Source organism: Vulpes vulpes, chromosome 11 (assembly GCF_048418805.1).
Source record: "Vulpes vulpes isolate BD-2025 chromosome 11, VulVul3, whole genome shotgun sequence".
Taxonomy (NCBI): domain Eukaryota; kingdom Metazoa; phylum Chordata; class Mammalia; order Carnivora; family Canidae; genus Vulpes; species Vulpes vulpes.
This window is the reverse complement of record NC_132790.1, coordinates 81,915,310-81,986,148: the sequence shown is the minus strand read 5'-3', so window position 1 is coordinate 81,986,148 and position 70,839 is coordinate 81,915,310. Positions and strand designations below refer to the sequence as shown.

Below are 70,839 nucleotides of genomic sequence, written 5' to 3'. Positions count from 1 at the left end.
TAAGTGATGGAGTCTGGGTTGATAACAAATTTCAACCTTAAAAGACAGTGATTTTCCTTCTCTCTTACTATTTGATTCTCAGTCCTGTATAAAAGCCTTGGGTTGCTCCTAATGTCATCGAGTGCTTGCTGTCTAACCTTGAACAGGTCATATCCACGTGCCTTCATCAGTAAAATGAGGGCATTGGATCCTATCTCATAAGTTCCTTCCAGCTCTGGAATTGTGGACTTCTATGAATAGTGTCTTAGCAACCTTCACACTCAGAATTAGATACAAAACTATTTTCTTCAAGAGAGTGGATTCAAAACATTAAAATAAAACTGGAAAAAGTTTAAATCAAATGTCAGATGATGAAAACCACGCAAGGCCTCTTTCCTTTCGCAAAGCATAGAACCACATGGTGCGGATGTGTCACCTGCTAGCTTCTGGTGCCTGAAAACTTCCACCACCCCCAGCCCCGCACCCCCTCTACAGAGGAATTCCCAGGTGTGGCTGCAGCCCGACTATCCCATTTGGACTTTCAGAGATGGGGTATGAACAACAGTTTAACAATCCTCAGACAGATCTGAAAACAAAACTGTGGTTGCTTTGTCCATAGAATCTAAGGCCCCTTCCCAAAGCCCTCTGGCGACTCTCTGTCTCCCAGATTCCAGGTCAGATGCCTGCCCGCAGGCTCCCATCCCTTCTCCCACTCCTGCCTACTTGCACATCCTAGGTGTATCACTTAATCTCGTGGAGCCTCAGTTTCCTCATCTGTGAGATAAGATGATAATGGTACCTTCCTCCGAGTGTCGCTGTGAGTCCTGAATGAGTAATATCCCCAGAACAGTGCCTGGCATGCAGTAAGCACCATATGAGTCTTCGCTCTTATCTTCACCATCATCATCCCGGAGGGACTCCTCCATGCCAACGGATGGTCACTTGGACAGGAGGATGAAGAAAGAGGTTAAAAGTGTAAAGCACTCAAGAAATATTTCACGTCCTGTAGGTTATCAGTGAATGCTTATTTTTTAAAGATTTTATTTATTCATTCATGAGAGACAGAAAGAGAGAGAGGGAGAGAGAGAGAGAGGCAGAGACACTGCAGCAGGAGGAGCCGGGAGTCAATGTCGGGACCCCGGGATCACGCCCTGAGCTCAACCGCTGAGCCACCCAGGCGTCCCTATCAGTAAACGCTTATTAACAATTGTGTTCTAGAGACATGAAAGCAACAATTCACAGGGAACAAATCACAGAGCCTGCTCCCCTTCCTGCCATTTCTGCCTACCCCCAAGTCTCCAGCAAATCCTTTCTGCTTAGAGCTTTTGCTACCGGCTCGCAGGGCCTAGGATGTCCAGTTAACAATGATGTGCAGCTCTTGGTGTGGATTTGCCCTTCTTGGTACCTGATATGAACCGCTCCCAAGACAACTGCAGACTCATTTCTCAATTATGTCTATTTAGGCTGAAAGATATCCAGAGTGACCAGCTGACCCCAGGCCTCAATTCCCTGGGGCACCCAGAAGTATCAGGATTTGGGAACCAATTCTTCTAACCTGCTCTCAAATGAAACAATTGATGACTCAGAAAGACCATTTATTGAGAATAATAGGAAGCAGATTAGACCAGAGCCCCAGTCCCTGGTCACTTAGAGAATTCCCTCGCAGAAGACTCACCCCCCCGACCACCCACAAGGCCGCTCACTGGCTGCGGAACCAAGTGGGCTGGCCGACCTGGAGGCATAGACCCTCCAAACAGCACGCAGAGCAAAACAAGAAGAGGTCAAGGGCCAGCAGGACTGGGTTGTTACTCTCGCCAGATTTGTTAGCTGCATGGCTTTGGGCAAATTTCTAACTTCTCTGAGCCCCGGTTCCCGGTGCAAAGTGGGGTCACGATGCTCACCCCCATGGAGTAGCTGTGGGAACTGAGATCGTACAGGTAAAGTTCCTGCTGCATCAATAAATGGCACATCTCCATGGTTTTGAATGTCCTTCCTCCCCTTGGGAGATATTTCTGTGCCCGCAGCCAGCATCAGCCCCGGGATCCACTCGCTCTCCCCACCACGCCCCACACACAGATGGATAGACTTCAAATGGTTTTCATGCTCATCATCTTTTCCTAGATTCTGCTGTTTCCTGCCATAACTTCATGGCCATGCTCCCTATAAAAATAACCACATACTTGCATGTGATTTTCAAAGGCTTAGAGATCCATGAAGCCTTTCCCCATGCCTTCTAGGGCCATGTGCACCCCAAGATTGAGAAACCCCACCTTGGGATGCCTGCGTGGCTCAGTGGTTGAGCACCTGCCTTTAGCTCAGGGCTTGATCCCCAGGGGTCCAGGGATCAAGTCCTGCATCGGGCTCCCTGCAGGAAGCCTGTGTCTCCCTCTGCCTATGTCTCTGCCTCTCTGTGTTTCTCATGAATAAAAAATAAATAAATAATAAATAATAAATAAAAATAAAAAAAGATCCTCCACCTTAACAGAGCTTTAGGGCTTCTGGCCCTGCCATCTGTGCTTGGCCCATACTGCTGCTACCCATGTGTTCTCGGTTCATCCCCAAAGGCAGCAGGGTAAAAGTCCCTTACTTCACAGTTTACGCAGTATCACAGAACAAAGTGATCTGTTCTCAGTTGAATGGTCATGGAAGGCTGATTCCACACCTCCTCAGCCCCCTTTGTGTGGTGTCTGCCTCAAAAGACATGCCTTCCTGACCCTCCCAGGAACTGGGCCTGCAGTGTCCACCTCCCCACCCCCTCCAGCTCTCCCCATCCTGAGCCTCGTCCCACTCCAAGGCCCACCCCTGCGTGTTCCCAGGCTCCCGTCCTGAGAGCCACCTGTCCCAGGGCTTCGCTGACAAGTGCCACCATCCTGCAAAGCTCCTCTGGGCCCTGCCACCAGGGCAGGAGGGAAGAATTAAGATACTGGAGTTGAAAGATAGCAGGCTTCAGAAGCAGACTCTAAACAGACTTGAATAGCAGAAAGTTTCAAAGGCTCTCGCTGAAGTCCTCATAAAACTCCTGCCGCCTCTTCTGTGAGCTGGCAGTCCCAGGCTCCTTTAGATCTCTGAGCCACCTCCTCGCCCAGCCACCAGCTACAGTCCTGCCAAGAAACCAAAGGGTTTTTTGTATGTAAGCCTTTCAGTACAAAGAGACTGGTGGGGGGCTTTGGACCTTCCCAATCTGAAACGTGAACGTCTCATAGCCTCACTAAGCCAGAAATGCTCTACTCTCTCCTGCCGGGGAATGATGACCATCTTGAGCTGGAAGGGGACGTAGTCACACGTCTCAACAAGCTCATCTAGCAAGGGAGGAAACAGGCTCAGTAAAGTCTACCTGTTTGCCCAGAGTGGCCCAGCTGGAGCTCTCACGGTTGTCCGGAATCCTTGCCTCATTCCTGTGCTGCTCAGCACGCAGCCTCCCGAGGTGGTGACTTCGCAGGACTCATCACAGAGCCTGCTCCTCCACGGCCAGAGTTTTGGGAAACTTCACAGGGCTCACAAGGCTAGGACTATCGAAAACTGAACATGAATAAATGGTCACACAGAGCTTTGGAACATCTGTACATCTGAGTGTGCTCGGGCTGCTGTCACAGAAGCCACAGGCCGGGCGGCTTACACAACACACCTTCATTGACTCACGGCTCTGGAGGCTGGAAGTCTGAGATCTCAGCATCCACTGGGTTGGTCTCTCCCGAGCTTTCAGGCGGCCACCTTTCCGCTGTGTCCTTCACATGGCCCTTTGTCCCTGCATGCACTAGCTGGCGTCTCTTCCTCTCATTATAAGGCCACCGGTCCTACTGGATTAGGGCCACCATAATGGCCCCCCATTCTACCTTAATCACCTCTTTAATAGGCCCTATCTCCAACGACAGTCACATTCTGTGGCATTAGCTGTCAGGGCTTCAGTGCACGTGGAACAGTACTGCTCTCCCGTGACAGCTTCCGACTGGGCTTTTAGTTCACCAACGTAGTTCTGTTTTTTTTTTTTCTTTTAAGAGAGTGCATACACACACACACACACACACACACACACACACACACACACAAATTCATACATTGCAGTCCTAATCCAGGGACTCTGGGCTGTGCTAAGATCCCTAAGTGCAGGGCTTCCTTGGCTACCCACCAACTGAACGGTGTCCTACTGAGGGTCAGCATGGGGCCAGGTAGTGTCTAGACACCTCCATCAAGCAAGGAACAAGTGCAAGCTTAGAACCAACAAACCTGGGTCCTGATGCACTGTGGTGCTTTGGGCAAGTGACTCAGTGTGGCTGACATTCAGCTGTCTGTCCAATAAAATGGGGCTAACCTGTCCTAAACACTTCAACAGGAAAGTAGGGGAGAGCAAATAAGATAAAGCAAAGAAACGGCAGTATATTATGAACTGTAATTATACCAAATAAGGGAAAGTTATTAAAACGTGTTTTTTTGGGATCCCTGGGTGGCGCAGCGGTTTGGCGCCTGCCTTTGGCCCGGGGCGCGATCCTGGAGACCCGGGATCGAATCCCACGTCGGGCTCCCGGTGCAAGGAGCCTGCTTCTCCCTCTGCCTATGTCTCTGCTTCTCTCTCTCTCACTGTGTGCCTATCATAAATAAATAAAATTAAAAAAAAAAAACGTGTTTTTTTCCCCTTTTGAGTAAACTAACATGTCCCCCCACAGAAAGATGACATTTCCCAAAGCATGGCTATCATTGGTGGTGTCTCTTCAGAGCCATATGTCACCAGCTTTACTGGTAGTAGGACCTGAATGAGCTCTGAGGAAGGGGGTATTGTGCTTTGTTCCGATGAATGGTATATGTAAAAGGTTCATTCCTGCTGTGTCAGGGAACTCCTCATGCAGAGGGAGAGGTGGGGCCTGAGCTGAGTCTCCAGCAATATCCCCAGGACATGACTGGGGCCCTGGCATTCCCAGCAGGGCGGGGACGGGGGGATGAAGGGCAGAAGTCAGCAAGTCAACGATGGTGTGGACAGATCTGCAGAAGCAGCACAGTGTGGCAGATACCGGCCAGCCCCTAGAGCTGGCTTTGAATCCAGCTGCACGTGTCTGGCCAAGCTTCTTAGCCTCATTGTGCCTCGGTGTCCTCAGCTGTAAAAATGGATACTATTATGGCACCCACTGCATAAGGTTGTTGTGGGCTTTAAATGAGTCATATACCAAGAGGTTTGGGGGTGGTAACTGGCACATGGTGAGTGGCCAGGGAGTGTCAGCTGTTATGGTTCACCCTGCTTTTTCTTTCAGCTTTGGACAAGCACCAGTATGTGTCCGACACTATGGGAGGAACACAGCCTTGCCCTCCAGAAGCACAAAGTATGCATAGATGTGAAACCCACTGAAACAGCTATAAACAGTCTCTCAGAGATAATCCCAATACTCTGTGGAAACCAGGAAAAGCATGTGACCTGGCAGGGGAAGTGGAGGGAGGGGAGATATCGGATGGGGAGTCCAGAAAAGCATCCCCAAGAAGGTATCACCTGGTCCAGTCTTGAGAAGTAGAAACATCTTTGGAGGGGGCTGAAGGTAGGAGAGCACCATGTGCAGAGAGATGTGGGGCAGCGTGGTCCCCATGGCAACCAACGGGGAGTTCTGGGTTGGAAGAGCTCATGCCTAAGGAGAGATGACAAAGGACACATCTGAGAAGCAGGGGGAAGCCAGCGCCTGGCGGCTCGGGTGCCCTGCCAAGGGCTTGGACTTGATCCTATGTGGGTTTGAGCAGGGAGTAGCATACTTAGATTTGTGCGTTAAATCTGAGCACAGCAAGAGGTGAAAGTAGAGGAGAGAACACTAGAGGGGAGAACAGAAAGTGAGCCACGAGCAGATGAGCGTAGGGCCCTAGTGATGGGGATGCAGAGAGAGCAAAGACACCAGAAATACTTAGGACATGGCACGATGTGACTGAGTGACCATAAGAAGAGGAGGACAGGGTGCTGGATCCATGAGCAGGCCTCAGAAAGAGAAGGTCAGAGAGGAGGACAAGTCTGACATGCAGGTAGGGGGTCCAGGGATAAGTCCAGAGCATGGAGCATGGAGAGAGCAGCCCTGGGAGAGGGCACAGAAGATCAGAGTGGAGGCCTAGCCCAGAGTCAGGGGAGGCTGCAAGCGTGTACGGATGAGTAGACGGTGAAGGAACCTCCAGGAAGGGCAGGAGCAGAGGTTTGAGCCCACCCTGGTGGAGGGAGGGCAGGCCGTGCTCGGCCACCGGAGGGCAGTAGCGTGCCCGTGGAAGTGGGGAGGTGAGCAAGGCAGGGGTGAGGAGGGAAAGATGGCCCGGAAGCGGAATGGCACATGTGGACCCCCCTTTGGGAGATTTGAGTGAAATGGGGAAGGGAAAAAGTATAAAGCAGCATCGGGGGGAACTAATTTTTAAATGGGAGAAGTATGAGCTAGGGCCAACAGGGGCACAGGAAAGAGTGCTGCCCGAGAGGCCCAGCCCCTGGGGTTCAGAGGGCACGTGTGCCAGCCTGGGATCCTTTGGGGGTAAGTGACAGAAAACCTGATCTACCCTGAGCTACGAAACAGAGAATCTGTTGGCTCACGGACCTGAAACATTCCAAGGTAGTCTGACTTCTGGCACGACCCGGCATAGGGGCTCAAGTGGGATCACGGATCTGGCTTCTCTCCCTCTCTCTCCTGTCTCTGATTCCTCACTGTCGACCCCGTTCTCCAACAGGTGCACCTTTGTAAATTCTTCTCTTTAAAAACAGATATAATTCACTTATAAAATCCACCCTTTTAGAATGTACACTTGCACCTTACAGTTATTTTAACTACACTGACAAGGTCGTGCAACTATCTGATTCCAGAACATTTCTGCCAACCTGCACCAAGAACCTGTACCCACTAGCAGTCACGTCCCATTTCCCCCTACTCCCAGCCCCTGGCAGAGAGGCGGTGTGTGGTTTGGGGAGGAGTGTATTCACATTGGCGGCAAACAACTTGCAAAACAACTTGTGAAAATAGCTCAGAGAGCCTCAAAAATCATATCTGATTTGGTTTATCTTGTTGACAATAGTCAAAAACCTTTTCTTGTGCTCAGAAATTACTTTCCGGTCCCCAAATTCTACCTTTTAACACGCAGTGGCTCTATTTTTACTTCAGATCTTTGGCCCAATTTCCCAGGCATTTCAGTCCTCCAGAAACTATGGAACGATGACTAAAGAGCTTTACCATGACTAGAAATCACCATCACCCTCATCAAGATGTGACAAGAACGGAGGCATGGTTAGCCTGGGACAGCACTGGAGTTCTGCAAAATACTTACTGGTCCACACCACGCAGAAGCTGATCTGTCGGAGCACATAGCAGCTGCCGACGGCCTGGCCACCCGCGTGGTACAGCCATGCCACGCAAAGCAGCCAGAGAGCAGGGCCTAAGAGCCACTGGTCATTCCTGCCCTGCCAGGCTCTTGCATTATGTGGGTGACAAGCATCAGGGCTGGAGAAGCCCAACATCTCCCCAGCACAGTGTCTGGCCAGAACCCCCAAGAACAGGCTCATAAAGAGGAGGAAAAAGACTGTTGCTCTGAATCCATGGCCTGTGCTCCTCGGGCTAGTGCACAGTCTGCCTCTTTCATTACCTGCAACTTCGAGGAGTGAGAGTCTCTGAGATGTAAGACAAAGTCTTTTGGCTATAAGAGAGTGAAGGTGGTGGAGGTGATGGAAATGGTGGTGGTGGTGGAGGTGGTGATGGTGGTGGAGGGGGTGAGGGAGAGGGTGATGGTGGTGGAGGTGGTGATGGTGGTCGAAGTAGAGGAGATGAGATGGTGGTGGTGGCCTCTTGATAGAAACATAGCAGTAAGATGCACTTTATTAAGAAGGAACCAGTCCACGGGAAAAGAAGAGAGTGCACTCACCTCTGCGGAAACCTGTAAGATGTGAGTACTCTGCAGTCTACCTGAAGAGCACCTGAGTTCAGTGAAAAGAGGAAACGTAAATGATTTTATCATGGGAGTTAACTGGACACCGTTTGGACTGAAAGCCATTCAAAAGATAGGAAGGCCCACTTTGCTAAAAGCAGCTCTGTCCAGAATGTGTTCTTGCCTTGTCTTGAAGGTCAAGGAGTCAGTAGGCTCATAATGCCACCTCCTACTTGTCCTCTCTGCTCCGGGTGGACAGTTCCTGGGGGCCAAGGGCCACCCAGCGGTTCCTCCCATCGTGGGCTCCAGCAGGACAGCCTTTCTCAGTCCTCAACTTCCTCCTCACACCAAGGTGGACAACTGCATGGAGAGGGAGGCCCATGGTCATTGTGACTTCCTCCATCCATGACCTGGCCAGGGTGACATAAGAAGCAATATATCAGAACGCCCCAAGAGTTTGCAAAGCGTAGACTTGGATTTACACATTTTTATAGGCCCCAAGCTCCTCCCTTCAGGGCAGTCCCACAAGGCAACCTCTGAGCACACTGGATCTCTACATTTCAAGTTCTTAGCCCCTCCATCAGAGGATTCTGAGCAAAGGCCTGTGATCCGATGTGTGGCGGCTCCCCAAACGTCCCTCCTGAGTGGCTGGAGCACATTTTGCCAGCTACCACATTAGGAGCCAGGGAGTCCCCTTCCAGGATGTGTCACTAGGTAGATATGTCTGTGAAGCTGGCCCATGGGTGTCCCACTGGGTTTTTCATACTGCCAAATTGTGAAACACTAAAATGTATATATTAGTCTCTGCCTCCAGTGCCTGCTAATATTTGGTCTTTGAGCCCAGTTCTCAACACAAAGCTCTTAAAACCTCGTAATTTCCTGGGTGATAGGAGACTAGGAGGAGGTAATTCTTGGTGGGCTCCTGGAAACCCAAGCCATGATTACAAGCTTAAGCCCCAACCACCATCCTCCAGAGAGGGGACTGGAGCAAGGAAATGGGTTTACTAACACTCATGACTGTGTGATGAAGCCTCCCTAAAAAGCCCAGAAGCATGGAGCTTGGAGAGCTTCTAGGTTAGTGAGTACATCTATGTACCAGGAGGGGGTGGTGCGCCCCAACTCAACAGAGACAGAAGCTCCTGTGCTTGGGATCCTTCGCATCTGTCCTCACCCTATAGATCTCTTCACCTGGCTGTTCATTCCTAGCTTTTAAAATATCCTTTGTAATAAATCAGCAAGAGTAAGCAAACTGTCTCCTGGGTTCTGTGAGCTGCTGAAATATACCATTTCAAGAGATGACATCCCTCTAATTTTTTCTGGAAACAGCCAGTGTACCTTAAGAAACGGGCTCTGCTTCCTGAGACCATGACCGGACCGAGAGGCACAGCTTCTTAAGTCTTAGTATATATGTACAATGGACTATTGCTCAGCCACCAGAAAGGATGAATACCTACCATTTACATCAACATGGATGGACCTGGAAGGTATTATGCTGAGTGAAATAAGTCAATCAGAGAAAGACAGTTATCATATGGTTTCACTCATATGTGGAATATCAGAAATAGTGAAAGGGATTATAAGGGAAAGAAGGGGAAACTGAGCAAAATTAGAGAGGAAGACAAGCCATGAGAGACTCCTAACTCTGGGAAACCAACTAAGGGTTGCAGAAGGGGAGGTGGGTGGAGGGATGGGGTGATTGGGTGACGGGCTTTAAGGAGGGCACATAATATGATGAGCACTGGTGTTATACCATATGTTGGCAAATTGAATTTAAATTAAAAAAAAAATCTTCCTTCCTCTCCTCCCTGCCTCACTCGAAGCCATTCCCCCTCCGTCCTGCTGACCTGGGATTGCAGCCCAGCCCACCCAGTCTCACAAAGTGTTAGCGTGAGAATCTGCCGAGGGCCGTTTTCTAGAGTGCCTGGAAAGACAAGTACTTAAACCCCCCCTCCTCACTTCCAGGGGTAGAGGTAACAAGTTTTGGGGGTGTGGGGGGGGTGAGTTGGCAGAGTACCGCACAGGTCGGTGCTAGAGGTACAAAGGCTGAACTGGGGATGAGCTATTCCAGGGGGAACCCGAGCTGGCACCCGCGGGCCTGGGACACTGATTGGATGAGGACAGGGGAGGAACCAAGATAGCTGCGTTTGGGAGCTCAGCCTGAGAGCCAGTAGAGCCATTAATAGAAATAGGGGAGAAGCTGAGAATTGAGCATGGGTGTTAGGGTAAGACGGACATGGAGTCTGGCCCAGGCTCTGCCATTTACTAGCTGTGTGCCCTCGGGACGGTCACTTGTCATCTCTGGGCCTCATTTCCTTACCTCTAAGGTAGAAACAGTGACAACATTTCCCCTGTTGAAGCGACAAATGGAACTCATATTCAGCACAGAGCCTGGGCCATAGCCGGAGATGCATAAATTAACGTGTCATGTTGTCTTTATTGCCTTGGCCCAGACGCTGAGTGTCTTCGACTGCACAGAGTTGTGGAGGGGGGTACTGAGGCACCACCAAGGTGCCTCCCTGTCTGCCCATCCACAGGTAGACAGAGGGCCCCAAGCCTTCCTGGGGATCGCTGGCTGGTGAAACAAGGGATGTGGGAAGCCCCCAAGTCTGTGGACAGAGTTCCCTCAGAGCCCTGGCCCCCACCCAGCCAGGGTCCACGGGGTGGCCAGGCCAGGACGGGACAGGGGCACCGACTCCCGGCTCCTCCTGCTGCAGTGTCTCTGACTGTAACTGGGGTGACCCCACACTAGAATTTCCTGGGGAGCCTGATGAAAATGCAGAGTCTCGGGATCCTTCACATCTGTCCTCACCCTATAGATCTCTTCACCTGGCTGTTCGTTCCTAGCTTTTAAAATATCCTTTGTAATAAAGCAGCAAGCGTAAGTAAACTCCTTTTGCCCAGCAAGTCAGATTCTGGGGATGGGCCTGGCACCTGAACTAGAACGTGCCCCCCGGGGATTCTGTGGCCCACTAACACCTGAGAACCACCATCAGGACCCCAGACTCGGGTCGAGGGTCACATGTGACTTTTTCCCTCTCGATGTGCTGAGACTGAAAAAGCCTTGGCTCATGAGGGCTCTCCTTCCACCAGGAGCCTGACCAGAAGCACCTTGGTCTATCTCCCCCTCCAACCCAGCTACCCCAGCACGCACCCCCTCTTTATCTGCCTCCAGGAATTTGTCTTTCTCAGTCTCTCTACCTGACAGTGTCTCCCTCCATGTCCATCCTCCCCTGTCTCTCTACTTCTCTGTCTGTCTGTCTCTCTCTCTCTCTCTCTCTCCCACCCCTCCTGGTCTCCTCCCATCTCTCTCTCTCTGTCTGTCTCTCTCTCTCTCTCTCTCTCTCTCTCTCACTCTCTTTGCTCCTCTGTTCCTATTGTTCTCTCCCTCCGTCTCTCTTTGTCTCTGTCTGTGGGTCCTGCTATCTCTCTGTCTACCTCTTTCTCTCTCTCTTTCTTCTTGTCTCCATTCTTCTGTCTCTGTGTCTCTCTCTGTCTCTGTGTCTCTCTGTCCCCTGTTTCTCTTGCTATTTCTTTCCCTGTCTTCTCCCTCCCTGGGAGGCCCCCAGGCTGGTGGCTGGGAACAGATGGCTGTCAGGCCTTGGCCAGAGGCACATGTCATCACAGGCTCCTCCCTCAGTGGCAGCTTTTCAGCCACCACCTGGGGAGTGCAAACTGTCCTGCCACCAACAGGTCCCTGTCATCACTGTGCTCCAGGGCCTGGCCCAGCCCTGGGCCCAGCCTGCCTCAGGTAACCCTGTGGGGTTTTGCTTGCGCAACAGCAGCTCCAGGGACCAGAGGCCTCGAGGGGAGGGCAGGGGGAGGGGAGAAGCCTGGCTCCAAGTAAGCGTATCCCCGTCACAGCACTGGGAGCTAGGGGTCTTATGGACACAGGCCAGCCCTGACCTCTCTCCCTGAGAGGCATTGTCAAGGCCCTCACCCTGGTCCCCTCTCATACCAGGACATGGAGGAGAAGAAGCCAGGCTGGTGAAGGGCCCTAATGCCCCAGCCTGATTTCTCCCAGACCTGAGGGGTGAGCCCAGAAGTGGCTTCACGCTGCTCACCTTAGGCCAGCCCTGCCCCACCTTGATCTGCAGAGACCTCTGCGCTGGATGGGGGAGAGGGACAGATGTCACTGGATCCCTCATTTACCCTGTGCCATGCAGAAGGCCATGCAGAAGGCCAGCTGCTGAATCTAGAACAGCTGCACCAGGCGGGAATCAACACACCCATTGTTCAGATGAGAAACCAAGGCCCAGAGAAATGACGTGACCCTCCCAAGGTCCCACAGCACCAGTGGGGGACCCACAGTGGTCTTGTTACACATATGCACACACCCCTGGAATTGCTTTAAAGAAACCCCTGCCATGGGCAGGCGGGAGATTGTTCTAGAACACAGATGAATGGCACGGTTTTGACAGCAGCGCTCTGCACACAAACACACAGTAGACACACCACCACCTGACGTTCCTGAGATCCTGCAGTGAGGTGAGTGCACAGGGGCTGTTTCTGTCCTTGCTGCTCCCATCCAGCGCCCAGAGGTGCCCTGACAAAGAGGTGAGCGGCGGCCTTTCTGAGGTCGTGTCCCAGGCTCGGGGACTGGACTGGCACTGTTTCAGAACAGGCACCACACTCTGCACCACCTCACGTTGTCTTCTACCCTGGACAGTGGGCATGACTGCTCCCAGGTTACAGATCAGAAGACCAAGGCTCCAAGTTGCCTGGCGCTGCTGGGACTTGAGCTCCCTGGTTCGGAAGTGATCTTTTAAGGATGAAAATGTAAACAGCCAGCAGGGACCTCCCCACCCCACCCCAGACCCAGGGAAGTGAAGGGGAAGGCGGAGTCCAGGGAAGACAGGAGAGGCTCTGCCGGATGGCACGTGCCTAGCAGGTGTCCAGATGCCAGAGGAGCCGAGAGCAGTCCCTGCAACATGGGCTCAGAGGGAAGGCGTCCATTCTGTGGTTTTCATACATCGAGGAGGCCACGGAGCCTGGGAGCTTTCCCCAGGGCCTGCCTTTCCCTGTCCCCGGCCCCCTCCCTTCATCCCTCCTGGCTGGAGGGAGGACAGGATGGCAGGATGCAGTGGGAGAAGGCTGGCTCATGTTTCTCCCCTCTCTTCCTGGCAGGGATTACATGGTGAGCAAGGAGGACAGCTGAGCTGGCAGGTGGGTGGCCTGGTCATGCTGAGGGAGAAAGCCGGGGAGGAAGGACGGCTGAGGTAACTGGGGCCTCAGGCAGCCGCCCTCCTCACACATCCCCTCTTCCCAGCCACCCCAGGGCCACGGGACTCTGCTCCAGCACCTGGGCGCCTGCACTCCATTCCCCCAAACTCTGCTCTCCAGGATAGCCAAAGCCAAAGCCAAATAGTATCTCAACAGACAGACAGCCTGGCTTCAGGGACTCAAAGACCCACATGTTTGGAGGAGCCAGTGGGGCTCATATAAATGAAACCTGTGTCATTCTAGAATCTCTCACTTGCACTGCCCCTCAGCCGGCCACCTTCACATTCCCCTCCCACCCGCCCACCAGCTCTGCAGCTGTTTCTAGACAGCCTCTGTCTGGTAAACTGCAGAGCCACCTCCCCTCGCCCCACAAAGCCGTCTCCCTCCGTAGAGCCCATGGTTGCCTGGGCCACCTACCTAACTGCCTGGAAATCCTCCAGCCTTGGGGTGGTGGTTGTCAACACTTACAGTTCATCAGGTGGCAGTGAACAATTTGGGGGCATCAAACAACGAGAACGGGGTATGGATCCAGAAAGTGCCAGAAGTGATACATCAGTGGGAAACTGCACACCTTGGGTGCCAGAGGGGCCTGGGGCTGGGGCTCATGGACCCTGGCTGAAGCCCTAACAGATGGGAGGTGAAGCTGAGCTCTCATCCCTGGGGCTATGCTTGGTCTCCAGGGGCCCCCACACTCCCCAGGAGGAGAACCTGGACCAGAAAAGCAAAGCAGGGCAGCCCGGGTGGCTCAGTGGTTTAGCGCCGACTTCGGCCCAGGGCATGATCCTGGAGACCTGGGATCGAGTCCCACGTCTGGTTCCCTGCATGGCGCCTGCTTCTCCCTCTGCCTGTGTCTCTGCCTCTCTCTCTCTCTCTCTCTCTCTCTCATTGTGTGTGTGATGAATGAATAAATAAAATCTTAAAGAAAGAAAAGAAAAGTTAGACATTGGACTGGCATGCAAATGCCTATAGATCTCCCTAAGGGTGCTCAGTGCATCCCCAGCAGAGTCCAGGGCCAGGAATCTTCCAGAAGGATGCTGGATCTGGCACAGCCACCAAGGGATGCTCTAGTTCCACATCCAACAGGTACGACCTGGCATCAAACTCCAACAGCTGTGTGTGTCCCCCTGCCCCCAACCTCCTTCTCACCGGTCACCACAGGAGTGACTATGTGGTTCCTATCTGAATACGCCTCCAGGCAACGCAGTGCAGAAGTTAACTGTCAGACAGCGTGGTTTTCACTTGTCCTGGACCTGTTTGCTTCAGGCTCTCATTCCGATGCTCTGTGCTAGCAAGCATGTTCAACCTAGCCCTGCTCTTCATGATTTATTCCTGTGGAACAGGGGCCCTGAGGAACTGGGGTTCCTCATCTCTAAGATGCAGGGAACTACCTAGAAAGGTGGTTGGGGTAAGTAAGACTAGTAAACGCTCCTAGCACAGGGCCCGGTACCCAACACATACTTTTTCCTCCTTTCCCTCCCACCTCCCTCCCTCCCTTCCTTCTTTTCTTCTTTCCTGCCTTCCTTATCCCACTCTCTCTTTCTCTCTTTCTTTCCATTATTATCTTCCCAAAATGCAGAGACTAATCATCTTGGTTGATCCAGCTGCAGCTCCCTCTTCTCCTTCTCTCTTTGATTCCACTGCTCCCTTCATAAATGAATCTGCACTGTTTTCTAGGTCAACAATGAGAGACCCATTCATCTCTGTGTCCCCACAACTCCAGACACAGGACCTGGAGCACGGTGTCTGGTTCCAGATGGGATGAAGGAACCAGTAATGGATGGGGTGGGGCACAGTTGGGTGAAGAGATGAATGGATGGGTGGAACAAGTCAGATGGGAGGGATAAAAGAATGGGGTTGGCAGAGTGATTGAGGGGTGATGTTCAGGTAGAGAGGGAGGCATGAGTGAACGAATGGCTAAGTGAGAGATGGATGGACAAGAGGGGGACTGGATGGGTGGGTAGAGGGCCTGGATGGATCAACATGAAAGAGTGTGTGAGAGCATGGATTGTTGGATGGGTAAATGGGCAGACATGTCATGGCTGGCTTCACACTGAGGCAGGAAGGTGCAGAGAACCCACTTCAATGCTTTTTATCCCAAATCAATGCTTTCACTGTCTCCTGCTCTCAAACTGTAAAGATGTGGCAGGGAAGGAAAAGAGCGGCTGATAGCAGCTGGAGCCGGTACCATCTTGGTTGCAGATTTGCCAAGCGCTCGCTTGGTGAGTCCTGCCCCCCAGGCTGCCAGCATCCCAGTGCTCAGAGCTACAGGACAGGAGAAAGGCTGAGGGCACCCTTACCCTTCCCTGGCCACTTCCACCAGTCTCACCCTTGGAAGATGCTGCAGAGAAGGGAACTGACTGTATGAGCAGAGCTTCGAGTGTCCTCGTACTCAGCACCAAAGGCTGGAAACTTGCCAATTTCAATGGCACTTGCCAGTCTGCCCCTGCCACCGGGCAAGTTCGCACACTGGCTGTGCCGAGGGTCGGCTGCAAGGGGCCTCTGTGCTGCTCTCCGTAAGCCCAGGACTCTTGGGAGCATCTGTATTGTCCTCACTGCCTCAGGCCAGGGAGGAAGTTCCTGACACAGAGTTGGCATAGAAAAAAATGTGTGTGGTTAAATAAAATGGATAGTCTCCAACACAACTGCCTATCATTGGGGGGAAAGAAGGACATACTGAAAAACAATGGTAGACCTTGACCTAGGACCCCGAGCTTGACCCAGCTCTACCTCGTCCCGGCCGTGTGGCCTTGCACAGTGTCTGCACCTCTCTGAACCCCCATTCCCTCACCCGCAAAATCAGGATTATAGTTGATACTGCTCAGCTATCATCTGAGGCTACCAGGGTCTCATTGGGAATTGGCTTCTCATCCGGTCCTTTGGAGTCACCCCCACTGGGGGAGCCCTGATAATCAAGCCCCAAAGCTGAACATCCCTCCTGCTCAGCCTCATCACCCAGAGGGCAGAGCAGGGGGCCTGTTGGGAGAGGACCTGCAGGTCACAGGAGGGGAGCATGCTCCACTTTCAGATTTCTCTAACTGGGGCTACGCATAATCACCCTGACCTCAATCTTTCTTGGTGAATTATGGAAAAAGAGTTCTCTGAAAATGAGGCATGTGCAAAAGTTCCAGCAAGCTCCCTGTCCTCCCCCTCATTTCACCCTTCCCAACTTAATAAGGACCATGGCTTATTAGCTGTTCCTGTCCAGCTCTCCTTGTCCTGTGCCTGCCGACGTGAAACTAAAAATACCCGCAGCTCCTATTAGAGGCTGTGCCCCAGGGACAGGCAGGGCTGAAGTCTGCACTGACATGAGAAACTGGCTCCCTTGCCCCTGTGGGATCCAGGCCACAGTGCCCATCCTGTTTGGGGCAGAAGGGCACCAAACCTCACTCCAACAGTCCCCAGAGACTGATCAGAAGCCCATTCTGACTTCATTTGTGTTTTCGTGCAAGCCCTCCAGAGCTGTTTCCTGTGACTCTCCTCATTAGACAAGCTCCCACCCCAGGCATGGGTGCTCTCTCCCACAGGACATGTCACTCAGGGCATTGCCTTGGGCCCTGCAAAAAAGTGGCTGGCCTAAATCTCAGCCTGCTGGTGGAAAAGACACTCATGCCCTTCCCCACTAAAGCATATAGAATGGCAAGTGTGTGAGGTTTGGTGTGAGCCCTGGGCCCATCTAGAAGCTGGTGTTGGCTCCCTGGGAAAATCACACAATCCCATGTCTCGATCCTGTTTTAGTGTCAATAAAATGGGCATAAAGGTATCAGCCCTGCCTTGAATTACTGTGAGGACGACGTGAGTTTATGAGAGTAAAAGTGCACACTTCTCTACAGGAGTAACTGACCACCGAGGGGTGAACTGGGAAGCGTGACGTCCGTGCGAGGACCTCTGGTGTCCCTCGGAGAGGCGGATCGAGGAATATGCAAGGGGCATTTCAATGGCTGGGCAATAAACACTTGGCGAAGCTGAAGAGGTAATCTCTCCATGGGCTTTCATGTGCCACTGGATACCTCTCTTGGCACGGCCGGAGATATTTTGGAAGTGGTGGTGAGAGACAAATTGATTCTCATCATCTCCATCCCCAGGAAAAGGCCAAGAATGCCATAGTGTATAAAGACTCCAAAATTCAAACTCCCTGGAACTTGGGATGGAGTGCTTCCCACATTTGCACATCACTGTGTGCAATAAAATGGGATCGTAAAAGCTATGGACAGGAAAAAGAGGGGAAACCGATGAAGGCGTCATGGGTAGAAATGCCAGAACAGGCTGACAGGCCGACCAGGGGGACACAGGCCAGAAAGGCTGAGAGAGGGAATTGTATTGAACAGAAATGTCACAGCTTCTGGCTCCTGATTGGGGCGGGATGGAGGCGGTGGCAGGGGACCCAGCAGTGCTGTTAGAACCAAGCACTCCCCCAAATTCATGCTCCAGATGGTTCTGTCAGCAGTGGGAGAAGGTGCCTTTAGAGCTGCTTGTCCTCAGTTAACCTCCCTCTCTTCCACTCTCTGACGGTCTGAGCGAAAGGCACAGAAGAGCAAACGCTACAAGTCTCTGCAAGGCTGCTACACCTCCGGGCTAAAGGGACATGTCTTGGGTGGCTGGGAGCGTTCATTCTGCCCAATTTGATTCAAGCATCTATTGAGCGCCTCCTGTGTGCAATACACATAGGAGGCACAGTGTGTGGGGGGTAGTGGGGGGTGGATTAGGAATGAGGAAGACCCTGACCTGGCCCTCAGAAAGCTTAATGTGATCTGAGGCCAGGCAATGACCTCACCATACACTTTCCTATGCAAATAGGAAATACCTGAGGTAGTTTGGAAGAGCATCTTTTAAAAAACTAACATTTACATGCTCATGTCAGGGGCCCCTGGGTGGCTCAGTTGGTTAGGTGTCTGCCTTCAGCTCAGGTCATGATCACCAGGTCCTGGAATCGAGCCCCACATCAGGCTCCCTGCTCAGTGAGGAGTCTGCTTTTCCTTCTCCCTCTGCCCCTTCCCACCACTCCTCTCTCTCTTTCTCACAAATAAATAAATAAAATCTTTAAAAAAAATAAATGTTTGTGCCATTCCAGTAGAAAAAGGGAACTAAAGATGGTTAAAAAGAGAGGCACCACAGAGAACTGGCATTCTCCAGGAGCTCCAAGAACCAGGGTGACCAGGAAGGCTTCAGGGTGGAGGTGAGAGCCGGTGTCAGACTTCAAAGGATGGCTAGGCTGTACTTGCCAGGAATGTCCAAACAGGCATTTCAGGAAGAAGTGACAGCAATAACAAATTCAGAAGTGGGAATGAGTCAAGTCAGGCTAGTGAAGACACCACAGGAGTCCTGTACCAGCTTTCGAAAAGGTTTCTGGTCTCTCATGTAACAATTTGTCCATCTCAGCAGAAGCACAGGTATGAAGAGTCTGGGACGTGATCCGTGCTCTTTACCGAGCTGCCCCACTCTCTGCGTGCTCCCTCCCCACTGCACCAATGGAGAAAACCATGTGATGTCTACAAATCACCTGCTAAAAGCCTTTCGTGTATTGGCTTTGCCTATTTCATCTCTATGCAGAAGGGAGAAACTTACCTCTTGGGATCTCTAGAAGGGTGAAAGAGTTAGGGCTGGTGGTCCCTGAAGAACCACTATTTTGGGCACCTGGGTGCTCAGTCAGTTAAGCATCTGCCCTCAGCTCTGGTCATGTTCTCGGGGTCCTGGGATCAAGCCCTGCATCGGGCTCCCTGCTCCGTGGGGAGTCTGCTTCTTCCTCTCGATCTCCCTCTGTGCTCTCCCTCTCTTTCTCAAATAAATAAAATCTTTAAAAAAAAAAAAAAGTACCACTATTCCTTAGGAAAAACAAAAACGTGAGTCAGAACACACCCCTTCTGTTGAAAATGTCATCTGCCAGAAGCAAGCCTCCCCCCTGTCAACCACCTCCCATCTCCAAGACAGCTCAGGGCTCAGAACCATTAGGACAACTGATGAACCCCATCTTCAACTAAAAGGGTGGAAGCTGTGTAGATGCCAGTAGGACATGTCTGAGTATTCAGTGTAATGGAGGATAAAGGCAGCAATACAACCACTTTGACGGCTCTTTGACTTTTGGTGTCCTGAAATTTCTAACTCATTGTGATTAAAATCATTAACGGTCTGCCCAACAATGGAGAGAGCCCCTCGTTTGTCATATCCTAAGACAACGAGGTAGAGAAATGTGTTAGGTCAGAATGTGGAAGTACTTGAGTCCCATGTTGTTCAAGATGGTGTCAGGGTGGAGGGGCTAGTGTGTTGAGGAAAGCCTAGAAGCAGAAAGGCCACGTAGATGTGTTTGTGGAGGAGTGGACACAGCTACGGCTGCAGCATGTGTGAGTTAGCAAGGAAAGAGGAAGAGGTGAGTCTGTAGAGGAAGGCTGGCCCCAGGGTGTAACTCACAGGCTGAGGGGCTGTTCTCAGTGCCATTGGTTAGGGCCGGGGTGGGGGGGGGTGTTGAACAGAAGGTATAGACTCCCTGAATGATGCCTCATAGCCTCACTCCTTCTTGCTCCCCCTCCCCTTTCCAATACATCCAAATGCTTTCCTGTGGTGTGGTGTCTGGTCCCCTCTCAGCCAAAGCAGTGCGGATGAGAGGATGGATCAACAGAGGCCAGAGTGGGGGCATGAAGAATGAGGACAGCATCGCATCTTTCTGCCCATGCTGCTGGCAGGGAACAGCTCTACACGTCCAAGAAGCCAGCTACTAGACTGAGAGCCATCAGTGGGAACCTCTGAGGAGTGGGTCCAGGCTCTGGACACTATCAGGATCCAGGAGCGGCAGCATTTTTCAGAACAAAGTAACACAGCCCCTATTTCATGGGTTTGTTCCAAAGCAGTGTTTTGCCTGCATTTCTGTCCTCCAGGAAACATACGTCAACATCTGGACACATTCTGGGTTGTCACAACTGGGAAGTAGGTGCTACTGGCATCTAGTAGATAGATCCCAGGGATGCTGCTAAATATCCTACAATGCATAGCACACCCCCCTACAAACAACAAGGAGTTCTCTGGCCCTAAATGTCTGTAGTGCTACAGACAAGAAGCCCCACTCCAAAGGATCTGATATCCTAAAGAGGCAAGAGGCCCCTAGAATGGCTTCCTGGACCTCAGGTTGATACACCCCCAGGTCATCATCTTCTCCTTCAGAGGCAAGTCTGGAAAGGGATGCCAAGTGAGCAAGCTCCCGTCAGTGACACTTTCCGGGGGGGGGGGGGGGGACAAGGGAGATGGATGGAAGTACAAATTCAGGCAAATTTCATTCATTATTGAATGAGAGGGGCTACCCAGAAGCTTCTGTTGGGACTTACACCATAGAAGGAGGTAGGACACACTGTCCCGGGTCAGATGAGGGGATGATGCCTGGGCAATCGCCAAGACCCCAGGGACTTTCAATAATCCATATTCCTCACTTTCCTAGGCATCTAGAGAGCACAAGGCTCAGCCAGCCTCAGGCATGTGGGCGCACACACGTAGACGTGACAGTAAAGGACAGGACACACTGCATGAGGAAACCTGCCTTGGGAGTCACCCACCTGCCTCCACCAGTCCCACAGCTCAGCTCTCTAGGGATTCCAAGTCAACACTGTTAGAAACCAGTGACATCTTTCATCAGATGCCCAGTGAGCAAGGCAGTGGTGGTGACACAGCAAGGTGGTGGTCTCTACTGTCAGATAAATGGTGAGTCACAATCAGTGGAGAAAGGCCTTCAGAATCTGAGGGTGTGTCTGCATGGCCCCCCAACTCCATCACTGACTTGTCACTTCACCTATCCTTTCAGTCATCCTTAAAATGAGTTATGAATGACATCTGCCACTTGGAGACCAGGTACTATGCACCTAGCCCCTCAAGCACATGTCATTTTCACAACAGCCCAGTGAGAACTTGTATCGTGCCCACCAGAAGGCTGGGGAAATGGGGGGATATGGCTTGTCCACGGTCACATGGGCAGCTGGCAGAGCTAGGACTGGAATCCAGCACAATATGTCACCGCCGCCAAGGAGGAGCTAGGAGCTCTCAAGGACCGCGCTGCAACGCAGGGTCATTACCCTGCGATGGGAAGGGTCTCAGAGCAAAGGCTTCCTTGCGCTCGGCATTTATTAATGGCAGAAACTTAAGTGGGGGCCTGGCCCAGGTTGGGTGGGCCCGCTGGTGCCAAGGGCCACCAGGCAGATGCCGCTGTAAACACTCCCGAGACCGGGAGCCAAAGGCCCTGCTGCAGCCGCTGGCTGGCCCGGCCGGGCCCCACTAAAAATAGATGGGCTCTCAGGTCCAGCTCCCGGAGCACAGCGGGCAGGCTCTCCCTGCACCGGCCTCCTCCTCTGCCCCTCCCCCCGCCCACCAAGCATGAGCCAGGCTTCTAGAAGGAACAGAGATGTTAAGGCTTCCACCGCAAGCCAGAAAGGACCGTGAAGTTGATGCCCAGCGGTCATGCTCCAAGTCGCGGTGCGGCGGCGATCGCAGAGGTCCTGACCCCAACACCCTGCCCATCTCCCTCTTATGGAGGAGGCCCGCAACCCCCCCAACGCCCCCGGCCCGGGAAGCAGAGGGGCCACCGGTGCTGCTGTTCCTCCCCGAGCTCGCACTGCGGGCAGCACCGCGTGATTTCCGTGCCCGCTGCGGGCCGCCCGGGAAGCCCCGGCCGGGGACGGGCGGGAGCCGGGGACGCGCTCGGGGCGCACGGAGAGGAGGCGCTGCCCGGCGGCTGTGCGGCGCGCGGCCCGGGCGCAGGTCAGGGCTCGGCTGGGGATTTCCTTTCAAAGGTGACTTAGAGCCGCTTCGTTAGGGTAGCGCCCTCCCGGGCGGGCCCTAATGGCGCGTTTGGCAGAGTCAGCGAAACGCGGCGCCCGGCGGCTCGGCGGCGGGGGAGCGCCCTCTCCCGCGCCCTCGCCGCGTCCCGCGCCCGCCAGCGGCGCGCACGGGGCCATTTGCAGCGCAGGCAGCCTCGAGAGCGGCCGCGGCGCACCGGCGGGGAGCGAGGCGACGCCATGGAGCTCAAGAAGGACAGCACGGCCGTGTCCATCGACATGCTGCTGATCGTGCACTCGGAGAGGCGCCGCGCCGCGCAGGGCGCGCACTCGGACCGGCAGGCGGACCCGGGCGCGCTGCCGCAGCGCCGAGGAGGTAACGCGCGCCCCGCCCGGGCCGGCCCCGCTCCGCTCCTCGGCCCCGCTCCTCGGCCCCGCTCCTCGGCCTGCTCGGCCTGCTCGGCCTCCTCGCCCCGGGGCCCGCCCGCCGGGGGGCGCCCCACGCGCCCCCGCCCGAGCCCGGCGCCGCCGACCCTCTCCCCGCCGCTGCCTGCGCCTGTGCGCCGTGGCCCTGGCGTCCCGTGGCAACGCGCAGCCCCGTGATTGCCCTGGGTTGACTCCCCGCGCGGGCTTGTCGGTGCTTCCGTCACCCCCCCGGGAGCCAGCTTCCTCCGGGCCACTCACTGTCCGAAGGGTGCACAGCAGGGCTGGAAGATGCCTTGGAGGAGGGGGCCGGAGCCTCAGGCCTGACCCTGCGCGGCCGAGGCCTGCTCCTCGCACGGCACATTGCAGAGCGCCCGGGGGGGAGCGCGGGGAATCTGGGCGCTGAATCAGACTCTGAGACCGGGAGCTCCCGTCGTGTCCCTGCACAACTCCTGGCCTCAGTTTCCCCTTTCCTGAAGCCTCTCCCAGCGTCCCACAGTAGAAGGTATAAAGGGCGGTGCAAACGGCACCCGGGCTTGGGTAGGGGAAGCTTAAAATCTGCTCTCTGCACTCTCACGGAGCTACTCCTTTCACTCTTCCTACAGACTTTCTGAGGAAGGATAGGCTGGAAAAGTAAAGTGACTGCTTTATAGAGCAGTGGTGGAAAGCAGCACTCAGGCCCCTGTAGTCTCCAGAGAGGACACGCTGAAGACAATAGAGATGGAGAGTAGCAGGTGTTAAACGAGCCTCTCGGAATTTGGGGGACCACAGGTCCTAGGTGTGTGAGAAAGCCCTCCCGAGCTGCCTTGGGGGCTGGTGTGAGGTCTGTGCTGGACTGACTGAGGCCCAGTGCTTTGGGAGTGATGTTTTACAGCCCATGCGGTAAAATGACTTCTGCCTCCTGCCTGCCCTCCGGCTCCAGAGCTCCTCTGAGTCTGCCTCTGGCTCTTCTGTCCGCAGAGGCCCTGTGTGCATTGAACACCCGCCTTCCATCTGCCGTGCTGAGGCAGTGGCGCGGCCACTGGCTTTGCCCCCACCAGTCACACAGGCCAAAGCTGCCCCATAATTCCTGGTGACCTCTTGGGGAGGCCGGGGAAAGAAATAGATTGTGGAGAACTGCGTGTGTTGACAGGTACTCCAGTCTCCGGAGGGATTTGGGGCTGGAAGTTGTTTGAGTTGGTTCTGTGTCTGCTGCGGGCCATCCCGGGAAGCCCCTGGTTGGTTCTTTCGTTCTCAGAGCTGCTCCCAAGAGAGGTGGAAAGGGGCCACCCCAGTATTTGTAATGAGAAAATTGGCAGAGGCCATCCACTCCTTGATTGAAAAGAAGCTGCTTCTCCTCCAGAAACTACAGTCCAGAGGCCTCCCCCAGTACGTGGTGAGGCCAGAGGGCCCCCACGAGGCCCAGCTCCAGGTCGGCCTGAGTCCCATCTCCCTTCCCCACTCTGATTGCATCTCTCCTAAAAGCTCCAGGAACACAGGGAAGCCCCAGAAATGCCAGGGATCAGGACTGTTCCCAGAGGTGTCCGACCCCTAGCACAAACCCTACATGACTCCACTGATGCATTTCACACTCATGACCATGACGTAAGGAAAGAAGACCCTGCTTTCCAAGCCCTTTCTGCCATTTGTCTCCAAAATTTTCCTGAAAGGAGGTTTCTCCCAGACATTGTGCCAATGTAGAGACTGGTGTCACTTATTTACAATCAGACCAAAGCAGAGAAGAGGGAGAGTGCCCAGCCTCCAAGCCTGCTGGGCAGTGATGATGTCCAGGAGGCCCCTGGCTAAGTCGACCTATGGCCCCACACAGCCAAAGGCAGGGAAACACTGAATTAAACTAGCTTGTTCCAAATCCTTCTCTTGGTGTACAAGATCCCCAGGCATCTCCTCCTGTCTCTCTTCTAGCCCAGGTCCTTAGCTCTGCAAAGGAGAGCCTGAGCTCCATTATTGTCACAATGCGGAGGACTGAGTGAAGATATGATTGGGTGGTTTTCTGCTGTGTCCTTGTGGCAGAAAAGAGTCAGAGGGACAAGGAGGCAAAGATAGAGTGTGCCAGGGTTTTGGGTTGCCAACAGATGCTCTCTGTTCTTTCCTCTATGGCCTTTCCATTTCCTTTGTGCCGTGCTTCTCAAAAGCATACATGGACACCATTGCCTCCTATCATGTATCCCCCAGCCATTTAGGAGGTGGCCTAAAGCTGCCTGCACCAAGTCTAAAAGAGCTCCCAAGTCAGGTTTCATCCCTTAAGTCAATATGATGTGTGCAATCCACTCCACATATGTGTCAGTGAGGGTTCTCAGTGGTTAGCCCCAGATACTGACTGCAGAAAAGAAGAGCATCGGGAAGGGACTGGGGGCTTGCAACGGTTGCAAGGGCTGGAGATCCAGGCTGGAGGCCGATCTTCCAGGAAAAGCGCCGTAAGCTACACAGCAGAGCTGGTCTGGTGAGGACACCTCTGTTGCCACCAAGGGACCTTAGGTACTCCTTCCTCACCAGGAGCTTGATTTTACTGCAGCCGCTCCCTGCCAGGACATACACCATTTCTGTGCCAGGAACTTGACCTTGCAGCTACCACTTCCAGCCGTGACGAGAGAGAGAGAGAGAGAGAGAGAGAGAGACAGAGAGAGAGCGCTTCCATTCCCTCCCTCTTGCATCACCAGGCCTCAAGACAGAGCCAGACACAGCTGCATCTGACTGGCTGTGCCTAGGCCACATAGGTCCCTGCTCTAGCTGCAAGGGAGGCTGGGAGAGCGGGCAACTATCACTTCTAGGCCATCTTTGCCCACCCTCCACCTCATATCATGACTCTAAAAGTGGGAGATTCACCAAAATGAATGGTGAACATCTTCCACAGAAATGCTTCCATATTTCTGCGAAAGAGATGTGGAGTGAAAACTGGGCATCTGCATTGTGAAAATTCTCCCTGGATGATCCTGATAACCAACCTCACCACCTTTGAAAACTACTGTTTTAATATTTTTCTTTTATGTTTTAAAGTACATCTCATTTCGTGGGCAGCCTCCCTTGGATCCCGAGAGAGCCGGGTTCCAGCAGCCCCACTTCAACCCAGATACGTTAACAACTGGCCCATCACTCACTGGCCCAGGTCTTCCCACCATGAAGACCCTCATGCCAGACCCTGTTATTTCACAGGACTCCAGGGTGTCGGAAATGGAATCCGGAGATGGCAGAAATTCGAAGGAAATGATGTGCATGGTAAATCCTCTCTTTTCATTTTCTTTTTGATCTTTGTCATTCAACACATGGAAAAATGATAGGAAGCATTAGATTTCACGTGTTTGAAAACGGGCTCTACACACCTCACCACTCAGAAGGTGACTGCTCATGACTCAGTCAAGTCTGGAGCCTCTGTGACCCCCAAAAGCTTTCCTTGGCATCAGGTCCCTCAATTTCCTTGAGGCTGTGGGAGGAGAGGAGAGCAGTGCCATAAGGTTGAGCGCTCACTTGTTCACTGGCTACATATAGGAACGGACTTAACATCATCATTCGGCATGGCTAGGTTTGAGTAAGTTCCCACAGGAGGTAGGGCTGCCCATGTCGTGCAGGGCATCCATCCTTTGAAAATTTTTCCAAACAGAGAGGATAGTAGCCTGCTTTGGGACATTATTACTCCTAGCCTAGCACGATGGGTGCTATGATTCCTGGCTGTCCTGAGACTCACAATATAGTAAGATCTGAGAGAAGTCACTTTCCAAAGCCTCCTTTCTCTGGTGCCAGGTGTTTGTCACCCCATAGGCCTAGGGCATCTCTGGGAATGCCATACATGGACTGACCATACCAGGCCTTATTCTGTAGCCTTCAGAGATTCATTAGCCCAGCTTCCAAGAACGAACATCAGTGAGACTGCACTATAGGCATATGAGAATTCTAGTAAGAATCAGAACTCCGCTCCCTGAGCCCCAAGAGAGGACACAGTCAGATCTGGGCTTATCAAATACTACTGTGAAGAAACCACTCCCATGACCCTCCACAGATGGGGAACCAGGACCCCAGTTAACTGAGACCATCCTGAAGGTAACAAAAGGGAAGGATGAAATTCTAAAAGTAAATTCATTCAGTCATTCCCTCAATAAAGGTCTACAGTGCTTACTCTGTGCCAGGCGGGGTTCTAGTTGTTGGGATGAAGACAGTCAAGAACCCCTGCCCTCATGGGGCCACGTTAGTGATCATAATTATAATGATGTTTACTGCAATTGAGTTTCAACATCCTGGAGGTAAAGAGCTTTCCTGTGTCCCCTGCCCTGTGTATGAGGACAGATCGTCCTCAAGACATATCCCTGCCCAGGAGGCCATCCCTTGGGGTCCTGGCTAATGGGCATGCATGGTGGGATGGCTTCCTTTACCTTGCTTCAGGGCTATAGGATGGTAGATGCACCTGCTCTAGCTGTACGGAAGCAGATGCCAAAGTTAGTGTAACTATGCTGCAGGCACACGAGAATTATAGGAATAATTCCACCAGAAACCTGTCAGCTGCAAAAATGCACAGAGCCTATGCAGATATGCATGCTTGGCCAGTGTACAAGTGGGTACGTGGAAAAGTGGGTTGAGGTGGAACAAAAGAGACACAGCGTCTTCATTTGTTATAACTCTCTTACCTTGAGTTGTCTGAAATGCATCTTATGTCTTCTCAGCCATGTTATTACATTAGGAGAAGATTGAAATATAGCGAATATATCCTATTTTTACCACTGTTAGGGCCCTGGTTTGAGGGAATGTTAGTGGAAAAATACAACAAATAAAGAGGATCATGGAGCACCTGGCTGGCTCAGTCGGTGGTGCATGCAGCTCTTGATCTCAGGGCTGTGGGTTTGAGCCCCACATTGGGTGTAGAGATTACTTTAAAAAACTAAAAATCTTAAAAAAAAAATAAGTTTAAAAAAGTGAGGATGGTGAAAGTAGTTCTTGAAAAATCACCCAGGAACTGAGAATTTCAGGTAAGTAGAGGCCTGGAGAGAGGCTCTACAGAGCCTGGAAAAGGTAAGAGTTGCTCTACTCCACAAATATAGGTAATTTAAAGCAAAATTGTATTTATTTTTTTCAAATTGCACATTTGTATGCATGCAGAAATTAAAATTACAGCTTCTCTATGTTTTCTGATGGTGAGATTCTGGGTTCATACTTCCCCTTGCTGGTGTCCAAGGCACTCAGCCCTGGAAACTGGATGGCTTTCATCCACAGAGGAGGCAGCTGATGGCTTGTGCTGGTGGAGTGTGCACAAATGTGGCTGAACATGGGACTGATCCAAAAAGGCACATGTTCCCCTTCTTGCTGCCCTGTGTGCTCCTTGAGCTGGGGCGTTGGCAGGGTGGGGGGAGCCTGGACTGCTCCAAACTTTTCCGAGCAGCAGGTGTTTGGGCCGAGCCAACCCCACTAGCTTGCCTGGCAACGGGCTTCCCCTGCTGTGATTGGCTGCTTTCCTTGGTCCTGACCGAAGTCTGCCTAGCAGCACAGGGACCGACACCCCATAGCCACAGGGAAACCAATTGTGCAGCCCTGACTATAAATACCCACAGCAGCTATGCCAGCCAATCATGCTCCTTGAGGATTCCCTTCCCGGATCCTGTTTCCTTCATCCGCCAGCCCAGCAGAGATGTAGCCAGCTGTGCCTGAAGGAGGCAGCCTCCCTGTCCTGGCCTGAGTCTGGCCTAGAGCTCTAGACCAGCGTCACCCTGGATTGGCACACCCAGTGCTCCTAGCCCTTGGTCGACCCACCGACCTCAGCCCATGGGGTGAGGGTCCTGGCTAGGCCTGCTTATAGAAGGCTGGGGGAGGCAGGTTCTCCAGGGCAAGACCCTACCAGGTGGATCACAAGTCCAGCCCAGCTCAGTGACCTGCCTATCCACCTTGACCCGTTTATACGTGGGCCCAGGCGTGGGAAGCCCTGAGTGGCAGATCTGATCAGGTGCACAAGGGAAGTCATCTGAATGGAATCTGCTTAGGCCAGAGCCCCAAAGGCATGCTTATTTCCAGGCTCAGGCACTGGTCCTAATGGTCACTTCCAGTGGCAGGCCCAACAGCTTTTATGCAGACCAGTGGGAGGCCAAGGGAGAAGGTGGCAGGCCTTCTGGTTGGTAACAGCGGGGGAGTGCTCTGCTGCCACAACGCTGGCCCTCCCTCAACCCCTCCCCCGACCCCCCCCCCCCTTAAGCAGCCTCAACAAGACTAGGCCACCACAGCAGCTGTTAAGGGAGAGATATAGGTATTATGCTGAGTGAAATAAGTCAATCAGAGAAGGACAAAAATTATATGGTCTCATTCATTTGGGGAATATAAAAACTAGTGAAAGGGAATAAAGGGGAAAGGAGAAAAAATAGGTGGGAAATATCAGAAAGGGAGACAGAACATAAGAGACTCCTAACTCTGGGAAACGAACTAGGGGTGGTAGAAGGGGAGATGGGTGGGGGGTGGGGGTGACTGGGTGGCGGGCACTGAGATGGGCACTTGACGGGATGAGCACTGGGTGTTATTCTGTATGTTGACAAATTGAACACCAATAAAAAATAAATTTATTTTTTAAAAAAGGGAGAGATATAGGAAAAGATGTTGCTTCCCATAGGACAGGCAGGTGAGTCTGTGGGTTCCCTCTTCATGGCCTGTGGCAGGAACTGGGCATTTCTCCACAGTAGCCTGACCCCACTGGGAGACAGCTCTGTGTTCACATAGTGGGTGTCCTGCAGGTTTCTGTGAAACTGAGCCATACTGCAAGCCACCCCAACTCCTAAACTGGAGGAGAAGGCAGGCTGCCCCCATTCTTCTCAGAGGGAGGCAAGAGGTTGATCTAGGAATCAGGAGACTGCCCCCCAGGGTTCAAGGCCCTGGGGGCAGGGTCTATGGCCAAAAGCTAAGTGTCCAAGCCACAGGCCTATCGACTATAAAATAGGGGATAGGAGCCTCGAAGACCGCTCCACAGAAGGTGTGATGATCAGCTAGACATCCCTTTGCACTTTGGCACCTGAGTCCAGCGACACTGAAGTTGGGACTTGTGGTTACTTAGCCCACAAGAGGTGTCCCCACCTTCTTGAGAAGAAACCCAGCCTCCACTGGCACCTGCTGAGAGGTGTGAGAGTGTGTGTGCATGAGTTCGTAGTCATTTGCCTCTTAAACATGTGGATGTGCATGTGGGTGTGCACAGGTTTAGGCCAGGCCTGGGATGAGCTCAGCGGCCGCCCCGCCCCCCCCCCCCCAGCCTGCCTTTCTTGCAGACACACACAGCTCCCTGCTCTGCCTGGGGCAAATTCCACCAGGGTCCCAGTGGTCACTGAAGGTCCTTCTCTCTCTGTCTCGCTCAACAGGAAGCCTAGCGGAGAAACAGAACCCTCAGCAGACCCAGGTCATTGCGTCCTACGACAACCAAGGTAAGGGATTCACCACTCCCTGTGGCCTCTCCTCCACCTCCTGTGTGTCTGGATCTGTTGTCCAGGCCAGAGACAGCAAGTGCAGAGCACAGACTGGGGGGAACAGGGTCTTCTCTGCCCCAGGGATGTTGGAGCACCCTCTCCCTCTCCTCCTCACATCCCAGGGGAAACAGTGAGAGGCTGCGTGGTGACAGGAGGTAGAGTAGTAAAGTCCTTGGGCCACAGAACCCACAGCTGTCCTCATCGCCCTCACTGTCATCACTAGAGCTAACATTTATGAGTGCTAAGCATGTGCCAGGCACCCTGCCGATCCATTTACATAATTATTCTCATGTAAATGAAGCTTCACAGCACTCCTATTTGATCAGTCCTCTCAACTATCCTCTATTTACAGATGAGTAAACTGAGGCTTGGAAAGGTTGCCATAGGTCTGCGAGCACGGGGCCAGTAAGCAGCCTGACCCTCCCCTCACAGCCACCACCAAGGCCTCTGCTGTTAACCTTCACACAGCAGGGCTTCTCGGCGCCTCTGGAAAGCAGCCTTCACCTTGCGTGCTCACTGTCAGAGCTTTCCCTCCTCCTGTCACAGCGGTTCCCTGGCCTCTTGTTCCCGAGACTGAGCCTTCCCAGGGCCTTCCACCCAGGGATGAATTTGACTGAGCAAGGGGAAGTGAGAGGGCCCTTCTTTGAGAATCCTTCCCTTGCTGGGATGGGTTCTGGGGGCTCTGAGAGGGCATCACCACGCTGACTCTGCAGTTGACTGGATCTGAGAATGGGGGTGAGGGGATGGAGGGGTGGTAAAGACAGGAGGACTCTACAGCCACAGCTGCAGGGGAGACCAGGTTAAATAGACACACACACACACACACCCCAGCTCACTCCCACTTCACTCCTAACACACACACTAACCTCTCACCTTGGTTTCCGGCTCCTCATTAAAGACTCAGGCCCTGGTACCTGAGAGGCCTCATAGACTCAGCCCTAAGATCATACCACTGTGGTTCTCGGTGCTGACGTCCTGACTTGTAAGGAAATTATCTCATCGTGTCCAGGGGGCAGAGGCAAAGTAGGACTCGCTGGAGGACTCAGAGCCTCTCAGAGAATGGCTGTCAGAAGCACGGACTAAGCCAGCATCCCCAACAGAAAGGCACTGGCCGGCGGTGAGGAAAGGCCTCTCCAGATGGGTTAGCGGCACTAGGCCAGCCTTCCTTGCAACCAGGGCCAGTGTGCCTTGCAGCAGAATTCCTGGGGTGTGGCTCCAGAATAGGCCCCACTCAGCTGGGGCCTGCTGCAGCCTGCCCCCTGCCTTGGGCACACGGCAGAGACAAACCTGTGCCCCGCTGCTTCCCTGAAGTGGACTACCAGCACACAGCTCAGCACAAAGCAAGAGTAAACAATACCGCACTGGAATGAAAGTGGATCGGCCACTACCTCACTAATCTTGCTTAGCTCTGGCTACACTGGCTGATAGGTCATGGTGTCATCACTGTGCACAAGAAAGTGGAGACAGGAGACGCTGGGGTCCCCGAGCTGGGCGCACCTGCGAGCCCTCCACACTGCACTGCCCCCACTGTGTCCTAGGCAGATAGGAGTGGGATGGGGCCCACCAGTCACCGGAGCCTCACCTGGCACACCACACCCTGGCTCTCATGGGCCACTCACGTTCCCCCTTCCAGCTTTCGAGGCTTCCAGCGGACAGAAAGAAGGGTGGCCTTGGTGTCCTAGGTGCAGAATAGAGCCCTGTAGGTTGGGATGAGATGGGCCCAGGAAGGTCCTACGAGAGCTTGGGCCATAGTGAGGGAAAAGGCTGCCCCTCTCTGGGGCTGAACTAGAGTCCACAACAAAACAGGCAAGGAGCTGTTTTGTCCCTGTGGAGCTGACACCCTAGTGAGGGAGCCAGACAATCCTAAGAAGAAAAGTACAGGTGTCAAAGGAGGCTGAAGGAAGAAACAAGGCCAGGAGGAGGCTGAGGGTAGCGTGGGTACACATGGGTGTTAGTTTCCTATAACTGCTATAACAGATTATCACAAACGTGGTGGCTTAACACAAAAATGCATTTTCTCTCTCTCTCTCTTTTTTTAAGATCACTTATTTATTTATTTCTTCATGAGAGATACACAGAGAGAGGCAGAGATATGGGCAGAGGGAGAAGCAGGCTCCCTGTGGGGAGCCCAATGTGGGACCTGATCCCAGCACCTCTGGATCATGACCCAAACCAAAGGCAGATGCTCAACCACTGAGCCACCCAGGGGTCCCCAAAATGTATTCTCTTAAAGAGTTCTGGAGAGTACAAGTCTCAAGTCAGCCTCCCTGGGCTAGGTCAAAGTGTGGGCTGGGCAGGTTCCTTTTGGGGGCCCTAAGGGTGAATCTGGTCCTTGACTCTTCCAGCTTCTAGAGGCACTTCTTGACTCGTAGCTGCATCACTCCATTGTCTGTAACCATTGTCATCTTACCTTTCTCCCACATAAGTAGTTAAATCTCCTGACTCTGTTTTATGAGAATCCTTGTGATTACACTGAGCCCACCAGATAATCCAGGATGATCTTCCTATCTCAAGATCCTTAATTTAATCACATCTGCAAAGTCCTCTTTCCTATATAAGGTAACATTCACAGGTCCCCAGAATTAAGGCATGGATATCTTTAAGGGCTGTTACACAGCCTACCACTCTGGGGACAATTTAAAGCAGAGTAGTTGAGAAAGGCCTCCGTGACATTTGAGTGAGGGAGGAGGGGTGGAAGCAAGCCTTGGGGGCACCTGGGGAGGAGCTTCCAGCAGAGGGAGCACCAGGTATGATAAACTTTATGCAAGGGGTGACAAGGGATCATTGGAATCTTGGATCTTCATGTGGAGGGGTGCTTCAGAAGATTACTCCAGAACAGGTGTGTGGATAGAATGACAAGAGTGATCACTGGAGCCCCCGTGATTTCAGGCCCCAAAAGCGATTCCTTGGTTTTCTTCTGAGGCTTCCGTCCCTCCAGGTCATGTACCCTTGGTCTCAAGCAGACGCTCTGTGCCTTCTTTGATCACACATGCGCTAGAGTCAAACTGCCACATTTCTAGACCTGGGACACTCCTGTGGAGCTCTGCTCTGCAGAAAGAATCATAATGGCCCCATGTTTCCAAGAGCCCAGCGAAAGCCTAGGGCGGATTAGGGCCCTTCATTCCCCACCATCCCACCCGCCACCCCATCCCCGCTCCACTGGGCTGATGCTCCAGAGGCCTCAGCCCACTTTGTTGGCAGGTCATCATCTCATGACTAGAGCTTCAGGGCAGACCTTGCCCGCTGTGTCTGGCAGAGGCTGGCGAAGGTTCTACAGAGCTAGTCTGCTCCTCCCGTCATCCCACATGCTGTTCTCTAGGCAGAAACCGCAGCACAGCACTGCTGAACACCTACCCTGGAGCTCTTTCAGGGCGTTTTTTAATTACAGATGCTTTAGCTGAGGCTTCCTGACTCTCAGCTCCTGCAGAGAAAAATTTCCAGGAGAAGAACCCGGTTATTAACCCGAGTTCTAGTTATGGAAAGCGTGAGTGAAACCTCCTTAAAATCAAGGATGGCAAATATCTGACATGTATCCCCTAGCCCCCGCCCCCATACACACCCACTTGTGTGTACACTCACATTCGTGTGCACACACGTGCCCACAGTCATGGCTAATTGATTCACACTCCAGGCAGCCACTTCAGTCAGTCAGAGTTAACGAACAACATGAAATCTGTTTGCCGTCTCTGCATTAGATATTCTGAGCAAATTAGGCCTTTAGACAAATCCTCATTCAAACCTGCAGAGCCCCGGGGAGGAGCTGCTGGGGGAGAGAAGTCTCCTGACCAGGTAAAAGGCAGACCCAAGGCGGTGGGCCATAGACGTGCTGGGGCTTGCCTGCTACATCTCCGCATGGGAGGGGAAGAGGAAAAGGAAGCAGAGCTGGTGGGATCTGGAAAAGGCCTAGGAGCCACTTGTCAGGGGTGACAGGAAACAACCACTAATATGGTGTTCCTAAGACAGCCAGGGTGGCAGCTTCAGAAATGTTGTTTGGGTGACAGTTGGCAGAACTGGGGAGGGGCGCTGTGAGAGAACTAGCCAGGTGACCTAAAATCCCAGGAAGGGCCTCCCCTGGGGGTGGTCGTGACTGTTTAGATTGGTTCATGATATCTGACTATACTTAGGTTTTAGATCTTACCTGAAATTTTGCTCCAAATGATGTTCCACTCTTTACCATTGGAGATTGGTCCCATTAATTTTTTTCTTAAATTAAGAGTTGTATGTGATACAGGAATGTAGTAGTCTGCAAAACCTTACCATTAGGGGCACCTGGGTAGCTCAGTGGTTGAGCATCTGCCTTAGGCTCAGGTCCTGATCCCGGGGTCCTGGGATCAAGTCCCAGAATAGGCTCCTTGTGAGGCGCCTGCTTCTCCCTCTGCCTATGTCTCTGCCTCTCTCTCTGTGTCCCTCATGAAAAAATAAATAAAATCTTAAAAAAAAAGAAAATCCTACCATTTCACACCCTTAGGAAGCTCAAGGCTCTCCATGGTTCTCTAACCATGGAATTAATAAGGAAAAAATAATACGTGAGTAGGAAAATAGGCAATTCACAAAATAAGAATTTTAAATGGCAAATGAGTATCTGAAAAGCCTTGGAGAGCCTGGTTTCAGAGGCAGAGAAGCCCCCGCAAGGGCCCGTACACACATGTGTGCAATAAGAGTGGGCACAGCACTCCCGCAGATCAGGGAGGCCAAGGAGCTTTGCTGTTTTCCTCAACGGGGACTGATTAGCCCCTGACTCAGGAAGTCAGGGGCTCAGGGGAATATTGGAATTTGGGCCCCTGTCCTAGAGCGGGGAGAAAAGATGAGGTACAGGAAAGGAAAAAGGAATTGGAAATGGCCGGGTGGAGCTTGCAGGCCAGGATCATGTTGGAGTATGAGAATATCTCAGCACCCACCTTTTGCCAGGGCTTTAACAGTACCTTGTTTTTCAGCCCACTCATTCTTGGACAGAAAAACACGGCTGAACTGGGGGCAGTGGGAAGTGCCTGGAAGTTAGGTGTGAGAAGTTTGGGGTGGAGGTGTGTTGTTGACCCCCAAACCAAGTTGTTCAGTTTTGCAGCTTCTTTAAGCTTCTGGATGAGGTTGCAGCCCAGCATTTTCCAAATTGTGTTTCACAAAATGGTCCTGGGGTAAACTGACTTCTTCCCTGCAGGACTTCTCAGGGCATTACACATTGTGACCTGCAAAAGGGGAGAGAGAGTGGGCAGGTTTTTAAAATCCTTTTCTTGTAAGACATCTTGCAGCCAAGTACAGCCTGGCACCCACTTTGGAAAACACCTGAAAGTATTTCAGATGGAAAAAGTGAAAAGGCAGAGGAGAACAGGCCCATTCAGCATGAGAAGACACACAGGGAGTGTTGCTCTTGGCAATGGCGCCTGATCCTATGACCAGAACCGAATTATGCTTTGAACTCTCAAATGCTTAAAGTCTTAATTATAAAGTCACACACTGATTTTCTTTGACAGTGAATGTACCAGAAACTACACTCAAAGTGATGTTAACCTCTTCAAAGTAATGCTTTGGAAGGCCACACTGTAGCTTATAAAATTGTTTGAGAATTACCCTCTTTGGCATGCAGAGCAAGTTTATGAGCTACACAAGAAAGTCAGTATTGTTATTCTATGAAAAATAATTGCAATACACTTTGCAGGAAGGGGTTCGTAAAAAGGGCTCTTATGGAATTAATAAGGAAAAAATAATACGTGAGTAGGAAAATAGGCAATTCACAAAATAAGAATTTTAAATGGCAAATGAGTATATGAAAAATACATTAAAATTAAATACACAGGGATCCCTGGGTGGCGCAGCGGTTTGGCGCCTGCCTTTGGCCCAGGGCGCGATCCTGGAGACCTGGGATCGAATCCCACGTCGGGCTCCCGGTGCATGGAGCCTGCTTCTCCCTCTGCCTGTGTCTCTGCCTCTCTCTCTCTCTCTCTCTGACTATCATAAATAAATTAAAAAATTAAAAAAAATTAAATACACAAAAATGAGATGCCATTATTAATTAATAAAATTTTCAGAGATTGATAAAAATCCAATGTCGGTGAGTACATCAGTGATCTATTTTTATATTACTAACCACCCCAAAACTCAGTGGCTGAAAACAATAAGCCTTTACCAGCTCACAAGAGCACAGGATGGCTGGGCGTTCTTGCCTGAGACACACCCAGTTTATCGCGGGTCTTGGCTGGGTTTGCTCACGTATTTGTGGTCAGCTGGTAAGTTGGCTAGAGATCGTTTAGGGTCTGCTCTGAGATGCCTCTGCTCTGTTCCATGTGGTGTCTCAACCTCCAGCAGGCTGGCCTGGGCTCATTCACATGGCATTTGTGGCTGGATTCCCAAGAATGAGAATGAAAGCTGCAAGGTTTCTTGAGACCTAGGCTCAGAGCTTGCCCAGCATCACTTCTACTGACATCACATGCTAACTAGCCAAACCAAGCCATAGGGACAGCTCAAATTCAAGGGACATAACAAAAGACCTCTCAGAAGTGCAGAGTTTTGTGACCAATTTTGCGATCAAACCCAGCAAGAATGAGCAAAATGGACATCCTCTCATGTTGTTGGTGTGGTCATCGACCGATAAAAATCATTCATGGGAAGTTTGCCAATATATAACAAAGGCCTTCTCCATAACCTTTGATCCATATTTGAGAATTTATTCAAAGGAAAAGTGTGTAAAGACATATGTATCAGGATGTTCATGCATCACTGATTATAATAACAAAACATTTGGGAAAAGTTAAGTATCCAACCAAAAAGGGTTGCTTATATGGATTATACACCATGTAGAGAATGGAGTACTGTGCAGCCCACTTAAAATGATGACGTAGGACTAAATTCACTGACGTGTGAGGAGTCAAGAAAAGAAAGCAGGTTACAAAGAACATGTTTACTATTATCCTGCTTTGGACTTTCTATTTTGTATCTTTCTGTATCATCCAGATTCTTGTTTTAATTCTGCAAAAAAAGCTCAGTTGGTACTTATTTTTATTTTTGTTTTATTTTAAATTACTAAAATGGAATTGTCTGATATATAGTTCTATGGGTATTAACACATGCACAGCACATGCTCATGTAACCACCCTTACAATTAGAATACAGGGCAGCTCTGTCACCCCAAAATTCTCTTGTGGAGAATCTCTGTAGTTACATCCTCTCACCTATCCTAAGAGTTTCTTTGTATTACTGAGAAGTATTCCTTGATATGAATGTACCACAGGGCGTTTATCCATTCACCCATTGAAGGACATTTAGGTTGTTTCCAGTTTGGGGCTATTGTGAATAGAGCTTCTACAAACATTTCTGGATAGGTTTTTTTTTTTTTTAAGATGTTATGTATTTATTCATGAGAGACACAGAGGGAGAGGCAGAGACATAGACAGAGGGAGAAGCAGGCTTCCTGTGGGGAACCTAATACAGGACTGGATCCCAGGACTCCGAGATCATGACTTAGCCAAAGGCAGATGCTCAACCACTGAGCCACCCCGATGCCCCTCTGTAGAGGTTTTTGTGTGAATGTAAGTGTTTATTTCTCTGGGGTAAATATTCAAGAGTACAATTGTTGGATCATATGTTTGGTGTAGGTTTTGTTTTATAAGAAACTGTGGAACTATTTTCCGGAGTTGCTGTAGTACTTTATAATCCCACCAGCAATGTATGAGAGATCTGATTTCTCCACAACTTTGTCAACATATAGTATTACCGCTATTTTTAAAAAAAATTTTATTTATTTATTCATGAGAGAGAGAGAGAGAGAAAGGCAGAGACACAAGCAGAGGGAGAAGCAGGCTCCATGCAGGGAGGCTGACGTGGGACCGAATCCCAGGTCTCCAGGATCACACTCTGGGCTGAAGGCAGTGCTAAACCACTGAGCCACCCGGGCTGCCCTATTACCACTATTTTTGATTATTGCTCTTTAATAGGTATAATACCTCATTGTGGTTTTAATTTGCATTTTCCTAATGACTAATCATGTTGAACATCTTTTCATGGCTTATTTGCCATCTGTACTCTCTTTGGTGAATATTTGTTCTTTTACCCATTTTTTAATTGGAATGTCTTTGCACATCTATAAAAAATCAATTTGCCATATTTGTATAGCTCTATTTCTTAACTATTTATTATGCTACATTTATCTATGAATCTATCTCTTTGCCAGTATCACACTGATGACTGTAGCTTTATAACACATCTTAAAATCAGATAGCTAAAGTCCTCCAACTTATTTTTTTCAAAACTGGTTTGACTACCCTAGTTGCTGTATCTTTCCATCTATATTTTAGAATCATCTCGACTAAATTTCTTCCAAGGGGTTTGATTAGAGTTACATTCAATCTGTATAGATCAATTTAGGGAGAACTGCCAATTTAACAATATTGAGACTTTCAATTCATGAACATGGTATATCTTCCCACTTATTTAAGTCTTCTTAAATTGTTTAATAATATTTTGTAGTTCTCAACATATGGCTCCTGAACTATCTTTTAGATTTATACTTAGGCATTTCAATTTTTTGGAGCTGTGGTGAATAGTAATTTTTACATTCAATTTCCAGTCATTTGTTGTGAACATAAATATAAGTGATTTTGGGGTGCTGACCTCATATCCTATGACCATGCTAAACTTACTTATTAGTTCTAGGAACTTCTTTGTAGATTACTTGATACTTCCTATGTAGACAGATGTGTGATCGTGATTAAGGAAATTTTTGTTTCTTCCTTTCCAATCTATAGGACTTTTATTTATTTTTTTTGTTTTATTTCACTGGATAGAATTTCCAGTGCATATTTAGTAGGAGCAGCAAGAGTGGACATCTATGCCTTGTTTCCAGTGTTAGGGGGAAAGCATTGCATTTTTTGACCATTAAATATGCTGTTTAGTAAATAGTAAATTTAGTAAATTTGCAATAATTGTACTCTTAAAATTTTGACCATTAAATATGTTAGAAAGGTAAATACCCTTTTTCAGATTCAGAAAACTGCCTTCTATTCTTAGTTTATTGAGAAATTTTATCATGAATAGATGTTAAATTTTGTCAAATGCATTTTCTGCATCAATTGATATGATCATGTGGTTTTTCTTCTTTGGCCTGCTAATATGGTGAATTCATGGGTTTTCAAATAATCAACCAGCCTTGAATTGCCAAAGCAAATCATGCTTGATTGTGGTGTATAATTCTTTTGCTATGTTGCTGGATTTAATTTTTTTTTTTTTTGAGACTTTTTTGTTCAAAGGAAATATTGGTCTGGAAAAAAGAAAAGAAAAAGAAATATCAGTTTGTAGTGTTCTTTTCTTAAACTGTCTTTGTTTGGTTTTGATATCAGATTAATGATGGCCTCATAAAATGGGTAATGAAGTATTTGCTACTCTTCTGTTTTCTGAGAGATCTTATAAAATGTTTGGTCATACTTCTTTTTAAACGTTTGTTAGAATTTGTCAGTGACGTCAACCTGGCATTTGTTTGTTTCTGGAAGATTTTGAACTATAATTAGTTTTTAAAATAGACATAGGGATATTGAGGTTATCTATGCATTGGGTGAGTTTTGATAGTTTGTAGCTTTCAAGGAATTGATCCATTTCATGCCAGTTGTAGAATTTATGTGCATAGGACTGTTTGTAGTATTCCCTTATTATTCTTTTAATATACATGAGATCTTTAGTGGTCTTGCCTATTTCATTCCTGGTATTGTCTTTATTCCTGATTTATGTCTTACTTCTCTTTATTTTTGGACAGTTTGGTTAGAGGCTTATCAATTTTGCTGATCTTTCCAAAAAAAAAGAAAACAGCTTCTGGTTTCATTGATTATTCTCTCATTATTTCTTCAGTTGTGTTTTTGTTTTGTTTTGTTTTTCTGCACCACATTGTTTCTCCTCTCCTTCTGGGATCTCAATAACATGAATGTTAGACCTTTAAGTATTATCCCTGAAGTTTTGTTCACGTTTTCTCTCTGTTGTTCATATTGGATAATTTCTATTGATCTTTCTTTGAGTTCACTGACTATTTCCTCTGTCATATCCATTCTACTATTTAGAATATCCAGATAATTTCTCAAACCATTATATTTTTTAACTCTAAAATTTCTATTTGTTTCTTCTTCATAGCTTCTGATGTTTTGCTGAATCTTGGTATCTTTGCATTTATTTCAAGACTGTTTGCCCTCACTTTTTATAGGATGGTTTACTATGGCTCTTTGAAAGTCTGTCTGATAATTCCAAAATTTATGTCATCCAGGGGTTAGCATCTGTTGGTTATCTTTTCTTTCAAGTATATTTCTGGTTCTTCCTGTGCTGAATAATTTTGGATTGTAGCCCTTGCAATGCTATGCAGATCTGCCCAGCACATTCACCTCCCAAGGGCAGTCTGGCATAGTTTAGTTCTCAAATACTCTGGTATGATGTTTAGGAGATCCATGTATGCTCAGCTCAGAGGTGACCACAAGGGTTCATCCATCCATACCTGTATGGATTTGCTTTCTAGAGCTCCGTCCCCTTCACAATCCACTTCCCAGTTCTCCAGCACAAAAGCTAGACTTTAGTTTGCCCACTCTGCCAGGTACTTCTCACAACTCTGTCTCTACCTAGAGACAATCAGTGGGAGACAGAGAGAGAGAAAGAACAATGAGTATTGGCCCCTACACTCCAGGGAATCATAATTTCTCTGTGGCCTCATTCAAAGACTCAGACGCTTAAGGTTTTGGCTGACCAACAAAATCACTGCTACACTGCTACCAACAGACTTCCCTAGGGGCTGGGTGGAGAGATAACAGAAAAAAGAGGGGGGTATGACAGAGGATTTCCCCCACACTTTCTGACTCTCAGAGGTTTCCTTTCTTACTCCATAAGCTGGAGGAAAGGACTTCTCTTGGAGCACTGTTTCTCTGTACCCATGTGCACTTCTGGGTTTGGGGCTGCCTTTGAAAGTCCAGTCCAAGTAAAGCCATAGGGGGAAGGGAACAGCAAACTCACTGCAAATATGGTGGTGCTTTAAATGCTAATCTTATTCCCCAACTTGCCTTCTATGAACTACCTTACAGAGTCCTCAATAGTTGCTGTGTGCATTCTTTCCAAGGTTTATAGCTGTGTTCAGTGTGAAATACAAGGTAGAATGTTCTTATTTCGCCTTGCCTGACTCTGAAAACTGGCTGCCTGTATTTTGTTTTTCACTTTTTTAAACAAGAATTATTTGCATATTCAGAAGAAAGCTTAAAACCGATTGTGTTTTGTTGTTCAAACATCTGTCATGGGATACCGCACACCCTTTCCTAGCAGCATCTGGCTGAGAATATCACATCCCATTCCTTTGCAGGGACACAGCTGACTGTGGAAGTCCACCCTCGAGATGCCATGCCCCAGCTGCTCAAGAAGTTCTCCTTGGCTAAACGTACGTACGTACAGGGCTACTTGTGTGCGGAGGGCTGGCAGGGAGGAATTACAGTCACTTAATGGCCCAAAGCCCACCTTAGGCCTCTTCTGGGAGAAGAGGAGGAATAACCCAGGCCTACACACTGGAAAGAAATGAGGCATGACAGCTTCATTCTGGGGACTCTTTTCTCCATAACTAACACCCACTGTTCTTGAGTCTGTGCAATTAGATGTGGGTAACACGAGGCATTTAGCTAAATATGAATTTCATCACAAGAGTGTTGTTTTTAGATACCATTTATTGTCTGCCTAAAAAGTGGCATACACAGTGGTAAGCTTTTTACATTAATTAACTTTTTAACCCTTTGATATAAGCCAGTATTATCCCCACATTGTAAGTCAGCAAAGTGAGGCCCAGAGAGGTGAGATAACTGCCTAAGGGATCAGCTAGGAAGTGGGTCAAAACCAGGTCTGACACAAGGCCTGCTTGCTACCTTCCAGGTAAGGTACACAGGCCTAGGCCCATGATGTCTCTTCCACTCCCTCTTTGTCCTCTATAGGCATCTGTCTACCTTATGGCCAAAGGGGCCTGAGGAAATGCCGGCCAGGGAATGAAGGCCCCAGAGCATCCAGGGCTCAGGTTCTCTCCATGTCCATGCATGGGCGAGGCAGGTCCTTCTGCTGCCTGGCCCTATAGCCCTCAGTGGTCAGGGTCTCAGAAGGGCAGTCAGATGTAGAATGGACAGGCCCTGGAGCCTCCTGGCTGGGGTCAGATCTCAGCTCTTACCTTGGGCAAGTAGCTTAACCTCCCTTTGCTTGAAATCAAATTCCTCATCTGTGAAAGGAGGAAGATAATTCACCCTCTTTCATAGGACTGTTGTAAAGTTAAATGGCACAGTCAGTCTGAAACACAAGGCAGGCATAGTAAGTGTACAATAAACGCTAGCTATGATGTTGAACCCTCATTATTCTACCAAAGAATGGAGATGGAAATAAAATATAGATGCAAGAAACACAAGGACCACTGTTTCTCAGTGCCTCTATACATTTGCAACCATCTGTTGTTATATTTACATCCTTTTGTGTGTTTCAAGGGCAGAAAACAACCTGTCTTGACACCCTACTCCCCAGCTCCTCCTGGTTCCATCAGGGACCCATATCTCCCTGACCTGGTTTCAAACCAGCAGCTCCTCTCCTATTTCCATGGAGTCTCATGACTGTTGGCAACCATTCTGCATTAACAGACTGATGAGATTTGGTTGCCCTTGAAACATCCTGGGGAATAATTTAATAATTGTTTGACCTTTCTGGGCTTCAACTCCTTAGAAACTGCCTTTCCCTCACCCCCACATCCATTTCTTCTCATGGTCAGTTCTTATCTGGCTGAGAATTCACTGGTGCTGTTAGCATCCCCAGATGTGTTCCAAGATGGTGGGGGAACCCAGAGGAGGGCAGGAGCTCCAGGCTCCAGGTGGACCCACTGAGGAACACAGGAACACAAAATGTTGATGTCAGAGTAAATTCTGCCTTTGCTCACAGACTGCAGTTCTCTTTCTTGTCATTCCCTCTCTGGTTCCCGGTCCTTCCTTTACATCGGGAGGAAGTCCAGGGCAATTCCAGCAGTAATAGATGGCGGGTGGATATCGGAGCAAGAAGGCTGGGGAAAGACAGTGAAGAGGAGGGGTCAGAAACCCAGACTGCCACGCAGACAGTCATCTGTGCTTGTGTTCTGGAACGTCTCTACTTCTGACCTTTGGGATATTGCAGGTTTGCAAGGTGATAAAAATGGAAACACAAGACCCCGGCAGCCTGGAGCGAAAGATGCCCATGGTAAGTTGCAGGGCCTTCCCCAGGGCTGTTCTGTGACATGGCGAGTCGGTTTAGCCTGGTGGGCCAATCTCCAATGGTCTGGAAATGGCTCCCTGGGGACCTGGTAGGAGTCCAGGGCTACCTGTGGGCTCAGGGCAAGGAGGAGTAGTATCATGATTGATTAGCAATGTCTGCCACAGACACAGGCGGGGTAATGAAAAGCTCACATGCCATATGACCCCAAACTAAAGCATAAACCCCAATAATAAGGCAGCCCATTACAGAAAACATATTAAAAACATAATTCAGAACTGTGTTAACTTTAAATGGAATGCCAAGCATCTGTAAGGTAGGAGGCATGTGAATAAGAATGGGACAGAGGGTAGAACCCTGAACAGGGTGATAGATGGCCTGGCTTCAAATCCTATTTTTGTCCCTCGCTCACCTTCCTTGGGCCTCAGGCTTCCTCTCAGTAGACCAGATGGCTCTAAGGTTTGCTAGAGTTTGGCACTTCTTCCCATTGTTTTGCTTTAAAATTAGAATAATTCAGTTAATGCCACTGGTATTTTAAATGTATTTATGCAAAATCATATTTAGATCTTATATAATCTCTTCAGAAGGTAAATTTAATGAGGCATAAATCATTGTGGGTATTTTTAATGTTCAGATATTGTAAAATGGAACCAAGAAAGGGTAAAATTAGTAATAAGGCTTTCGGTCCCGTTTTAGAAATGTCATCCTTCTTCTAAATGGGGGCGGGGGAGACCTCATTTGCCAAGTTGTACTGAGCGGAAATTTGTCAAATGTAAGTCCACTTCATATCCACTTAGGCCAGCCTGCTAGCCCTTGTCAGAGAATGGCAGGAGCCCAAATCCTTGGAGGGAAAGGGTGCGGAGAGCCTGCCGTCCCTAGGGGCTGGCTGGACAAGGGCTGTGCTCACACTACACAGAAAAGGGGCTGACAGTGATCTAAGTAATGAGGGACAAGAGATCCCGGCTCCAGCACCAGGCAAGTGACCACAGTGGTGCTGGGCTTCCAGGGAGCCTCAGGGTAAGACTGTACAGCACAGAAGGTTTGGGGACAGTCCAGGAAATGTCTTGGTCATTGTAGAGAGAGCAGAGAAATGAAGGAAGAAAATGCTTGCTTGGTGAGTGACAACCATAGCCTCAGGGTAAGGTTTATATAGCCTGCCTGCCCCCTGCCCCCTCTTGGGAGAGGAACAGCCCTCCAATCCTGGATGTGTCAGAGCATGTGACATGGTGAGGACCCAGTCAGAAGGTTGGGGTCAAAGAGACCAAAGCCTTCTCGGGGCGCTGCAGACTGTCAGCAGGAAGCAAGAAAGCACTGCCCTGAGGAATGTGCCAGAACCAGTTGGGTTGTGAAGAAAGAAGGCCTGGTTCCTAAGAGGAAGAGACCTTGGTCAGGGGGGAAGTGCGGGCCACCCATGTGGCCTGCTCTGACAGCTGACTAGAGTTTGGGAGCTCCTCTGTGGCCAGAAATTGGCCAGCTCCCTAACCAGCTGCTGCTGCCTCTCAGCCAAAGCTGGCCCAGAGAGGGTCGTGCAGGAGCTGCTCCCCACTCTAGCACCACAGGCCTTGGGTCTGTAGCACCAAGGCATGGGTCTCTCACTGACCTTGAGGGATGTGTGGGCAGATGCAGCTGCAGCCCCGACACCGGGCACAGAGGCTTTATATGTCTCCTCTCGGACTTGCCCACGGAGGACCCTCACCCTGAACCCTCCCAGGAGCAGACTGCCACTGACTTTGCTACATGATCCACCATCTCATTCACTCTACCAGGTGCCCCACAGATATGTGCCTGTGGCCTGGTGGCCGAGTCCAGCAACCCCCAGGGAGGTGGAGGTCCTGAAGGTTAGGGCCCCGCCAGGACATAGGCTTCATGTGGCCCCCACCAGGCACTTTCCTAGGTTGCTCTACTCTTTCCAGGCTGGCTGCCGTACCCTGGAACTCCACCAGCACCCCGCTCAGGGGAGTTGGGTTATCAGTAAGTTTGGGGATCAGCACCCTTCGGCCCCACCCTCCCCACCTCCTCCCTGGCCTCCCATCCAGCTTGCCTGATTTGGTTGGCCTTGAATAAGACAGGCCCTGCCAAAGCCCAGGTTCCCTTTTGGGCTGTGATAGGGGTTTGCTGCCCATCGTGGCAGGTCTGACCGCTGGGGCAGTGGGGCATAGGTGAGGCACAGGCGGGGCATAGGTGTCTACACCTGGCGGACTGGGACTGTCCTGTGGCCTGGCTTCCTGTGAGAAAGGCTGGCACAGATGAGTGGTCCTGGGGCCCAACTTCCCTCAGAGGCCTCCCCCACAGTACCTGGGGTGCCTTTTGCTGGAACACACTTGGCTTTCTTGGGGTGCCCCAGTCTCCAGCTGACTGTGGGCATGAGAGGAAGCCTGTCTGGGTGCCAAACCCACCTCACCCTACCGAAGCCAAATGGCCTGGCTCCAACACACCCTCCTCTGATACCCGAGATGCCCTCACCCTGGGCACCATGACACTGGCACAGACCCTCCTTTCTTGAGCCCGTTAGGGACTGGAAGTATTGCCCAGACACTTCCTGCAGATCACTCATTCCTAGGAGTTAGCAAGAAATCTGCAGAAAACTAAATGGTGAGGAGAAGGGGTCCCTTCATTAATCTGTCTGGGCCCTGCTGAGTTAATTGAGGTAAAACCAGTTTCCTTACTGCTGACTTTCAGGGCTCTGCAAACGGGCTCCTCTCCCCTGTGAGTCTCCAAAACAACTAGAGGAGTTGCCATAGTTCACAAATCAATTTGACCAGGGAAGCCTTCTAAGAAATAGAGCTCTTGGGAGTGGTTTTTCAGGCTCTGGGAATCATGCTGGAGGTCAGGCAATCACAGCTCCTCAAAACGACAGAGAGGCCTGAGCCAGGCGGCACTGGTCAGCAGGCCTCAAGAGCTGACTGGGCCTCCCTGTGTTTCCAGCCTACCCCTGGGATCGGTCCAGCCTGAAATCCATGCCCCTGGACCTGCGGCAGTTTGAGAAACTGGACAGCTATGCCTCACAGGTAAGAGAACAAGCCCCTCTGTAAACGGTGACTTAGAGTTTCCCAAGTCAGGGTAATGAAGCCTCTCTTCAGGCCCCCTCTCCGCCACATGCATTTGGAGGCCCTCAGAGAGATGGCCCGGAGTGCCTTTTCACATTATATGGATGGGCAAAGAAGACCAAGGCATCAGGCCCCTACCCAGGACAGAAGGCCATTCCATCCCCCCAATACCACCCAGAGTCCTGATGTACCCAACCCAGGCCACTCACACCCTGCAAGGGCCTCACTCGCAGGCTCCTCTAGCCAGCCCTGTCCTTCCCCCCTGCTGGTGTCCACTTAGGTGTTGCTGCTACTGAACTAGGCCACCCCCAGCCCATGATGGAAGCAATCCAGAGGATGAGGGAGGACCATGCATGCAGCTGGCTAGCACCCATTGCAACCACAGCCATGCTCACCCCTGGAGCATATAGGCTGCCAATGGGTCACATCTCTGGGTCCAGAATCATCTGGGGTGCAGTTAGGGAGCGGCAGCTACCTGAGCTGAAGCACCAGAGACACACTGGGGTCCTGGGAGCCAGGTGGGAGAGCTCACCACAGAAAGTCTGATTATAAGGGCCAAAGAGCTGGACCCATTGCTCAAGTCTGAGTGAGCCATTGTAGGCTAGTAAGCAGTAAGATCACCTGCAATCTGAAGAGACCACCCTACGGTTGGCACATAGTAGGTACTCAGGAACCTTGTTTGTTGAACTGATGAATAGATGGATGGGGGCATGGATCCAGAATCACGATAGAGGCAGGGTCATCAGTAGGGGGCCACCAACTGTGCTGGCAGGATTAAGTGGGAACACTGAGAACAGAGAGGAGTGGAATGGTCAACACTGAGCTGGCGGCAGAGGGAGGACTCCATCCCTGTGTGTGTGAGGGAGGTGGAAGGCAGGTGGCTCACAGGCTGCCAGACTGAGTGACAGAGGGTGGGACAGCAGCTCATCACAAGAAGCAAGTCCCAGGGGCTGACCAGTTTGTTTAGGGGCAGTGGGCGCTAGCAGCTGCAGAACAGCCAGTGGAAGTGAGCAGCAGGCAGCCAGGTCTCGAAGTCCAGAGCCTTATCCGTCCTGGAGACGTCTGGGCAGGAAACACTGATTCAGGAACCAGCAGATTTAGCTAAGAGCTGAAGCCAGAGGGTGGGTGTCATTTTAGGGAGGACAGGGCAGGAGGTCCAAAGGCCCCTGAGCCACGTGAGGCCAGGGCGAGACCAGGAGGGATCAATGTTCTGGAAGGTGCAGGGAGAACTCCCTGAGGGCATGGATGGTCAACAGCGTGAGCTATTGAGTCTGGTCAAGTGAGGTTAGGATAGACTCATTTCTACTACGTCAGCACTGAAGTGCTTCCTACCCCCAGAGGGGTGGTTGGACAGGGGTTGGAGCCTCAGCCCGACTCTTACAGGCCGAGGAGCAATGCAGGGATGGAGGAGGAGGGAGTGAAGACCCCACAGGAGCTGGCAGAGGAGGGGAGGCTACGTGTAGACAGCCCTGAGGAAGAGATTTGGGGAAGAGGTACAGACAGGAGGGGACAAGGCAACCAGGACTAGAAGGGAGGCGTGAGGACACGGGTGAGCAAGGGCACTGCAAAGACGGGGCCTGGACGGAAGGCTGGCCGAGAGGCTGGCTGAGCCGGAGGGAGAGCTCCTTAAGGGGAAGTCCTGCCTGAGCCTCGTTGATCTGAGGCCAGGTTGTCTGAAAGGGAGAGAAGGGGGTGGTGTCAGGGTCCGAGGAGCGTGGGGTACACTGCGGTGGCCGCTGGGAGGGACAGGGCAGGCTACTGGCCAGGCTTGGGGAGCGGTGCCAGGAGCCCAGCTGAGGCCAGAGACCCAGCCGCGGAGCAGTGGGTGTCCGGGGCCAGCCAGGCCCGGATAGAGCCAGGAGGTGGTGACCAGAGGCACAGAAGCCATGGGGTTAAGTCAGAGTCAGCCAGGCTGGAGTGCGGGCCCTGCTGTGTCAGGCGCTGTCCTCCGCCCTGGGAGAAAGACAAAGACAAGAACCATCGGTTTGGAGCTGGACACTGAACAAAAGGAGGCAGACAGCAGCTGGGTGGGTAGGAGACAGAAGAAAGGTCCAGAGGTCTCCTTGTGGTCACACAGTGCACCTGGGGTTCTGATGTGAGTGGCAGAAAGGGTCCGGGAGCTTGGGGAGTACCTTAGGGTGAGGGCTGGTGAAGGCATGAGCAACTGTCACGGAATTAGGCAGCCAGTTGCCCCAGCTTCTCTAGAAAGATTAAACATGGTCAGGGTTGCCTTTCCTACAACCCCAACTGTTTCTCCTCTTGAGGGCCCCGGCCAGCAAACTTCATTTGTTCCTTTTTTGTTTTTAAATTATGGTAAAATGTATAGAACATAAAATGTGCCGTGTTAATAATTTTAAGTGTACAGCTCAGTGGCATTGCTTGCATTCACTGTAGTGTACAACCATCACCACTATCTGTTTCCAAAATCACCCCAAACAGAAGCCCTGGGCCCATGAAGCAATCCCTCCGCATCCCCCCTGGTAACCTCTACATTGCTTACTGTCTCTCCTAACTTACTCTCGATGTTCCGTTTAAGTGCAATCATGTAGTACGTGTCCCTTTGCGTCTGGCTTATTTAGCATCCGTGATGTAGCATGTGTCAGAACCTCATTGCTTTTCATGGATGGATAATATTTCGTCGTGGAGACACACTACTTTTGCTGACCCGTTCCTGTGTGATGGACACTTGCATTGTTTCTGCCTTTTGTGTATTGAATAATGTTCCAGTGAACACAGGTGAACAAGTGTCTGAGTATCTGTCTTCAGTTCTCTTGGGTATTTACCTAAGAGTGGAATTATTGGATCATCTGAGAATTCTCTTCAGCTTTTTGAGGACCCGCCAAACTGTTTTCCACAGCAACTGCACCATTTTACATTTCCACTAACAATGCACAAGGGTTCTAATTTCTCCACAGCCTTGCTATCTTTTTTACTCCAGCCATCCTAGTGGGTGTGAAGTGATTTCAATTTGCATTTCCCTAGTGACTAATGATGTGGAGCACCTCTTCACTGGCCATTTATATATCTCTGAAGAAGTGTATATTCAAGTCCCTCGTACATTTCTTTTTTTTTTACTTTTTTTCCTTCACCCATTTTAAAACTGGGTTGTCTTTTTGTTGTTGAGTTTTAGGAGTTCTTTATATATTCTGGATATTAATCCCTTATCAGATACATGATTTGTGAATGTTATCTCCCATTCTTTGAGTTGTCTTTTCACTTTCTCAATTTTGTCCTTCAATTCCCAGAAGTTTTTTATTGTCATGACTCCCAATTAATCTATTTTTTCTTTTGTACTTTGTGCTTTTGGTACCATATTGAAGAATCTGTTGCCAAATCCAAGGTCATGACGATTTACTCCTGTGTCTACTTCAAAGAGTTTTAGCATTTAAGTTCTTTTATTTAAACCATTGACCCTTTTTGAGTTAATTTATTTAAAGATTTATTTATTTATTTTGAAAGAGAGCGAGAGCAGGGGGAGGGGCAGAGAGAGAGAATCTCAAGCAGGCTCCCTGCTGAGTGTGGAGCCCAACACAGGACTGGTTCTCACAAACCTGAGATTATGACCTGAGCCAAAACCAAGAGTCAGATGCTTAACCGATTGAGCCACCCAGGTGCTCCCAGTTAATTTTTGTGTATGGTATGAGGTAGGGGTCCAACTTCCTTCTTTTATATGTGGATATCCAGTTGGCCAGCACCATTTATTAAAGAGACTATTCTTTCCCCACTGAATAGACTTGTCATCCTTGTCAAAAAAGTCAGTTAGCCATGGGTGTACAAGTTAATTTCTAGACTCTCAATTCCATTCCATTGGCCAAATGATCCTTATGTCAGTACCATAAGCACTGACTTATTTTGATTTTGATTTTCATTTTGATTTGATTTTGATTACTGTCGTTTTGTAGTAAGTTTTGAAATCCAGAAACATGGGTCCTCCAACTTTTTTATTCTTTTTTCAAAATTATTTGGACTATTCTGGGCCTGTTGTTAATTTCATATGAGGTAGAGGATTGCCTTTCCCGTTTCTGCAAAAAAGGCTGTTGGAATTTTATAGAGATTGTGTTTAGTCCATAGATTGCTTTGGGGAGTATTGACCATGAGTAGGGGCTGCTACATCTGCCCAAACGTCCATCTACAATGCTGGCCCCAGGGTCTGTGTGACTCTTGGGCCAGTGACCCAGCTGGTCGGCACAACCTGATATGTCCAGTCCCCAACCAAGGGTTGCTCTCAGCCTAGCCTTTGTGCCCCTGGCCCTCTCCTCCTCCTCCTCTGACTGAAGGGAAAGCAGCGCTGGCTGCAGGTGGCAAGGCACTGGGCTCCCACAGTTCACCCAGGCCCTGACATAGTACACCCCTCCCATTCCCCAGGTGACGGTCAAGAGTGGCCTGGATGAGCTGGTGAGTGACCTGCTCCAGGAAGCCCACAGTGACCTGGAGAGGGTCCGCGTGATCTGGATCTGGATCTGCCACCACATAGGTAGGCCCACCTGTGGTGCCACTGGCTTTAGGACTCCCTTGATGCCACTCCCCGCAGGACCCTGGCCCTAGGGGAGCCTCTCTGGGATTCACTTGACCACTAGTGTGTATGGAGTTAGATGGACAGTGGAGAAAGGTTCCCAGATGGCTAGGTGAATAATCAAAGACTAACCCAGGAGCATAAAACTCAGTCTCCATAAAGGGTCATTGGGTGGGGGGATCTCCTGTGGCCAGCAGCCCAGAGCCAGTGACCAGAGCTAAGGCCCTTCACCTGGCAGCAGCATTCCCCCAGTCCTGGCTTCCTGGTGAACCTGCTGCACAGACCTGAGAACACAGGACAGAAAGTCATCTCCAGAAGGATGCAGAAGATTCATAACTGTTGGAAAGTTATTGCAACACCAAGAGGTTTCTTAAAGCACCAGTGCCAGGAAGAGTGGGCTCACCTCTCCCTGCTCCCTGTTCCCACACCCATGACCTCAGCCCTGTCTCCAGGCATTCAGAGCAACCTCAGGGGACCTGGGCCTCTGCACCTGTCCCCAGCTCTGCACAGGACAGCCTTGGGAGTCTGGCCAGGGCAAGCCAAGCCCCGTGGGTGGTTGCCAGGGAGATGCTGGATGCTACCCCTTGCAGTCAGTGGAAGAGCCAGTGGTGGTGGGGCGGACTTCTAGCGTTTTCCCTGTGACCCCACAACCAGGTTCTCCTGGTTCTCCTGATCTGCTGCCACTGGGCTTTACCTTTGCCCTCTAAAGCAGCAGTGAGGGATGCAGCTTAGAGGGTGAACTCACCTGACACAGGGAGGGTATCTGAACATAGGGCCTGAGAGGCCATTTCCTCCCCCTCCACCACCAGCAGCTCCACTCAGCCTCGGCCTTACGGGGGCAGAAACAGAACATTAGGTAGGACTCCATATACTGCCTGCCACCCTCCCACATGTTCCCTTCGTGCCCAGTGGCCACAGTGATTCCTGCCTCAGGGCCTCACCCCAGGCCTTAGTGACCCCAGGCCTCTGTTAGTGACCAGAGACCAGACAGGCTGTTTAGCGGCAGCTCAGAGCGCCCCCTGTGGGTCAGTGTGAGGTCTGGAAGGTGGCAGCCTCAGCAGGGATGGGTGAGCAGCCTCAGGGGAGCTGCTGGCAGAGCTGTGTGGTGGGGACAAGACCAGAGCCCCTACCCCTAGTGCTGTCTCGGCCCCCTTCCCTCCCAGCCTCTCCCCAGAGGCCCACCGAGCCAGGCCTGCTCTGCCAATGCTCTGCTCTTCCTCTAGCCACCTGTGCAAGAGGGTGACATTTCCCAGTGCTGGCCCTGGCTGGGCCCGGGTTCCCCTTGGCCTACAGTGGTTTCTCTGGGACCTGAGGGAGGCCAGCCCAAGTGGTGCTGAAAGCGCAGCCAAGGGCGGGGCAGGGGGCAGTGCTGCCGGCCACAGACCCCCCCTCTGCTCTGCATAAGCTTTGGTCGCCTCCCCGGACCTAGCTGTTCACAGACACCTCTGCCCTCCAGAATACGACATCGAGGCGGCCCAGGAGAAGGACCGCCAGGCCTTCAAGCCCACCGACATCCTGCGGACCCAGAAGACCAACTGTGATGGCTACGCTGGACTGTTTGAGAGGATGTGCAGGTACGAGAGGGATCCCACAGTCCCGGGCTGACCACCCTGACACATCCCTTCCTCCCTTCCAAAGCGCTGTGGGCCTTCGCCCACATGCCAGGCCTGAAACTTGAGTTTGCAAACTCTGCTCTGGAATCCAAGTGAGTCCTGAAAAGGTCAATTTCTCCCTTTTTAACACCAGCATAATTGACTTTGTACCATCTGCCGGGCTTCGCGATACATTAACATAATGGCAGATGAATGCACAGAGATAATTTGGTTATAAAAGGCCCTTTTTCCACCTTCGCCGATCTCTGCGCAGCTGAAGGTTAGAAGAATGGCAGGTCTGAGAACAGGAGGACAGTGGCTGCTGATGCCAAGGGGACTGTGAAAACCTGTCCTCGGGGCTGGCACGGGAGCCCTCTCTCGGGGGAAACAGATGATCTCCTACCTGAAAAGATTTGTCAGTTGGAGAAGCTGAATAACTAGGAAGCAGCTTTTCTCTTGGAGGCGTCGGGCTCCGTTTTCATTGCTCTGGGAATGAGCACCTGGCCAGGTTGCCCGGGTGGGTGACGACAGGAGAGTGGCTGGTAAGGAAACCACTTGCATACAGAGACACCGTTGTTGGTTCAAGGTGACCTCAGGACACACTTCAGGCAGGGGGAGCCCCACCGACCCCACAGCTTGCTATGCTCACTCTCCGAGGTCTGCTCGGTTCCCCAGGATCAATCAGTCAGCCCTGGAGCCCATTGAAAAGTCTCTTTCCCAGGGAGATGGATAGGCTCTGCCCACCATCTCTGCAGGCCTCTGGGAGTGGGTCTTCTTGGGCACCCAGATGTCAGCCCACCAGGACCCAAGTGACGATTCATCAAACCAAGTGTAGCAACAGACACGAGTCCACAGGGGGGCAGCTGTCGCATGTCGGAGTTGTACAGGCAGCCCAAGACGTCCTGCTCCTGTCTCACTCCCAGTTGTCAGGCCTCCCACCCCTCAATGCCACCACCAAGCATAGACATGTGTCTGTTCCCATCTTGCTCCAGCCTCCTGCTTGCTCCCCGCTCTTCACTTATCCCACCTACACACCCTACCGCTAAGACCACAATCCCTGAGGCCACCAGGGCAGGTCAGCCTGCAGCCTGCAGAGGATGCCAGCCGCTCAGCAGCCCATCCACCCCCCCAGAGCTAGTCCTTCCCACCCTTCACATTCCTGCCCCTGCTTCTGACCCAGGCACTCCAATATGCCTGGGGGCCTCTCCAGGATGCAGGATCCTCACTGGCCCTCTGTCCAGGCTCCCTAGGCCCTGGACTCCTGAACAAGACCACAGGCTCCACTGTCCTACAAAGTCCTCCAGCACCCTTCCAGCCCTACCCCCTGTGCCACTGGCCGCACTTATGTGTATATTCAAACTCACTCTGCTCCCCTATCTCTAATGCTCCGTCCAGCACCACCCCAGGATGGTCACCCCACCTTCCTCTCCCTTGATATCATCAGCACACCTTGTTCACAAGCTCCTGTCTTGCCTTATGCTTTTATTTAATAACTTTCCCAAATCAAGGAAAAAAATACTTTTTAATTATAAGTGACTTATAAAATGTATAGGAGCGGAAAGAAAATTGTTACTCTGACCACTTTGAGATAACTCTTAACATTTTGTCACATTCCTTTCCATACCTTGTCCTATCACATACATGTTACCTGTGCTCACTTTTCCTTATATGTTTTGTGGGTCTAATATGTCTTTTATGTGTCTTCAGGCGCTCGCTGTTTCTGCTTCCCCTATGAACGCCCATCTCAGACCCTACACACCATAGGTCCGCGATGACAGGAAATGATAAGATATTCCTACCAGATTTGTATGACATGGGCCTTCCTCTCTTTAAACAATGGACTAACCCTCAGTCTATTTTCAGCTCTGTTTGTGCCTGGCATCTTTCAGAGTGTAATTTGCATCTTAGTTGGCCAACTTGAAAGCACTCAGGATTTTCAATCCTAGGATACATCCTTCTTCATCCAGTATAAGCTTTCCAGCATGATATAGAAGGGTGCCAGACTCAAAGCCAGAAAGACTTTTAGAGTCCTCCGTCCCCCCATCCTTAATTTCCAGTCCTTGATTTACTACTTGTTAGTTTTGTGCCTTCTGAGGAACAAACTGAGGAACTTCTCAGTTTTCTCATCTGTACATGGGGACTGTACTGCCCGCTGGCAATGCTAGGGCTAAGTGAGAACATGCAGTTTGGAGTTTGCTCACCTGATTTGGGGTGATTGTGTTTTATTTTAACCTTGCCTGTCTTTCTTGAGTCTGGGAATGCTGTTGCTCTGTGGAACTTTCCTACAGACACACATCGACTCAGAAAATTGACACTTGCCTTGAGTGAATCTGTCAGCTTTTTGGCTTAATCCAGATGCTTAACAATGGCCCTATCCTGGCCTGCAGCTGATCATTAAAACACATCCCAACATTTTACATCATTTAAAGCTAGGTTCTAACCTGGCAGTTAGCATGTGAAAAACTCTATACTACCGCTCAGACGGTTAACAGTAGCTCACGGTCCCTTGGATCCCTTTAACTTTGGCTTTAAAAATCAATAACCTCGTCTATGCATCACTTTCCTAATTCCCCACCTTCCAAATAATTGCCGAAGGTTTGGTAAATTCATTAGCGGAGTCCTTAATAACAGAAGACGTGTAATCCGCACTTGCTGATTTATCCCGGCTCCGTCGCCAGGGCAGCCTCTTAGCAAGAGTAGTACCTACGCGGCCTTCATTACTTCTGTCCGTCCATTCTGCCTCCTTGCAATGGCCTCATTAAAGACTGATTGAATAAAGTAATTTGGTAGGGAACTCTGATATTTTTGCAGCATCCTTCATTTCCACATTGTCTTTCCCGAGTAACCTATGTGAGTTTTTTTGTTAGTGCTGTTGCTTATAACTGCTGGTCTGGTTTCTTTCTGACTTCCCATCACCCATCATTAATGTCCCTTCTTTTGTCTCAATCCCCCTTGGCCTTAATGAATTCTGCTGAACTTCCTTGGAGAGGCCAAGCTTAATTTCCCAGATTCCTGCCCCCAACTTAGCCCCCAGTAGAACGCTTCCCTCTGTTAGCATAGCTCCAGCCACCATCAGCTACTAGAGTTTCCAGAGACTTTTGGTAAAGTCAGGAGCTTATTACCAGTTTGAGACTTTGCTGCCGGAGAGACTGGTTGTCACCAATCAGATATCAGCCTGTTCTCCATCCGTCCTCCTGCTGTCACAGAGAGCAAGAGCAGCGGCATGCTTCTGCTCATCGTGATGTCCCAGACGATCCCAATACATCGGTTGGTTCCAAAGGCCCCAAAGGCCGGGGACTGACCATCTCACCCTCCTGGGAGAGGCAGATACCCTGGATAACCTGAAGTTATGCCCAGATCTCTGACTTTGTCATATAAAGCCTCTAAAAGGGACATCTGAATTCCCCTGCCCTTGTAGATACATCAAAGGATAGTGCTTACAGAGCTGAATGATGTCACTAAATCAAACCATTCTTTGATTTTACTCCACCCACATATTTATAAATTAAAATGAATCTTGGCATACAAAAGTGCTAGTATAATACAAAGCCTCCTGAACTGTGTGCATCTGGACAACCGAGTCCCGGTGCTGCTCTGGCCCACTGGCTGGCTATATGTCCCCAGGCAAATCAGCCTCCCTCTCTGAGTCTTGACTTGTCAGAGAGGAGGACCCTGAAGTCACACCCCAAAAGGGCCTCAGAGTAAGAATAATTACTGTAGTTATAGTTACTGACCTCTCCATAAGGGGTGGTCCAGGAATACCGTATGATTTATAAGAAATACTTTTATTTCTTCACCATCAGATTTATAAGAAATCAACTATGTAAATAAACTGTGAAACATGATACATGGCTATACTTGTCCTGCTGCAGTATAGAAATCACAAAATTTGGGGGACGCCTGGGTGACTCTGTCTGTTGAGCAGCAGACTCTTGGTTTCAGCTCAGGGCATGATCTCAGGGCCGTGAAATCGAGCCCTGCATTGGGCTCCACATTCAGCACAGAGCCTGCTTAAGATTCTCTCTGTCTCTCCTTGTCCCTCTGCCCCTCCCCCTCGCTCATGTACTATAAGTAAATAAATAAATAAATCTTTAAGAAAAGAAAAAGAAAAAAAATCACAATATTTTCATCAAGGTACACACAAAAAAAGAGCATGCTTCATTGCCTCTCCCATTGGTACATCCCTCCCTCCCTCTCTTATTTTCCACATGGCTCACGTATTCTGGGAGGAGATTAGAGTTGGGGGAGTACACTATGGTCAAAGCCTGATGCCTGCAGAGCTCATTGCCCACCCCGGACAGTGCAGCCACCCTGCTGAGGCCTGGCCGTGGTGTGGCTAACACAGTATTACACGGTTCCCACAGCAGGACCCGGACCATGTCTGTATAAAATAATAGTCACAGACTGGATCCACCAACTCCTCAATTGATACCACTGGTGTTGGCAATTTAAAAGCTATCAAAAGTAAAAGCCAAGACTCTACGATCTGAGATTATTAGATAGATGTCCTGGGATGATATTTTAGGCTCTACCATGACTAGTCAGATCTCATTAGGAAGTGGAAACATTTCTTATTTTCTGTCCCTTCTTCAATACTCTCCTAGATCTTTCCAGCAAATTCCTCTTCCTTTGGGTCTCCTTAAAAGTCTGTATCACTAGCATTTTAGTGATGGTTCACATATCTGCCCCTTTGCACCTATCAGCACATCTAGGGAAGCCAGTGAATTTTCCTTTCAGAATATTTTATTTTATTTTTAAGATTTTATTTATTTATTCATGAGACATAGAGAGGCAGAGACATAGGCAGAGGGAGAAGCAGGCTCCCTGCAGGGAGCCCGATGTGGGACTCGATCCCGGGACGTGGGGTCACTCCCTGAGCCAAAGGCAGACGCTCAACTGCTGAGCCACCAGACGTCCCCAGAATATTTTATTAGGCTATAATATTTATTATATTAAATGAGATGATATATGATATTATTCCCTGGTGCCTGGTACAGTGCTTTGCACAAAAGGTGGTGATCTTTCGATGGCATGAAATGGCTATGGGTCATCCTGACTAGCAACCAGCAGCTGGAATTACTAGTTCCACAATTTTGTGAGAGAATTATGGATTATTAACAATAATGCTTTACATTATGACTTCCTTGTCCAATCCATCTGGCACATTGCTGCCAGGTAGTAAAATACCCTCATGTCATAGTCAAGCATGGCATAAGCTCACAGCTAAGTTTCCTTTTTCATCTTTATTCTGCCCCAGGCATTCCCCATGGCCTCCCCAGCTTCCCTTCAGCTTGTCATAGGAGAATCACCCCCTAGAGACCATTTAATCCAACATTTCTTTTGGTCCATCGTGGGCCTGGCAAGGTCACCCTAGAGGTGACCATGTTGCTGAGACTGAGCCCTGATCCCCTTTCTCAGCCCAGGGACCACCCCTCCAGCCACCCACTTCTGCTTCCTTCTGCCCTTCCCGGGCTTGGGGTCAGGATCTCACTGCTGCTCCCTCACCTGGCTCCCAGAGCCTCCCTCCTCTCCATCCCTCGGTAGGAGGGTACCCCCGGGCCCACTGGCCAGGCCTATAGCTTCTCCCGGGAGGACACTCAGCCCGAGTTCCAGCCGGCCACACTGCCCACTGCTATGCCTGCTCCGTCTCACCGCAGTGCTGACGGGCCGCGTGGATGTGCAAGGCCCTCCTTCCGTCCCAGACCACAGCGGGCCATGAGCGGAGGCGGGCCTAGTGGGCAGCGTGTGCTGAAGTCCACAGCTCCCCGCAGCCAGCACACCTACCCCAGAACCGTTTCCAGGTCTCCACTTGTCCCTCCACACGCGCCTGGAAATGGATGCGCACAGACGTTGCTGGCCAAGAAAGGAAGATAACTCACTGAAGAATGTAATCTCAAGTAGTATTTATGGCTTTTTTCCAATTCTAAAAGTAATACCTAATCACTACTGAAAATTTAGGAGATATAGAGAAGTTTAAAGAAGAAAATTACACTCATCCATAATCGCATTACTAGGAGAGCAGGTGCAGCCCGCCTGTCTCACTCTGCCCCCCTCCTCCGTCCGCCTCTCGCCCTGCACGCGCGCGCGCGCACACACACACACACACGCACGCACCCACACGCCCGTGCACACACACACTCGGGCCTTGTGCTGATGGCCGGGTTGTATGAGCTTTTGTCAGTTAACATCGTGTCAGGAGCATGTCTTACCCCATACTTCCTCTCACTCACTCTGGGTGGGTGGAGCCCCACCTGCCAGGGAAGCCCCCCAGTCTGTTCCTCTATCCTACCCTTCTGGCCTCACTCTCATCCCAACCCCTCTGCTGCCTGGAAATGCATCCAGTTCCGACCCCCAGAAGCATCCTCTCACCACCCTTTGCAGCTAAGGAGACCGAGGACTCTCCAGGCATGCACGCTGCACTTTCTTTCCCCACCCGTCCAGGCCTGCCCCCCCCTCACTTTGGGGCTCCTTCTTGGCTTCGTGCCTCTGGGCTGCCCTTCTGCTCCAGGAGTGGGTTTCGGCCTGTACCAGCAGAAACAACTGACATCCCAGTCCAGTCCCTCTTGCTCTCTGCCCTGCATTCCCCAGGTGCTCCTAAAATCCAGGGGGCCTAGCTGCTCTGTTCTTGCGGCATGTCCTAGACAGCCTGGGAAGCCTGGACCTCCTCCTGTGAAGCTGTGGGCAGAAGGGCACCTTCTGCACCCTGCCTGCACCCTGCCTGCACCCTGCAGAGGAGGGAAGTTCAGGCAGACGTGGGAGGGGGACACTTGTCGTGTGCTGGTGGAGCGACCCCCGTGGCAGGGTGGGGTGTGGAAACTTGCAGACCCCCCATTTTGCTTCACGGATTCTCTCAGCAAATGATAAGCAATATTTAATCCAGCATTCTAGTGGTTAATTGAATATATGTTTTTGGGGCACCTGGGTGGCTCAGTCAGTTGAGCGTTTGACTGAATTTCAGCTCAGGTCATGATCTCAGGGTTGTGAGATTGAATCCCACGCTGGGCCTGGAGCCTCCTTGAGATTCTCTCTCTCTCTCTCTCTCTCCTTCTGCCCTTCCCTCCACTTGCTTGCAGGTGCATGTTCTCTCACTCTCTCTCTAAAAAAAAAATTTTTTTTAATTTAAAAAAATTTAAAAAAAGATTTAGAAACCTATGTTTTTATAGGGAAAATTTCCCCTGTTCCTATTATGGCTGCAGAGCCATCTTCCCCATTACCCTGAGAGGCTCCATGGCCCTGTTGCTTAGAGCACTGGAGTCTGCAGACCTGGTCCACGGAAGGACCCTGGCCCCCAGAGGCCTCCAGTCCTGGCTAACACCCAGTGTACAGAATCGGTTCATCTGAGGGGAGTGCAGACTCAGCAGGGCAGCTTGCGTGATCCTCAAAGGGGCCCTATTTAAGGAGCCACCAGAATAGCCTGGAAATCATGGACTGTGTTTTTATTATGCCAATCTGCCAGAAGTGGAAGGAGAGAGTCTTAAAAAAGGAACACCTTTTTCTAATTCACACAAAGACCCCCAGGGGAGCACGCACAGGGCATCCCCTGGGGCAGATAGTGGTCCACCCTGGTCACTGCCAGGTGGTGGGCAGGGCTGCTGAAGAGGAGAGCCAGCTGGTCATGAAAGACTCTCGGGGCTCTTGCATTGGCCTTGGGGTGATGCCTCAGGGTTTCGGCTACAAATGCCCACATGGGAGCTTGCCCAAGATTTCTGTGGTCCCCATAGGTGACCTTCACCAATCCCTCACTGTCCAGGCCACAGAAAGTGGTGCCAGCATGGTTGTAAGCAGTGGGGGAGCACACTGTCAGAGGGCCAAAAAAGTTAGGCTGGCTGGCCCACGTGTCACCCCTCAAGGGACATCCATGGGGGACTCCAAAACTGCGGTCAGACCTGAGCCATCTCAGCGATGGGCCAGTCTTCCCCAGTCAGGGCTGCAGACACTGGCCAGCCTGCCCCAGCTGTCCCCACACGGATGTCCTAAAACAGGACATAATGGAGAGACTAGGGCTGAGCTTTCTCCTGAACCCTCCTATCCAGCCCCCTCCCTCATCACCCCACTTGTGTCACCCAGACCTAGCTCCTCAATTTAGAGTTGCCCTGATACTTCGAGAACATCATTCTCTCCCTGGTTTCCATGTTCTCGGGGTGATCCTCGCCACGGCACCCAGTGTCCTCCCAGAGAGCTGCGGGGAGTGCACTCAGGCGGGTTCTCTCTGGGGAAGAATGTTCCAGAAGTGATTTGCCCCGTCCCCTAGGAGGAGCTGGCAATGGGGACTGAAGCCAGTGGGTGCCAGCAGGACCAGCCAGCCCCGCGTCCCCCTGTACCTCCCTCCCTGCCCCAGCCCTGGGGATGAAAGTCCTCAGGCTGTCTGTGTGGGACCATGTGAAAGGCAGGGAGGGACTGACACGCAGCAGACAGGCCTGCGCGGGGGGCCATGGACAGAGTCCCAGGCAGTGGGCAGCCCCGGCGGGAGCCCGCTCTCAGACCCCTGTCCCGCCGCCAGGATCGCCGGGGTGCAGTGCATGACTGTGCCTGGCTACTCCAAGGGCTTTGGCTATCAGACGGGCCAGAGCTTCTCGGGGGAGTTTGACCACGCCTGGAACGCCGTGTACCTGGAGGGGAGGTGGCACCTGGTGGACAGCACCTGGGGCAGTGGCCTGGTGGACTCTTCTACCTCCAAATTCACCTTCCTGTAAGTATGAATCTGGGTTCTGTTGGTGGAAATGGGGGAGACACAGGTGAAGGAAGCAGCAGGTGGGGCAGACCAGGTGGGAGGGCAGGGAGAGCCAGGTGCGTGCTGCCGGCCACCCCAGCCTTCCTCCGGCTCTGAAATGAGCTGGCCCCAGGCCGAGAGGAAGGGCCCAGACCTTTTTGTCATCTCACCCTCCACTGACTAAATCCCTCCTCTGGCTCCCCATTGCTCCCTCTACCCAAGTGCTGCAAGCCCAGCATTTATTTGCCCACGGGCCATACAAGAGAGGCAGGCAGGGCTGAGAAGCTACTGAACTATCAAGATTCCCTCCGGGCCTTTGACCCGTTGACCGTATTGTAACGCAGGGATGCCAGAGTTCTCTTCCTGGTGTCTGTGTCCCCCAGACACCAGGGCTCCTCCGCACTGAAGGCAGCCACATCACATCTCGGAGGAAGGGGTTATAGTTTGTGGGAAGGGGGCTGTGGGTGCCCAGAGTCCCTGTGAGCCGCAGTGGGGCAGGGTGGTGGGGTGCAGGGCACTGGAGCACGTCTGTTCTCCAAGGCTCTGGCCAACTGTGGTCTTAACCTTAAAGCCATGACCTTCCTCATGGATCATAACATCTCTCAGCAGCTCAGATTCCTTTTTATCCAGAAGAATGAGAGCATTGTCTCTGATTTTTGCAGTTTAAATCTCGACAGTCCTGCACACAGGCCAAATACAAGCTAAGAGTGAAGCTTCCCCATCTCAGATGAGTCTCCGTGTTCTTCTCCTGATCCCCATCACTAACCTCTAGGGAGCTGTGTCTCATTGGCCCTGGGGACCACAGGAGGGCTGCTCACCCAAGATTCCCTGCCTGCCGTCCCTCCACCCTGATGGCTGGGACCTCGTCCATGGGTTATGCCTTTGTTCCCTCAAATCTCTTTTTGGCTTTGAGTGTAGGGGGAGCCCATTCCCCACCTGGACACAGCTCCACGTGGGTTATGGCCTTCTCTTAAAAGGGGCCTCAGATCCTGCCATGGCTTCTATTTCTGGAAGCAGCCACTGAGGAGCCATCTGCAGTGCCCATGTTAAGGCTGGAAATAGTGCCTCTTCCCCTTGGGCTGTTGGCAGGACCACTTCTGTGGATGTGTTAGGCCAAAGAAGGCCCCAGGGATCCCCCTGTGAGCCCCCACCTGCTTCTCCACAGAGCTGAGGCCTACTCACCCTATATGGCTACTGACCATCTTCCTCCCCACCCCACTTCTAGATACAATGAATTCTACTTCCTCACCCATCCTGCACTGTTCATCGAGGACCATTTCCCAGACAACAAGAATTGGCAACTGCTAAAACCACCTCAATCCCTGAAGCAGTTTGAGAACAACATGTATCACAAGAGTGAATTCTACAACAAGGGGATGCTGAGTGCCCACCCAGAGACTTCTGTGATCAAAACAGGTAAGCCCTGAGCAGGTGGCCAGCATTCTCGAGCATCAGAGACAGAGCAGCTTTCCCTGTATCTCAAGGTATCTGGGCCCCCAGGGGACCACCCTGCCAGGGTGCCGCCAGGGTCCCTGAGCTTGGTGTAAGCAGAACGTATGTGCAGATGCTACTACGGCAGCCAAGGCCATGAGGCCATTGGGGCAGGATCCAGCCATAGGTCACATTTGCAGGCACAGGTACCCGCTCGCAGAAGCATAAACCAAAAACGGGGTGCATAGGAAGTCCTTGGGTTTCCCTAGCCCCTGAGGGCCACACTTACAGCCCAACCTGTCAGGGAGCCAGGACTGGAGGGTCCCCAGCTGGATGAGTCTCTCCCAGTTCCCAGAGCCAGTAAAGGACTGCCTCTGGCCGGGCTGTACCCACCCCCAGTTCAGGTTCCCGACAGGAGTTCCCAAACTCCTGGCAAAGAGCTCCTGCTGGCCCAGCCAAGCAGGGATCTCCATGTCAGTGGTCTAACCAGCTAGTGGGAGAGCAGCGTGGGTCTCCCAGGACACAGGATGGGGGGTGGGGAGACGCTTTATTCAGGAGCTGGAAGAGTGCAGGCACCACCACACACAGGGACAGACATGCTCTGGACGGGCACAGCAAGCCCTCCAACGTCTGAGCTCAAGCTCCGCTAGACGAGGGCTGGCCCCAGAGGTGCAGCCTGCCTTCCTCCGTGCCCTTCCCTCACAGGCTCAGATGCTCACTCTGCCTGCTTCCCTCCTGGAGGCAGAGGCCAACCTTTTCCAGCCAACCTCCCTGGGAGTAAGAAGTGCAGGACACCTAGCTGAGCTGTCCCCACGGCTGGCCCGGACTAACCTTTACTCCCCACGTCCCCACAGGGGCCACAGGCACCGAGCTAAGTGTGTTGTGCACTCTGAGGTTTAGGGGGAGCCAGCTGTGTGGGAGAGGGTACAGAACTGTGGTCACGAGCCTCACAGAGCTGACCGCAGAGGACTTTGTCTTACGTACGTCCAAGGCCCTGGAGGCTGGTCCAAGGCTGGGCACATAACCTGGACAGGCTCCAGGGCTCAGCACAACCTAGTCAGTGTACCTACCCCCCACCCACCCGCAAACACACATACACACACACACACCACTTCAGCAAAGGCCTGACTGTTGGTACCATCTCTGCTACTGGGGCTGGGGTGGGGGTGGGGGTGGGGGTGGAGGGATGTGTATTCCCAGGAGAGAAGGCCTGAGCGCACAGGCCACCTGTGTGTGGGCCTGCAGGTGAGCCCCATCCCACACTGTAGAGTGATAGGGGCATGGGGAGCACAGGTGTCCCCAGGTTACTTCCAGCTGATTTGTCCCTTCCACCTCACAATGGCTTCCTTAACCAGTTTGCGGAGCTCTCTCGAATACTTTTTTAAAACTACAAATACCTGGAGGCTCCTGCTGCTAAAATAACAGCATGAGGTTGCTGTCTTTGAGAATGTGTTTCCTCTGTTTATATCGGATGGGGAGCCTGTTCTGTCTGGTACGGGCTGTGGAACCACAGGGAAGGATGGACCAGGCCACACCAACATCAAATTAATGCCACGGAGTAGAAGAACTTGCCTTTGCAAGAGGCACAGAAATGTCAACGCTGGGTTTCTTAATATACAGTAATCTCAAATTTGATTCCATATTCATGATGCTTATATAAAGAATATTTCTTTGTTGGAGCTACTTTCGTTAAGAGTAGGGATGCGGAGAAAGCAGAAGAGGGAAACAGGTGGGTGAAAGGCAGGGAATGAAGAGGACAGGGGATGTGGGGAGTGGAGTACCACCCACAGGGGTGAGGGGAGGTGCAGGGAGAGAGGATGCAGGGGAGGATGCAGGCTCCCACAGAGTCCCCAGAGTCTCCAGTCCTTCTTTCAAGTCTTCGGGCCATTCAGCTCACCTTGGTAGAGAATCTGCTGGCCCAGCTGCCCTCGTCAGGCCCGGGGAGTGCAGGAAAGGAGGGAGGAGGGCAGCTCCCCACAGTGCTCACCCCTGCAGGGAAGACAGACATCACAGAGAACGAATTCACTACAACATTGCTGCTTCCTGAAGGAGATGTGGAGCTAGAGGAGGGGCTCCCAGGGGAGCTCGACCTCACTCCTCTGCAGTCAGACATTATGCTAAGGTCTTAGCAGGTTTAGGGGAAAGCAGTGGAGGGAAGAACCTGAGTGAGGGCTCTGGGATGTGAAGGAGCCCTGGAGGATGTGGGAGGATGCTTGTGTGGGTCCTGACTCAGCCTAGGCAGGAGGCGACAGACTCTCACTGGTCTCCAGGCTGATGGTGACCCACATGAGTGAACTCAGGAGTTGGCAGGTAGATATTTTCCCAGGGGCCCTCGGGAGGCCCTGTGGAAATGCTGGGTGGCACTCCACCTCAAAGGTGAATTCCGTGGGATCTCACAGCCAACTCAGATGCAAGATGGAACAGGATGGGGCCATGAGCAGTTGAAGGCTGAGATGGCTTCTGCCCACTGAGTTGGCTTAGAAGAGGAAGCAAGGGGAGAGGGGAGATTCAGACAAGAGAGACTCATAACGAGCCTGTTGCTCCTGGTCACTTTCCTTTGGAGGTAGATGCCCCATAGCGGCTGGAGGCAGTGGAGAAAGAAAGTAGACAACAAGAGAAACCAAAACACGAGGGGCCCCACAATCAATATACCAGAAAGGGAAGGAAGGGCAGCAGAGGGCTTGGAGTGGTGGTCAGCAGGCTGGGCTGGAGAGCATGGTGGCTGCAAGGGGAGAAGAGAGTGTCCAGGAGGGCCTGCTAGCAGCCCCAATGCTCCAAGGAAGTCACTGAAGTCTTTGGACAGAGGCCAGATGAGAGTTATGGGGTGGAAGAGGACCGCAGTGGGGAGGGGTTCCCTGCCAAGGTTTCCGGATGAGGAAGCCCATGAAGAAGCAGAGGGGAGATGGCCAGTGAGCTCCCATCTCTTCCTGCTGCCTGTGTGGGATTCTCACTGGCTGGCTGGAAGTTAGCACTGAATGCAGTAGCAGAGCAGCTTGGAGTCGGGGCCCTTGTGGCAGATTAGAGGGGACATCTTGGAGGTACTTGTCCCAGAGCCCAGGCATTGCCTCCGCAGAAGAGTATTGGACCTCAGACTGGGGAAAGGTGACTAGTGAGCATGGCTCTGGCAGTAGTCTCTCTCCTTCCCTCATGCTCATGTGAACACGAATGGGGCTGGGGAGGTTGCTGGGACAAGAAGCAGGTGTGGGGCTTCCGAGAGGAAGGGGCTTGAGGCTCTGCAAGGAGCCACTGCCCCCCCCCCTGCCCTGCCCGTGGTCCCTCAAGACAGGGAGGACCAGATAGGGAAATGCTCATGGGCTGCAAGACCAGAGGACTGACCACCTGTCCCTGAAAAACAGTGAGCAGGACAGAGGAAGATCACAAAACTGGTGGGCATGGGGAGAGGCAGAAGGAGAGTGGATGCCAAAGGCCCTCCAGAGCCGGGCCAAGCCACAGCTAAGTGAGAGTCCTGGGGTTGGGGCGGGGGTGGAGCGAGGAGGCAGTCCTGGCCCTGGAGCACAGCCTCTAGCGCACGACGGCATTCAAGCCAGGTTGTAAGGTCCTGTGTTCACCTGACAGCTGCTGGCAATGAGCAGATGCGGAGAGAGCGGTGGGAGGCAAGACTTAAGACCGGAAGGAGACACAGGGTGTCCAACCGGTCACGGGCCCTCCTTGCCCCTGGGCCTTCTACCCCGTTCCAGAATCAGGCTAAGCCTCCATGCAGCCTTCATCTAATGAGAATCACTAGGGTGAGGCCAGCATCTACGGCTGGGGCGGATTTTCTCTTGAGACCCTCAGCTTTCAACTCCCTCTCAGAGAAGCACCTGCTGCGGGGAGGGGATCCCTTTAGTGTATGCCGCAGGTGGCCCGCATCGAGGTCGGGGATACCACCGTGATTGCTTAAAATCCATCGTGCTGAAAGTATTCACATCATGGAAATGGGCAGATGCTAGAGTCAGGGCTCCCCCAGAGAGCCAGTTGTCAAACATTTAGCAGCACGTCAGCACATATTGGATCCACCCCCGACCCTGGTTCTGTCTCCGCAGTGAACGGGAAGGCCACCATCACCATTGAGAGCTGTGCCCCGACGCTCTTCATGTTTATGCTCAATGGCAAGCAGGAGCATGGGCTGCTGAGCCTCAGGAAGAACGGGATGAAGCTGGACATCTACCCTCCCACAGTGGGCACCCACAAGCTGCAGATCTTTGCCAAAGGCAACTCTGACATCTACAGCTCGGTGCTGGAGTACACACTCAAGTGCAACTACGTGGACATCGGTGTCCGGCTGCCCGCTGAGCTGCACCAGCCCGTGGGCCCCAGCTGGTTCTCGGAGCAGATGGGCATCGTGAAGCCCTCCCACCCCGACCCCATCATCCACACCAGTGACGGCCGCTGCTCCGTCAGCTTCGGTGTAGACGAGGGCATCAGCGTCCTGGCTTCCCTGCACGGGGACGAAGGCCCTATCACCGAGGAGACCGGGCGGCGCTACATCTTCCAGCTGCACCGAGAGAAGCGGGCGGAGCTGAAGGTCCAGCTGCCCCAGGCCGGCAAGTTTGCCCTCAAGATCTTCGTCAAGAAGAGGCTGGAGCCGGGCAACTACGTCTTTGTCTTCAATTACCTTCTGTGCTGTACCAACACCAAGGTGAACTGGCCCATGTTCCCCGAGAGCTTTGGCAACTGGGGGCAGGACAATGAGTTGCTGGAGCCCCTGTCCGGCGTGCTTCCTGCCAACCGGAATGTCCCATTCAAACTGAAGCTACATGGTATCGCCAAAGCCCTGGTGAAGGGGCAGGACACGTGGCCCCTGACCCTGAATAGAGAGGGCTACTGGGAGGGCAGCTGCAGCACGGCCGGCTGCCAAGAAATCTACGTCATGGTGCTGGAGAACGCCAACCACAACTTCTACTCCTACATCCTGAAATACAAAGTGAACGCCCAGTGAGGCCTGGTGCCCCGGTCACACCTCCCAGAGGGCCAAGGCCAGACCTGCCCAGGGAGGGCCCAACGGAAGTGCAGCAAGCCCCGGCCACCAGCGAGTCTGCATGAAACCACTTCTGGGCCTCTGCCTCAGTCTCCCTGCCCCGCCGTGGAAGCTGCGATGTTTGTGTTCTGATGGCTTCGCTCAGCTGTGGCAATGGCCGAGCGGACTGAGGCAAAGGCCCTTTAGAAGAAAAAGGTGCTATGTAAATCCAAGGTATTGTAAACTGTACACCACTGCCCAGATGCCCCTTCTCGTATTCATGCTGTTGTTGTTTTTGTAGGGTTGATGTGGGAAAGCAGGCCTATGGCCCCAGCAGAAAGCTTTGCACGTGATGGTGAGAGGATTCTCCTCTACGCCCCACAGGGACCCGGTCTGCGAGGCTGAGTCGTCCTGAATCACAGAACCCCTTTCAAGTAGCATCGGTGTTTCTCACCAATTCCTCGACCCCAGGGAAGGTTGGACACCCATTTTTCCCAGACCTGACCATCCTCTGCATTCCTGCAGCCTCTTGCTCTTCAGGAGCCCTAGAAAAGAGAAGGTGTGAAGAGGAAGCCAGCCAGCCCGCCTCTGCCTGGAGGTTCCACAATCCCTGTATACTCTGGGGATGTGGCAATAGAAAAGTCGGGAGGGGGTGCCCACTCTTGGGTGGCCTGGGTGGAGGGCCAGAGGGCGAGGGAAGCTGCAGCAGCCCCACAACCTGAGTCTGAGGGTGTGAGACCCCAGACTCCGTGCTCTCAGACGAGTCCACAGGGCAGTTCGGTCCAGTTCGGTCTAGCTGGTGGTCCTCCAGGCCCTCTCAGAGCCTGGGTGTCAGGCCCTGGCCTGCACCTCCATAGGGGGAGCTTCAGGAGGCTGCTAGGCCCTTGGGGTGGGGGCTTGTGGACAACCCTAAATGAAGACCCAAGCAGGGAGGCCGGGCAGGGAGTCGGGCAAATATCAGTGTCCAGGAGACTCGGGAACTAGCAGGGCTCTGCTGGCCCCCGAGGGTCCCCACGCGCGAAGCCCGCACAGGGGGACCGCCCCACCCCGGAGCCTCTGAGCTCGTCTATCCCACCTCCTTCCCCGCCTTTCTCTGACAGGAGAGACCCCTGGGCCCGCTCACTCAGGCCAGCCCTAGGAGCCTGGGCCCAGCGGCCTCGGCAGGCCTCAGGCCCGTGTTGCCATGGCAACGGCAGAGAGGCTGGAGGCTGGCTCCCGCGAGGGCAGCGGGAGGGAAGGGGGAGAGGCCCCGCGTGGCCACCGCAGCACCCCGCAGCACCGGGAGCCCCTGCAGGTGCTCCCTGCCCCCTGGCGCCCCGGCTCCCCGCCCATCCCGGCTCAGCCCACCCTGAGAGCGGGACACTGCCCCGCGTCCCCCTCCCCCACTGCTGTTCTAAATGTCCTCAGGCTCCGCGACAGCCAGACCAGCCGGCTGCTCACGCCTCCTCTGCCTTCATTCTCACATTTGTGTATTCAGCAAATGTTCACGGGGCACTTAATAAGCACGGGGCTCTGTGCTAGATGCCGGGGTTAGGGGGGAACCAAGGGGGTCCTGCCCCTGCCATCTCAGAGCTCAGGGTGGGCAGCAGCAGCCTCCCCCCAACAGGCCTGCCTAAGGCTGCAGGCTCCGGAGGCTTCAGTCCATCCTCTCCCCGGGGTCCCGGGCACCCGGTGCGGTCCTGGCCCAGGGCCATGTTATAGGGCTGCCCACCCCCCTGGCCGAACACGAGGGCGGTACACCCGGGGGGTCTGAGCTCTCCTCTGGCCCCTGTCCCACACCCCCTTGGCAGGCACTGTTGTCACCCGTGCCTGGAAAAAAGCACAAAGGCCCCAGAGGAGGGACCGCTGAGCACTACGGCAGGGAAACAAGGAGGGGGTTCTGATGCCCTGAAAACAGCCTTTTTTCACACCTTTGATTTTATGGGCTGAAAGAAACCTGCTGTGTTTTATCCGAATAATAAGTGCCTCCTATGACTCATGTCGCTCACCGGACCCAGAGCCACGGGTCGTCCCGATGAGAACAACGTGCGCCTTTTTTAAAATAATACAGCTAATGAATACATTCTGGAGCATGCAGAGGATGCCACCCAGCAACACAGGAGCTGCCCCAGGAAGCAAGACAAGGCCCAGCCTCGCAAAGTGTCTGCGGAGCAACCACATGCCCCTCCGTCTGGCGTTAACCAGGGCCCCCCCCCAACCACCCCACCCCATTTGTAAAGACAGCTGTGGGCGCAGCCAGAAATCACCTGTATTTCTCTCCACTAAAGCAAAAATACATGAAATGAAATCCAATCTTCATGAATTTTTACACGCATGCTGCTCAGGGTGGAACACAGGGCTGCATTTTGAAGTCTTTTATTCAAATCCCCAGCTTTGTTTCCTGGTGGCGCCAGCGCGACGGTGGAATGGCACGGGCGCTCCCTGGTGCCCAGTCCGCGAGCTGCCGAGAGTTCACGCTCACTCCGGCTCACTCCGATGTTGGTGTCACATTCACTGCGTGCTTCCTGGCGTGCACACGGAGCGCACAGGCTATGGGGCGAGCTTGGGGACTGCCTGGCAGGGTGAGAAGACACCGGGGTGTGCCACTGGGGAGTGTTTTGCCGGGAAATCCCATCTTGACATGCAAACCCTGGGGATGAGACTGGAAGGGACAGCTCTGCGAGCCCTCGTTACTGTGCCCCCCATTGTAAGAGCCGAACCGATCACACTCCGAGCTTTGGCCCGCAAGTCCTAGGATGGTGGCCCTCAGGCCCCAGGCAGCAGGGTGCAGAGGTCGGGGAGGGTGAGGGAGTTAACTGCCTTTAACTCCTTGCGTGCGGCTTGGTTGGCTTGGTTCCCAAGCGCCAGCAGCACAGCTGGAGCCCGTTTCAATCTGATTATGATCATTGTGAGCTCCCCATATGCTACATTGTCCCACCAGAGGCAAACCTCTCACCGCCTGCTGAGATTAAAAGGAAATAAATAGAGTAACTGAAGCATGAAGGATTTAGGCTAGACATAAAGAACTATTTCCTGTTTTTAAGCAGGAGGGACACGTTGCCAAGAAAGTTTGTGAAATCCTCTTCTCAAAGGACTTGGAAAGTAGAAAAGGTTTCCCAGTGGTCTGGGTATTAGACGCTCTGCTCACTGGAAGGACTAAATTCTCACCAAACCAGTTAATCCTTAAAATACAATATGCTAGATGGCCCCCAGCAAACGCAAGGTGAACAGGATTCCCGCATCCTTTGCTGTTAGCAGCGTGTTCAGAGGCGGGTGTGCATCCGCATCCCACATCACTTTATCTGGGGTCTATCATTTCATTTGGACTAAGTAGCTGGAAATCTTAAGAGGTGATTACTTTTCATAATGTGTGTGTTGAGTTGTGTGGGCCAGTGGCTGTTGAGTATGCTTTCCCCACATTGTTGCTGGTGTTGTTTTTCAATAAAATTTATATTCATTTTTATCCAACAATGTAATTATCGATCTGTTCTTATCACTGCTCTCACAAGGGGAAAAAAAATAGGAAAAAGCACTTTCATGTTCAAAGGGAGCCCTAGCAGAAAAAAAAAAAAAATCAATGTCCCAGCCATTTGAATGTGATGGGGAGATGCAAATGGAATGTCAGGCAAATAGCTATTTCACATTAAAGAAAACATAATTAGGTTAGCTCCAACCTCTCTCTCGCTCACATGCCTTTGAAGAACATGAAGGCAGTATTTCTTTCATTGAATCTTGTTTAACTTGAAATTTTTAAAGTCAATCCCAA

At 51.7% G+C, this 70,839-nt stretch overlaps 1 protein-coding gene across 1 annotated transcript; it reads left to right on the top strand.

The window, feature by feature from the left end:
- Window positions 1–21,740: 21,740 nt before the first annotated feature.
- On the top strand, window positions 21,741–70,541 carry KY (kyphoscoliosis peptidase). Its single transcript, XM_072726910.1, has 11 exons — window positions 21,741–22,176; window positions 25,374–25,436; window positions 29,534–29,596; window positions 40,947–41,021; window positions 42,770–42,832; window positions 45,770–45,852; window positions 50,257–50,365; window positions 51,861–51,978; window positions 60,497–60,685; window positions 61,932–62,122; window positions 66,181–70,541. Exons 1-11 carry the CDS (start codon window positions 22,041–22,043, stop codon window positions 67,074–67,076), a joined length of 1,986 nt encoding a protein of 661 aa, XP_072583011.1. The 5' UTR covers window positions 21,741–22,040; the 3' UTR covers window positions 67,077–70,541.
- Window positions 70,542–70,839: the final 298 nt, after the last annotated feature.

Bases quoted from the DNA above. Each gene is read 5' to 3' on its own strand.
- KY (XM_072726910.1), top strand. From the start codon at position 22,041: ATGGAGCTCAAGAAGGACAGCACGGCCGTGTCCATCGACATGCTGCTG. The intron at 22,177-25,373 runs GTAACGCGCGCC...GTTATTTCACAG, and splicing joins GCTGCCGCAGCGCCGAGGAG to GACTCCAGGGTGTCGGAAAT. The intron at 42,833-45,769 runs GTAAGTTGCAGG...CTGTGTTTCCAG, and splicing joins TGGAGCGAAAGATGCCCATG to CCTACCCCTGGGATCGGTCC.